The sequence below is a fragment of the Cibotium barometz genome, chromosome 21, assembly GCF_041138505.1.
Source record: "Cibotium barometz isolate CiBa-2024 chromosome 21, ASM4113850v1, whole genome shotgun sequence".
NCBI classification, from domain to species: Eukaryota; Viridiplantae; Streptophyta; class Polypodiopsida; order Cyatheales; family Cibotiaceae; genus Cibotium; species Cibotium barometz.
In genome coordinates, this window is record NC_141066.1 from 14,988,919 (window position 1) to 15,061,007 (window position 72,089).

General features: G+C 40.8%; 1 protein-coding gene and 1 pseudogene across 1 annotated transcript; both read right to left on the reverse strand.

Annotated features, from left to right (window-relative positions):
- Positions 1-26,997: 26,997 nt before the first annotated feature.
- LOC147626889 (caffeic acid 3-O-methyltransferase pseudogene) lies at positions 26,998-27,810 on the reverse strand (annotated as a pseudogene).
- A 554-nt stretch (positions 27,811-28,364) lies between these two features.
- Positions 28,365-30,246, reverse strand: LOC147626890 (caffeic acid 3-O-methyltransferase-like). The gene is made up of 3 exons (XM_086815434.1): positions 29,358-30,246; positions 29,052-29,116; positions 28,365-28,768 (listed from the first exon to the last, which is right to left on the reverse strand). Exons 1-3 carry the CDS (start codon positions 30,097-30,099, stop codon positions 28,469-28,471), a joined length of 1,107 nt encoding a protein of 368 aa, XP_086671560.1. The 5' UTR covers positions 30,100-30,246; the 3' UTR covers positions 28,365-28,468.
- Between the last annotated feature and the right edge of the window lie 41,843 nt (positions 30,247-72,089).

Consider the following 72,089-nt stretch of genomic DNA (forward strand, 5'->3'; position numbering starts at 1 on the left):
CACTCTTTTATAATGATAAAAATAATCAATATGCATCTTTTATGCATAGAATTTAATTCTATTAAAAATCACTCTTTTATAATAAAAAATGATAATCAATATGCATCTTTCTATACATAGAATTTAATTCTATTAAAAATCACAAAACATTTTTAGGGACCTTTTGGGCCAAAAATACGATTTTTGGAGTATTTTTTAGACTAACTTTTTATGCATAGAATTTAATTCTATTAAAAATCACTCTTTTATAATAATAAAAAATAATCAATATGCATCAAGATCATGCAGGATAGATTCTTTGGTCCTATTGCTATCTTACTTATGCAGAAAAGCAAATTTCCACAGGAGTTGAATCGAGTTTAAGGGTACAGCCTGGATGATGGAATTATGTATTATAATCGCAGGTTATGCATTCCCCCCAATGATGAGGGAACTAAGGGTCAAATTCTGAATGAAGCCCATGACAGTCTTATTGCAGGACATCCAGGTTTCATCAAAACCTACATGTCTGTGAAGAAAAGCTTCTTTTGGCGTGGTCTAAAAAAGGATGTGCTTAATCATGTACGTCAATGTCTGACCTATCAGAAAGTCAAGGCCGAGAGAGTAAAAATACTTGGGAAGTTACATCCATTAGCAGATGAAGTGGAAATGTATCAGTATGGATTTTATTACTGGATTACCTTCAGTGCAATCAGGTTACAACTCCATCTTTGTGGTAGTTGATAGACTAACCAAAGTTGCCCGTCTGATTCCAGTAAAAGAAACCTGCACTACTGCAGCAGATGTGGCCAGAGTGTTCCTCAAGGAAATCTTCAGATTGCATGGCCTACCCCTAGAAGAATAGTAAGTGATCGAGATCCCAAATTCACGTCAAGATTCTAGATTGCATTTTTTGAAGCACTAGGAACTTTCTTGGATCTTAGCATAGCTTACCACCCTGAGAGACCGATGGTCAAACGGAAAGGGTAAACCAAGTAATCGAAGATATACTCCGGTCATGTTGTGTGGCAGGGAACCCAAGAAGTGGCTAAGCTATCTGCACCTAGTCGAGTTCGCCTACAATGCTTCTTATCACAGAAGTATTGGGATGAGCCCTTTCAAAGCTTTGTATGGACAAGATTGCTTAACTCCAGTAACTTGGTCCGACCCATTGATTAGGGTCGAGATGTCCAGACAGATGCTTGATGACATGGAGCAGCAGATACAGTCAATTCGCAAAGATATAAAAGCTGCCCAAGATAGACAGAAGCAGTATGCAGATAAGAAGAGGACAGTCAGAGAATTCAAAGAAGCAGATATGGTCTTCATTTGAGTACGTTCTAAAAGAAGTTCTCTATCTCTTGGGAAAGTACAAGAAGTTATCCCCTAGATAATGTGGGCCATATGTGATTACAAAGAAAGTAGGTGACTTAGGCTACGAGCTTCTTCTGCCTCCTCATCTCAAAGTACATAATGTATTTCATGTCAGCCTTCTTAAAAAGTATGTACCAAGCCCGAATCATGTGCTTGATGAGATGAAATCTTAACTTCTTCAACCCAAGGGCAGATGGAACTCCAACTTGAAGAAATCCTTGATGTTCGAGAAAAGGTTCTCAGGAATAGAATTCTGAGAGAATTATTGGTCAAATGGAAGCTCTATCCTTTTGAAGATGCCACCTGGGAGAGAAAGAAGCCGAACTGTTGTGGGATTACCCCCAGTTTGCGAGATGAGGACATCTCACGTTTTTCAAGTGGGAGAGAATGTAAGATTCCTCCCCAGCCTCTCAAGATGTCTAGCATCTTCCCCTGTAATCAATCCCCTCTTCAGAAATATAAAAGATCTTGTTTCTGCCTGTTTTGGTCTAGAGAGAGAAAATATTCTAGAGAGAGGTTATTCAGATTTTGAATATTTTTGGATGGAAAATATCTCTTCTTATTAAAATAAGTTCCCTCGAAACAAAAGTTCAGAAGGTGCATTAGAAATCAAGTATAATCTGTTCAAGAGGCCTTATCCTAGGAGTCCAGATTTTCCAAAAATTTTAAATTAAGGTTTTGAGGGTCCAATCAGATTCATCCAAATGTGTGGAGAAGATAAATAGAAGAAATAAAGAAAATCCCCCGAAAAATGAGTAAATACTCACATAAGATGAAGAGTGGACTAAGGACCAAAGGAATTACTAAAAAAATAGATTTTTGACACCTCACAATGGGAATTCCCCCGTCATGAAGGAGGCGCCTACTTCACATGTGTGGTGGAGTTTAAAATGATAAAAAATTGAGATATTTCATCTCTCCTCTCTCCTAATTCAAGTCTAGTTCCAAAAAGTAAGCTAAACTGACCTAAAAATGGTCAAAAATTGACTAAACTGATCTAGAAAATTCTAGAATCAGTTTGCTTGGTTAGAAGCTCACTTTTTTCTTTAAATAGAAACCTCCCCCTTTGTTGAAGCTCAATAGTGTTTTATGCACTGTTACTCTACTCCTCCCAAGAGCCAAGAACTGTGTATTTCTTAATAATTCACTAGTTTTTGACCATTCCCTCTTCTAAAGAATTGGTGGCCACTCTTGTTGCAAACAAGAGTAGATCCCTCAAACCATCAAGCCAAAGGAAAGCTCCCAGAATTTCATGTAAGAAATCTTACTTTTTCTTATTCTTTTAATGGTTTTCTAAATTGTTTGTTATCTTAAAATGATAAACAGATGCTATGCCTTCTTGGAAAGGCTTTCCCCCTCTCTCATTCTTAAAATCAGCCCTTCTTTATCCTAGTTAAGTGATCTAATTGTTGGAATTAAACTTTTCATATTGTTTCTCTCTTCTTAAAAGGGAAAATTGATTAGTTTAGAAGGCTTTAAACCAATTGGGGATAATTCCTAAGTAGATTAAGGTTAGAAAAATAAAAAAAGGTAAGCCATACATAGGAGTTTATGGCAAAATTTTCTAAAAATTTGTGAAATAAATTTTATCTTTTATTAATAAAAAAGAGTAATCCCCATTGTTTGTGTATTCTAAAAGTGTCATTTTCATAGAAAGATGCATATTGATTATTATTTTTATTAAAAGAGTGATTTTTAATAGAATTAAATTCTATGAATAGAAAGATGCATATTGATTATTATTTTTATTATAAAAGAGTAATTTTGAATAGAATTAAATTCTATGCATAGAAAGATGAATATTTATTTATTTTTTTATTATAAAAGAGTGATTTTTAATAGAATTAAATTCTATGCATAGAAAGATGCATATTGATTATTATTATTTATTATAAAAGAGTGTTTCTTAATAGAATTAACTTCGATACATAGAAAGATGCATATTGATTATTATTATTTAATTATAAAAGAGCGATTTTTAATAGAATTGAATTCTATGCATAGAAAGATGCATATTGATTATTTTTTTATTATAAAAGAGTGATTTTTAATAGAATTAAATTCTATGCATAAAAAGATGCATATTGATTATTTTTATTATAAAATAGTGATTTTTAATAGAATTAAATTCTATGTATAGAAAGATGCATATTGATTATCATTTTTTTATTATAAAAGAGTGATTTTTAATAGAACTAAATTCTATGCATAAAAGATACATATTGATTATTTTTTTATTATAAAAGAGTGATTTTTAATAGAATTAAATTCTATGCATAAAAAGATGCATATTGATTATTTTTTTATTATAAAAGAGTGATTTTCAATAGAATTAAATTCTATGTATAGAAAGATGCATATTGATTATTATTATTTATTACAAAAGTGTTAATTTCATCAAAATGGATTTTTTGCATAAATAGATGCATAAAAGAATATTTTTTAATTATGAAAGTGTTACTTTCATCAAAATGGATTTTATGCATAAATAGATGCATAAAAGATTTTTTTATTATAAAAGTGTTACTTTCGTCAAAATGGATTTTTATGAATAAATCGATGCATACAGAAATTTTTATATCAAAATAAGAGTTCTCTTTAATCCTTGTTTAAATTCCATGAATATGGGTAAATGAATTAAGTAAATACTCTATGAAAGAAAATTTTACCGTTTCATATTCTCTAGGATGATAATGAGAAAATTCAGAAAAACTATCGAAGTCAAAATTTTGACCCTAAAATGACTAATTTATTTCTCATAGGAATTCGTATTTAGTTTTGAATTCAGTAAAGTAGTAATCGAATCATTATCTTCAAGAAAGATAGATTAGGGAGAACCTTTCCAGACTCAATCCCTGAATCAGACTATGACCAAGACATAACTCCTTCGTCAGTTTCAAGAATAGACGATGTGACTAGTTTAGTAATCTACACTCAAATCACCCACCAAATCTGAAACTAAGTTGAGACCATTGATTTTGATATGAGGATCAAGAATTCAGAATTCGAGGAATTTTGGGAATCCAGACCTGTGATCTAGAAGTCTTGGGATACGGAATTAAGAAATACCCATTGTATTTAAAAGAAAATCATTAAAAGAAAATCAAAACTGAAAACTTGCAGAGAAACCCTGTTTTCTTAAAAGACTGTCTTACGCCAGAATGCTGGAGGGAGCACTTGGTATATGTGTTTTTCTAAGGGAAGTTTGGTTGCAATAGCTGGTGGGGAGTGTCCAAAGGACAGCTCACGCGGCAAAGCCTGCCCAGGTCTTGACCAGCCTCGGTATGGTTGGTGCGCTTCCCGTACGATGGGCGAGGACCGACGAAGCAGTCCCTGAGTGAAGTGCCACGACACCTAAGGAGGATCCTAGAGGGTTCTCACCAGGAGATGCATGGGCTCGCGGTGCCGAGGACACCCATGCGTATGTCGTGGAAGATGTATATATGAATGATGAAGAGAAAATTATTGTAATCTATTACTGGATCTCGTTGTTGACCTGCTGGTCTCAACAGAGAGTCCAGAGTGATACTGTTTTGTGAGAAACAAGGATTGAATGGAAATTTTAAGTTGTGACATCTATACCCAGTAATTGTTTGTCAATGGATTGTTTTATAAATTAAAGTTTAAAGAGGAGTGTGTGAGTATCTGTATTCTAAAGCAAAAGTTAAGAAAGGCTTTCAATTATGGATGGGTGAGTACTTGTCTGTTTCTACTATTCCAGTGGTTGGGCGGTGGTTAACCCATGGGCCGGATGGGGTTAGGCTGGATTCAGTAGAGTTTTAATAATAAAATTGATTAATAAGATTTTGCTTAGAACTCAAATAGTTAAATAATAACCTGAAGACTTCTCAAATGAATAGATCAACGGCTGTGCCTAATTCAATTAGGAAAAAAGCATTGATTCTTTCAAGTTAAGTTTGTTATAGTGTCCCTTCTATCTAGTTTATTCAGATGAAGGTAAGTTCAGTCTTGACCTCGTTAGAAAAATTTCGTTAAGAAATTCAAAATGGTGGATACGTCCCCGCTTTCCGGGCATGGAAAATTTTCTCGGTTTCGGTTTTCGGAATGACCACTAGCTTAGTCTCATGCTCGGACATTTGAGGGTGAGGCCCTGAGTGAGAAACCCTGCCCTGCGCATGAGGAAGCTACTTCCGCTGCTACCATCCGAAAATCTGGTGTGCAGAGGGGGCAGTGGGATCTCACACTCCTAGCCTATCAGCCGTACCTCCCACCTGTGCCAATCCCACAAACATCCCAAGCCTATCAAAACCCCCGGCGGTGGTCTATACAGTCGCTCCTCTAGTACCGTGGGTTGTTGACCACGTATGGGGCCTGAAGGTTCCCCAATCTCCATCCTCCCAACAACCCCACCCGGCCTCTTATATGCTACCATTGTGGAGGAAGTGGCCACATCCAAGCTCAATACACTGTACCAGAGGGCTAGCCCCCATGCCACCATTGCCCAGAGAACCGAGACCACTACACCCAAGATTGTCCTAGAAACCCACTGGTTAACATGGTGGAAGTAGTGGTGCCATCTCCTAAGGCTGATACTCGAATAGTGGTGGCCATCACCCGGTCCCAAGAAGTCCCAAAGACACCAACTCCTCCCCTTGATGGTGCAGTCTACCCATCCATTGTGGAACAAGCTTATAAGGAGGCCGTGGGGATGAATTCACTCAAACACCACCCATGGAGAAGGAAGAGGCGCCTACCTTGGTCATTCCCCCAACCACCACAACTTCATAGGTAGGTGAGGAGTCTACCCAACCCAAGGTTAGTAATTTATGTTGGGAGATAGTGCCGGCAGGGGCAAAGGGGCAAATCACCCTTCCTCAATTATTTGGTTTGAGCTAGGAAATAGGAGAGCAACTGCTAGTCTTGGTCAAGCATTGGGTGGATTCGAAGGAAATTGGGGGTGAAGCCACATCTAGTAGTAGTGGGAGATGGCCCATGCAGCAAGCAAGGGTGTCCCTCACTACCCTAGGAGTGGCTGATCACCACCAAAGCCCAAGGGTGACAGTCTCCGGGAGGAACTCAAATTAAAAGGGCCATTGTGGATGGTGGCTCTAGTGTTAGCATCATGCTTGAAGCTACTAGAAAAGCCTTGGGTCTCCAAATTATCGAGCTAGATCCCTTCGCCCATCAGAGTGGCAGAGCATAGGGAAGTGATGCCCTTGGGACTAGTCATGCAAATTCTGATCACTTTTGAGGGATTAGTATTTGAAATGAATTTTGTGGTGTTAGATCTCCCGCTAGCTAGAGGGGTCTATAGCTTTCTCATTAGAAGGCCTTGGTTGAGGGCAGCTCGGGTGGGGCCTAGGAAACTTGCATATCCCTAACCGGGAGGGGATAGTGACCTTGCCCTTGGAGAAAGGCCCTGATGAGGGTGCAAAGGGCATTGCCCTAATTGACATGATTCCGATTTGGAAGGGAGGAACCAATGATGAGGAAGACAAGGAGGAATGGCAAGGATTACCAATGGATGAGGCTTGGGATCCATTCGGCTTAGAAGGAGAGGCTATAGAATAGTATGTGGAATTGGTTAAATTACTATGAGGGGTTCTAGTGCAATATGGTGGACATAGTGGAGTTGGACCTAGACCCCATTCAAGAGGTGCCCCAAGAAGAAGAGCTCTCAGAAGAAGAAGTAGCAGTATGGGATTAGACAAAATTCTTGCTCACTTTGGCCTTCTCCTCTGCACCAATATCTCACAGGAGGCGATAGAGGTCATAAGTCTAGGGGAACTAGAGTCTTCTAGACAACCTACAAAGAAGGTCTCTCAAGAGGAGTCATCAGAGGTGCCTATAACCCCTCCTAGATGCACTCGCAAGGAGCGACGAGCAGGGCACCTCAAGAATAGGGAGAAAGCCTTGCATAGAAGAGATCCTCGCTGGTTGGATGGAGGAACGTATTGGTGACTTTGCTCTGGACATCACCCCAACCCATGACCCCTTATCTCTCCATCAAGTAGCACTAGGCACCACTCTTCTTCCACGTAGTCATTTGCACTCATAGAATTCCACTAAAAGAATGCACTTGGCCAGTCAGGAAACGAATTTACGGCATGAATCCAAATATTCTCAAAAGTGGTGAAGAAAGAGCTAGACAAGATGGAAGAGTCCGGTATCATTGTTCCCATTGATGAGCACTCGAAGTGGTTGTCACCTACAATGGTGATTCCCAAAAAGAAAACCAACAAGATCAGGATATCTGTAGACTTTAGATCCCACAATCAATGCACAATGGTGATTCCCAAAAAGAAAACCAACAAGAATGCACTTGGCCAGTCAGGAAACGAATTTACGGGATGAATCCAAATATTCTCAAAAGTGGTGAAGAAAGAGCTAGACAAGATGGAAGAGGCCGGTATCATTGTTCCCATTGATGAGCACTTGAAGTGGTTGTCACCTACAATGGTGATTCCCAAAAAGAAAACCAACAAGATCAGGATATCTGTAGACTTTAGATCCCACAATCAATGCACAATGGTGATTCCCAAAAAGAAAACCAACAAGATCAGGATATCTGTAGACTTTAGATCCCTCAATCAATGCACAATCAAATATGGGTTTCCCTTGCCTTTCATAGAGCGGGTTTTGGAAGATGTTGCTGGCCATGTGCTCTATTCCTTTATGGATGGCTCTATTCCTTTATGGATGGGTTCAGTGGCTAAAACCAGGTAGTGATCCCTCAATCAATGCACAATCAAATATGGGTTTCCCTTGCCTTTCATAGAGCGGGTTTTGGAAGATGTTGCTGGCCATGTGGATGGGTTCAGTGGCTACAACCAGGTAGTGATCGATGAGAAGGATCAACTCAAGACAACATTTGTCACATAGTGTGGAACATATGCCTACATGATGACGTCCTTTGGTCTTTGCAATGCCCCAACCTCCTTCTAAAGGACTGCTACCAAGATCTTCCAGGAGTATTTGAATGATTTCTTACGCATCTTTTTGGATGACTTTTCCAACTCAGCAAACAAGCAAAAGGGCATGCCAAGGGTGGTGGCTTTCATGGCGTGCCAGGTATCGGGTCTCCATCTCTTTTATATAAAAAAAATAGAAACAAAAAAACATTTCTCTCTCACACCCCACTATCACCCCCCTCTCTCTCTCTCTCTCACCCTCCACGACATCCCCCCTCATCTCCCTCTCTCCCTCTCTCTCTCTCTCTCTCTCTCTCTCTCTCTCTCTCGCACAACTGACCCTCCCTTCTTGTTCTCACTGCCCACCCCCTCTCACCACCCCCTCTTCGCACCGATCTAGCAAAAGCCCCCCCCACCCCTTTTAGTATTTTTTCCAAAAATAAAAAAACCACAAAAAAATCCCTCTTTTAGTATTTTAAAAAATACAAATATTCCCCCCTTTTTGTCTTTTTTCCATTACAAAAAAGACACCCCCTTGTAATATTTTTTCACAAAAAACCCCCAAAAAAACCAAAAAACAACCCAAAAAAACAAGGGGAAAAAAAGAAAAAAAAAGCAATTCTCTCTCTTCTCTTCTCTCTCTCTCTCTCTCTCTCTCTCTCTCTCTCCTCTATCACCTCATCGACCACTCACCCCCCCTTATCTCTCTCCTCCACTTACCACCCCCTCTTCCTCACTCTCTCTCATTGACAGCAACTGTTATATGTACATTATGTGTGCTATGTTATATACACATTATGTGTGCATATACTAGGAGGCTAACCCACATTAGGCTTGTGAGCATGGGAGCATGGGAACAAGCTCTAGTGGAGCATGGGTTAGGACTAACCTTAAGGTTTAAGGTTAGGGTCAGGCATCCAAGGGTCACACATGTGGAATGGAAAGTCAAGAGTCACTTGAGGGCCCTCCTATATAATAGGGGCATGGGGCACACTCAAGGGGGCTTGGAGCTTGGAGGCTTGGAGGCTTATGCTATGGTCTCTTGTGTAGAGGTCCATATCTACTCACCTACCATTTCACACTATAGCTACATGCTATTGGATTGTGTTATACCTCTTGATGGTATGGGACATCAAGGTAGAGGTATGATGTATTTCATTCATTATTCATGTGTGCATCCCTTGGGCTCGGGGGTGGTTGGGTGGTTGAGTTTATGCCTGATTTATGCATGTTTATGCATAACAATTATCTAGAGAGATCTTAGGGTTTTAACAGTGGTATCAGAGCAATCTCTATTTAATTGTTGTTGATTTTTTTTAGTAAATTTTAATATTTACTAATAAAATGTTATTCTTTGTTGATTTGTGTTGATGGATTGCACGTGGATCATCGATATGGTGATTGGAACGTGTGTAACTACAATTCAATGGACGAATCGACGTTGCGGGGAAATTTCGTGAGTTAATGCTATTTTTTCCTATTTTTTATGGTTAAAATCAAGCATTAATGGAGTTTTTTACAAAAATACCATATGGTTTATGGTGGATATTTTTGTAGAATAAATTCCCTGAATTTCTAAAATTTTTAGAAATTTTTTCCTAATTTTTTAGGAATTTTTTGAGCATTTTTTTGATTTAAAATGTATTTTTATACATTTTTTGCGTGTTTTCCACCACGGGCATGTTTTCAATTTTCTGCCAATTTTTCTTGCTGAAAAGCAATGTGGGGCAGTCAATTGATCCGTGAGTTCTCTACCGTGTGCGTAAAGTTCTTCTCTTCCTCAAAATCTGAATTTTTTACCTCCATTTCTCTCTCATATGTGGGAATTTATTTTAAAGAAGATAATTAAATTAAATATTAATCATAATTAAACACTAATTATGATTAATAAGTAATTAATCATCTCTCTAATCTCCAACAGAGAAGAGTAGACAAGGGAAGGAGATATTGGAGTGGGTATGAGGATAGAAAGAAGAGAAGAGAGAGGAGAGGATTGAGCTCCCTCCTCCTCTCTGGTTTCTGCACGCGCAGGCGACGGCGGGGGGCTGCGCAGCCGGCGGGCAAAAGTCGCCCCCCCCCCTCTATAAATTTTTTTTTATAAGCTTTAAGTTAAAAGCTTATAAGCTTTTTTTGGAGAAATTTTTTTTAAAAAGAAAAAGGTATATTTTTTCAAGATGGAAAAGCTTGGAAAAAGAAAAAAATCCTGAAAAAAATACATTATTTCTCTGAAAATTGTATTCTTTATTCTGGAATTTTTTTTTCTCTTCATTGAACCTTTTGGCTTTCCGCATTCTCGGGAAACCTTTTGGCTTTCCGAATTCCGGAAAAACTTTTGACCTTCCGTATTCCGGAAACCTTTGACCTTTCACATTCCGATTTTTTTTTGTCTTTTCATTTTCCCAAAACTTTTGGCTTTCCGTATTCCGGGAAAACCGTTGGAATTCCGAAATTTTTTGACCATTCGTATTCTAAATGCGTTCGGGGTTGATTAAAAATTTCAAAAAATTCCTGAAAATTAGTGGAAAATTAGACAAAGGTTATTTTAAATTTCGAAAAAATGTGGGGTTGGTGTTTGGCATGTGGTGTGTCCATTCGGGCGCCCGTGACCATTCAAATTCCTTTAAAAATATATTTTTTGACCCAAAAAATTAGAAAAATCCATTAAAATTGAAAATTTTCATTGGATTTGAGAATTGTCGGGCGGAATTGGAAATTTCGTGAACGATGGGATTCTCAGGGAAAATTAGGAATATTCTAGATATTATATTTAGAAATCCTAAAAATTGGTATTTTTAAAATATCAATGGTATTTTGGTAAATTAAATTGCTAAAAATTTTCTGGAAAAATATAGGTTTGGAATGCCATGAGATAGGTTTGGTGGAATTCAAAATTATTATATTTTGAGACCCTATAAATTAGGAAAAATTAGAAAAAAATCATGATAACTCTTTTTCTCGAGAATTTAATCTTTTCGAGGGTTATTTAATATTGAAGTACGTTTTCTCGTACTGACATTAGATAGATGCGGGTTATTCTTCGCATATTATTAATACGATTATACCTCGTATTAATGGATATTTATGTTTGGATTAATTCTAAACAATGTATTCATGATTTTTTACCATTGTTTAGCCATTCTTTTTGGACATGTTCCTTAATTTCTTTTGATGGCTATAATTTACGTTCAAAGTGTGTTTCACCTTTGACATTTTTCCATGATAATTTATTTTTGGCACTTATTAAAGTGTGGATTGTGCTTAATTTCTTAAGCCTAAGACAAACTCTATCATGGGTTAGTTGATCGGTTTGTTTTGGTGGATTTCTATTGGATGTTTTCCAAGTTTTATATAGACTCATCAGGTTCTGCCTAGATCACTTATGTCTAGGGTTTTCTTATTGAGTGCTACACACGTGTTTCACTTTCTTACTTTGGAGTTTTATTTAAACAACACAATGTTCATATACTCCGGATTTGATGAGTTAGCCACCAATTTAAATGCTTCTTTTGGCATGATTTATGTCCATTAGATGGTATGCATTGATTTTTATGATCAACTATGGTTTTTATAGATTTAAGGAGCTTCAATGCTTTTATCCATGGTTTATAAGGATCTTTTGATCTTTTGAATAATTACATGTGCTTTGAAGATAGCGTTTGCCTTCGTTTTTTAGCACATAATTTTGGAGTATATTTTTTATACTCTTGTACATATTCCAACTCGGATACCTAGTTGCTTATATATCTAGGTGAGTTATTTTTCTACCCTAACTTTATTGTGTTTTGGGTAGTTATCATTAGAAAGGCGCCAATAATTCAATTTCTTTTCTAATGATGTACTCAGAAGGAGTTATTCCTTGATGTAGTCTCAAGTATATAGAGACAGGTTTAGTATGTAAAAGTCTGGATAAGGCCATCTTATTCATTTTATACAGGATTTTATTCATATTTTCCTAGACGGCATACTAGGGAGTTTCAAATTGTTAAGGTATGTATGGGTGGTATCATGGTGGTATGGGACGCTAGGGATCCCTCACATATATTATCTTATGAGATAATTTGGACTCAAGATTGTTGCTTTGCTTACATCACTTAGCATGTTGACCTCAACATTCATAGACAATCTTATTTTCTAAATTCACTAGAAGTTATAGTGTGGGCATTCTCTAGATAAACTTCTTTTATCTATAGCCTGCATGTTATGATGAGGGCAATCTCATCGGCATTTTCACTTGTTGAAATCTCTTTCTTTAGAGTTCAAACAAGTTTATCTTGTTGTGTTCGGATAAAGAAATTTGGATTCTTCCTTTGTTGGCATTTCTTTCTTTAGTTCCGTACTTTAGGTGATTTACACAAACAACCTGATAGGTTTACGGATGGATATATGTGACTCATCGAGACGTTGATGACTCTCTATGTTGATATGGGTAACTCGAGACGTCGATTATTCCATATGCAGATGTGGGTATGTCGGGGCGCCGATGAATCCCTGGTTTCTGCTATTATAATGCCATGTTTTCCTACTTTATTCCGAATGGTTTACAATGAGAAAGTTACTTTGAATGTGAATTACTCTGATCATCCGCAGTCTGATGGGCAAACAGAGTGTATGAATCAGATTATAGTGTATATGCTTTGTGCATATGTCTCTAGAAAATCATCATATTGGGAAATATCTTCCAATGATGGAATTTGCCTATAACAGTTCTAAATTTACGGCTATTATTTTTTAGTCCGTGCATACTTATGTATGGGTATTAACCCAGGGCACCTATTGATGTCAGTCTTAAGGACATCGAGCTTGATGCATCGAGGGATTTCTTGCGAGATATCGCAGGAAATCCTGACCGAAGCTCGGGATTCTATCAGGAGTGCTCATGATAGGGCACGGTTTTATGCTGATAGGGGACGCTCATCTCGGTCTTTTGAACCAGGAGCGTTGGCTTATTTTAATGTTCCTAAAGATTTTTAGACTTTGTCAATGGGAAAATGCTCGAATTTATCTCCTAGATATTGTGGTCCATTTCGAGTTATATATCGGATTGGCACGGTTGCGTATGAATTAAAACTACCTCCAATTGTTAGAGTTCATCCAGTCTTTCATATCGATAGATTGAAAGGGAAACTGGGAGGTGAGGATGACACATTTACTCCTCAAGAACTCGTTGAAGTCGATGAATTATCCTATGTTCCACATGAACCTGATAAGGTACTTGAATTCAGGGAAAGGAAACTTTGTAGTTGATTAATCCCTGAGGTTAAAATTAGGTGGAAAGATAGGGAAATTGAGAATTCGACTTGGGAGTCGGTTGAGATTGTTCAACGCAGTTCTTCTTCTTTTCATTGCAAGAGTGCAATGTTTTGAGAGAGGGAAAGTATGTTATATGTACATTATGTGTGCTATGTTATATACACATTATGTGTGCATATACTAGGAGGCTAACCCACATTAGGCTTGTGAGCATGGGAGCATGGGAACAAGCTCTAGTGGAGCATGGGTTAGGACTAACCTTAAGGTTTAAGGTTAGGGTCAGGCATCCAAGGGTCACACATGAGGAATGGAAAGTCAAGAGTCACTTGAGGGCCCTCCTATATAATAGGGGCATGGGGCACACTCAAGGGGGCTTGGAGCTTGGAGGCTTGGAGGCTTATGCTATGGTCTCTTGTGTAGAGGTCCATATCTACTCACCTACCATTTCACACTATAGCTACATGCTATTGGATTGTGTTATACCTCTTGATGGTATGGGACATCAAGGTAGAGGTATGATGTATTTCATTCATTATTCATGTGTGCATCCCTTGGGCTTGGGGGTGGTTGGGTGGTTGAGTTTATGCCTGATTTATGCATGTTTATGCATAACAATTATCTAGAGAGATCTTATGGTTTTAACAGCAACCCCCCTTGCGCACACCTCATTGACCACTCATCTTCCCCCTCACTCTCTCTTGCGACCCCCCACCTGTCACCCCCCCTCACCGCCCCCCACTCACTTCCATACCCAGGCAACCTCTCTCTCATTCACATGCCCCCCTCATCGAGGAAGCCTCCACTCCCCCACCCACCTACATCACCCTCACCGACCACCCCATCATCCCCCTCTCACCTGTGTGCCCCACCACCACCTCTCTCCCTCTCCTTTGCCACCCCACCCCTCTCTTCTCCCCACCAACCACACACTTGCCCCCCCTCTCTCTCACTTGCACACCCCCCCTCATCGCGTCACTCGACGCTTCCCCTCTCTCCCTCTCCCTCTCCTTCGCCACCCCACCCCTCTCTTCTCCCCAGGTGACCCCCACGCTTCCCCTCTCACCCCACCCCCTTGCGCACCCCCCACCGACCACTCCGTCACCCCCTCTCACCTACGTGCCCCACCGACCCCTACGTTTCCCCTCACCCAACCCCACGCTCTCTCCCTCTCACCTGGCCCCCCTGCATAACCTCCATCGACCACCCCCTCACCCCCCTCTCTCTCCCTCTCCCTCTCCTTCGCCACCCCACCCCTCTCTTCTCCCTCTCCCTCTCTCTATGGCGACCCCCCCCCATGAGCTCAAGTCCTAACCCTAATTTGGAGCTCCCGCTATGGTCAAACAACTCATAGGAGAGCAGATAGCCAATTTCAAGGGAGCCTTCAATCTCTTCAAGGAAGGATGGTGATAGTTGTATCGCCACAAAAGAACTAGAAACTATGATGTGCGCATTTGGCCAGAACTCCACAAAAGCTGAGTTGTAGTAGGAAATGATCAACGAGGTGGACACAGATGGAAATGGGACCATTGACTTTCTTGCGTTTCTCAATCTCATGGTCCGAAAGATGGACACTAATTTTGAAGAGGAACTTAAGGAGGCTTTTAAGGTTTTTGACAAGGATCAAGATGGCTTCATTTCTACATATAGCAGAGCTTTGTCATGGGATGATAGATCTTGGTGTGAGAAGCTGACTAATGAAGAGGTGGATGAGATGTGCTTTCGCTACTTTTGGAGAATGGGGCTATGGTGGATGTCTTGAATCATCACAACCAGACACCATTGATGTTTGCTTGCAAGCATGGAAGAGTAGCTTTCATTGAGTTGTGGTGGACGAGGGAACTAACGTCCTCATATTTGATGCATCCAATTGGAGGACTTACATGCACTACGCTAACAGTGGGCACCTCCCCTACCTTCAGATAATCTTGAAGCAGCCTCGGATCTAGGAAACGCCTTTGCATTTTGTGGCCAAGGCGGCTCAAGTGAATGTGTAATAGAGATTCTAGCATGGGGTGCAGATAGGTTGCAGAGAAACTCTCAAGGGCACACTCCTTTCTTAATCGCTATGAAGTACCATAACACAGCATGTACAACTCTTCTCAACCTTTTGATTGTAAAGCCCAATCTCTGTGGAAGTTTATGTGCAGTATTTGTATGCCTAGACTTTGTACCGGAAGTTTTTCTCGAACAAAGTAGCCAACTATGATTATGGTTTAGTTGGTTGTGCTTCTATTGGTGTAAGCGTAACCTTCATGTGGATGCTTTGCCCATGCGAAGTTGTAATATAGGTAGAGATAGCTTGCTGGATACAGACAATTGTAATGGTAATCTAGACAGGTAATATAGGCAAAGATAGCTTGTTGGATGAAGTTGCCCAGGAGCTCAGTTGCATCAATTTGCTTATTTACATATCTCTCCAGAAGGTTTGCCTAGAAAGATAATTGTATGAGGTAAGCCCACCTGCTGGATGTTTTGCCTGAGGTTTAGCTCGCTAGAGAACCACCTGTTCAGGGATTTCATTCACGTGATCACGTTAACCGCGAAGTGGTAATAACACTAGTTAATAACACTCTCACACACTTGTTAATATCATAGATATTCACACAACCGGGAGAAACTTGCTATCCCGGTTTTCCCGGCGGGCTACTAGCTTGGCCCGGCGGGCCGCTTATCTAGCCCGACGGGCCTTTTTTTGCGCCAAAAACTTGGCTGTTTTGGAGGGACCTATATAAAGGGTTTCCCCTCACTTCCAAATGTGCTTTACCAAAGCACTTGGGTGGCTCACCTCAGGCTAAAAGACACAAGAGGTGAGTATAAATATTCTGGATTTTTGTTTGAAGCTTGTTAATAATATTTTGTATTTTATAAGATTTTGATTGTAAATGGTTTATCGTATTTGTTACGTGGACTAGCAATGTCTCCTCTTGGGTGGTCTACTCGAGTGCCAATTGGTCTGGGTAGGAGCTTCCCTAGAGGAGGGTATAGGTGGTGAGATGTTCGGGACATCATCTCTATCTAGGGATGGATTGCCTCAAATGCATCTCACCAAACGTTTGGTTTCTTTAGGTCGACTAGCAATACCTCCTCTTGGGTGGTCTACTCGAGTGCCATTTGGTCTGGGTAGAAGCTTCTCTAGAGGAGGATATAGGTGGTGAGATGTTCGGGACATCATCTCTATTTAGGGATGGATTGTCTCAAATGCATCTCACCAAACGTTTGATTTCTTTAGGTCGACTAGCAATACCTCCTCTTGGGTGGTCTACTCGAGTGCCATTTGGTCTGGGTAGGAGCTTCTCTAGAGGAGGATATAGGTGGTGAGATGTTCGGGACATCATCTCTATTTAGGGATGGATTGCCTCAAATGCATCTCACCAAACGTTCGGTTGCATTGGCAAGAAGTGGGTTTTAGACTTTATAATTACATATTTTAGTTTTACTCAGGCTGTTTTGGATCTCAAATCTTGCATGATTGTTGTTTAGGTATTACAATGGTTGCTTCTAATTGCGGCACATCAACCCAACGAAGCAACAGACCATTAGAAACTAGTGGAGTTTCCTTGCAACGAGATATGACAGCACAAACTTTGAATGTTGCGTCTCAAAGTGGCAAGAGGAGGAGCGGAGGAAAATACTTTCGTGCCCATGTAGAGGTGGTTGCTCCAAACTATTCGGGTGTTCAAATGCCGTCATAGGAGAGTTTGCATGGCCTTGCTCCTCCATTTGCGTTATGCGTCTCTTCAAGAGCTTGTTCTCTCTTAGTATATCTCTAGCGCTTGAACTTTCAGGTGCTTGCCCGCGCTCTGGTGCTGCTTCCGTCTGTTGAGGGCCTTGGGTGCCTCTAATTTGGTTGATTTGAGTTTGAAGCTCATCAACCGTGTGATGAACTTCCATTGAGGCTCCAAGAATGGCCAGTTGCAACTCATCTCGAGGCATAGTGATTGACTCGCTCCGAATGTCTTCCACATGTAGATGAGGAGGTCGAGAGCTAAAGTCTACAACTGAATTCTGCACAAATTGTGCATATAGCATTTTAGCAAACCAGAGGGGACAGTCACCGTGATGCATGGGTTGGGCCATGACATCCACAAAAATGCGCTCCGCATGCTCGATAATTAAAGGAACACTACATTGTGTCAGCTTCAAGCGCCCTTTTTTTATGGCATCATTGGAGACGTCAGGCCAGATGCTCTTGACCATCTCTTTGGACACATTCTTGTTTACTTGGGCATACTGTAATCCATGGGCCGGTGCCCATTTGGAGGTGCGTCCGGCAATACGTGCCGCATCATTCACAGTGCCACTGCCCGAGATTTGCTTTAAGCGTTCAAATGCCTTCTTTGCGGCTTCATTATTATCAGCCATCTGAGAAAAAGTATGTATACACTTTAAGTTTATAGAATCAATGTTAATTTAGGAATAGCTTTAAAGTTATTTTCAGATGTTAGGTATAAGTTTATAAAATCAATGTTTATTTACTGCAAACTTGTTATTTTCAAATACTCAGAGAGAGAGAGAGAGAGAGAGAGAGAGAGAGAGAGAGAGAGAGAGAGAGAGAGAATTGGGATCAAAATAATATTTAACAATTGGGGCCAAAATAGTGTCAGTCGATTAAAGGCAGGTCATGGAATAGATAGCCAACCAAAACATATCATTTACAAGAGGCTTTATAATAAGTGTGGTGTCATCTCAGATAGTGGACGTAAGCATGCAGCAGGTGACACTTCCAAATTCTTCAATTGCTCCTCAAAATCTGCCATGGTCTTCCTATCTTCCTTTGATGGCGTCATATAGGCAGCCGTCCATTCCTTAATCAAATTTGTGTGGATGGCAGTTTTACCCACCCACGGCACTTTGGTCATTTCTGCAAACTCAGCACAAAATAATGTAAACTTTTCAATCACCCAAGCCAAGCAGAAGACATCTGATGCCTTGCTCCATGGACAAGGGGACCTTACATCTGCGAGCTCAGGGGCTCTCCAGGGGCGTTGATCGTGCTCTGCTTTGTTGGCGATATTTGTGGGTTTGAACTCAATCCCATCCCTCAATGCAAGACCCCAGTCAATGATGCCTACCCGTGGCACCCCTTCTTTGGTGAAATCTATCATTATATTCCAGGGGTGGCAATCATTGTGGATGATCCCTTCAGCATGTGCAAAGGCCATGGTATTCACAAGGGCACAGATAAGCTCGGGAGCATGAAAAATCAAAGACTTGTATCGCTCCATTTCATGAGGAGCCACTTGTTTTTTCTTGTATCTGTTGCCTTTGCCTGCAAGCAAGCATGGAACTGAGGGTCCCCTTAGGAGGCGGAACACACTCCATTATATCTCCAAGACTTCCCCCATTAAAGAGGGGGAAGAGCAGTATCCATGGCTCCTTCCTTGTGTGCCCAATGGCGCGCACTATCCCCCTGTGGGTTAGGTCGATTGAAGCCTCCTGAGCAAAAGACTTCAATTGAGCCCTTCGGCTACCAAGGAATTGCTTTGCACAATAAGAAATGCCTTCTGGAAACCAGGAGACACCTTGAATATGGCATTTATGTACAACGCCGTACGATCCAGAGCCCATCTTCTTTTCTGTGATGATGGCCTCTGCAGGCAACCCAATTGTCATGCTGCAGTTAGTATTATGCTTTGTGCGCTGCAAGTGGGTGCCTTTAGAGACCTCACGTGCACCAGATGATAAATCTTCTTGTTCATCAGCAGGCCGGTCCAGCTCTTTGCGAGCTCTCTTGCTCAGGATAGCTTGGGTGTCTATGGCCTTTGCACGCTTGGACCTCTCTTTCTCTACCTTCCATTTTGTGTGGAAGTGCTCCAGCTTGGATTCATTTGTTTCCGCTGGTCTGTCGTCACCTAGGTCAACAGCGCATCTAGGCATGTTGCCCACAATGCTAGTAACAAAATGCTTGATGGCTGCTCCATCAGCATCCACATGGATATTTTTCACTGCGCGGACAACCTCACCTAATATTTGCTCAAATCGATTCCTATCAGACACAATACCCTCGATGTGATTAGGTGACAAGCAACTAATGAGGGTAACGAGTTTGATACGAATTGATTTCTTGATTTCAGGAGTAAGTGCAAGCGTCGCCATCAATCTGCACAATATAATTGACAAATAGTTGCAACATTTATAACCACAAAAAATGCTATTTGTAAGCTAACTAAGAGATTTCTACATCCAACACACTTATGACTCATGTCATGCAAACTAAATAATCACATTCATCGTCAAAAACAAACACAAAACACAAGTTTACGACTTAACTTGACGTCAGCAGACCTAGTCAGTATACCGACCATCTGCAGATATCGCATTAAGATGAAAACTATGGCACAAGTTAAATGCTTTGACACATCGTCAGCAGACCTAGTCAGTATACCGACCATCTGCAGATGACTATCAAACCAAATAACAAAAACAAACTTCACCACATAGCTTGGTGTCAGCAGACCTAGTCAGTAAACCGACCATCTGCAGATACCGTACTAAGTAGCAAAGCATCACGCATGTCAAATGCTACGAGCGCACATCAGCAGACCTAGCCAGTAAACCGGCCATCTGCAGCGGGCTCTCAAAGCATTTAACAAAAACAAAGCCGCATTGTAACTTGGTAACTGCAAACCTAGTCAGTAAACCGACCATTTGCAGATACCGTGCCACAACGAAAACTTCTACATAAGTTAAATATTAAGAGTGCACATCAGCAGACCTAGCCAATCGCTCGGCCATCTGCAGCGGGCCTCTTAACATTTAACGACACATGCACATGCATCACAAACAACGTTAAACTTAAGCGTATGCAAAAAATTAAATGACACCAACACTTTCAACTTAAAAATTACCTCAAATTGATCACACTAGCACCACTGACACCAAGTACAAGGAAGATTCTGTGAACAGTGACCCCCTGGACAACCTTTTTATACCACAATATAGCCCGCCGGGCCGGGAGTCGGGCCCGGCGGACTTCTGCGCGCCCGGCGGGCCCGGCGGGCCAGACTTGTAGCCCGGCGGGCCAATTGTGGGTTACCAGGTCATTCCACCCTCTAGGATTTGAGAACAGTGAATTTTGTGAACATTGAGATTTGTGAACAATAGCTGTGATCACAAGAAAAAAGGCTGTGATCACGTGAATATGAAATCCTTGCACCTGTTTTTTCTATGGCATTCACCAGGATAGTGAATTGAGTAGTAGTGCGTGACTTGTGGACATGAAGCCAGGTCCTCCACACTCCACCAAGAGCAACTCCTCCCATTATCACCTCTGACCTCCCTCAACCATTTTCACTGCTGGTGTACTCTGACATCTTCGACTGCCGTCACCACCGGTGCCCTCCGCCCGCCTGCGTCTCAAACCACCTATTTTTTCTATGGCATTCACTAGGATGGTGAAATGAGTAGTAGTGGGTGACTTATGGATAGGAAGCCAGATCCTCCACACTCCACCAAGAGTAACTCCTCCCACTATCACCCCCGATCGCCCCCGACGACCGCTATCACCGCCGCCAGTGCCCTTTGACATCTTCAACGCTCGTCATCGCCGGTGCCCTCCGCTCGCCTCCAACCGCCGTCACCGTCGGCGCCCTCCAACATCTTCGACCTGTCGGGTCCTCTGACTACCAGTGGCACGTATGAAGTGCATGGCCAACTCCGAGGGTAATCATGGATGCAACACCCCTCTCCCTTTCCCAAGGCAAGGCAAGATCCTCTTTAAGCACCATCCCCCTTCTCCCGACGGAAGATCTTCCCTCTACACCATATGATGATGAGGGTTGGGACTTTGAGGAGGAGGACACCCAAGGAGGAGTTAAGGGGAGCACTCTCTCCGCAATATAGGACATTTTGGCTGGTAGCACATCCTCTCAGAGAGAACATTCTCTTGTAGCACATTCTCTGGTGTATGACATTCTCTCTGTTGGAGCACAATCTCTCTTGTCTCATTCTTTCCGTATTTTGGTATACAGTGAGCCACTCTTGTGGTGTTTTGTCTATCTCTTTGTGTGAGTGAGTGGTTAGTGGTGGGTGTTGTGTGAGTGAAAGGCTTGTATGGATACTGTGGTGCTAGGTGATGGTCGGAGAGTATGGTAGACAGTGCAGAGCATAGGTCTTGCATGTCTAGCCAGTGAGGTTGACTCATTCTTGGCGCGGGTATACTTCATTGAGAGGATCCACACTCCCTTTCCCCCAACCAGAGTGTTTGTGTGGGTAGTCCGTGAGTTCCCTGGCGAGGATTGGTGGAGCCATCCACACCAAGGTCCTTTGACTCCCCTACAAGTGTGATTCTACTAACTCTAGCTTATCCAAGTTTCGGATGCCATGTATGTAAAGTCCTCATTGCTTAACTTAAGCAACAGTGCATTGAACCTATTGGTGCTCTTGAAATATTGTGTCAGCTTTACATATCCTCTATCTTTTGAAAAGAGTTTACGACACTATTAGTAAAGTATCGAGCCTTGGTCTCTCTCTCTTTTCATGCGCCATGAAATATACAATAAAATTTCAAATAACAACATTGTCATTTATAAAGGTCAAACCAGAGGCTAAAAGCGCATACTAGGTCATAGGAAGCTAAAATGCATCATAAGATGATTCACAATAGATTAAGAAGTGATTAAATAGTATAGTATCTGATTTAATAGTATAGTATCTGTATTTGATTTTATTAGGTTGGTTTGCACATTAGCTCACAAGATCCTAGAACACAATTAAAGCACTTTAGGACACAAGATCCTATAATTATATTTGATTATTAGCACATTAGCTTACAACATCCTGGAATGCAAAAGCACACTAGGCCATAAGAAGCTAAAATGAATCACACCATGATCCACAAGAGAAATAAAATGTGGAATTTATTTCTTATGTTTTTAAAATTTTTTAAAATTTATGAATAATTTTAAAAATAACTTATTAATGTTATTAATCTAACATAAATATAAATAAAAATTATATAAATTTATCTAATGAAAATTATCTATCAAATTTATATGAATAAATTTATTTAAAAATCAAAATTAAAGCAATAAAAGCTTTTACCTTTCTAACCTAAGTAATTAAACATTACATAACAAAAACTAATTAAGAACCAAAACCTAATTACCTAAAGCTTTAATTATTTTTACTTAAAGTTGTATTGTATGATCGATGGGAGGCTCATGTTGTTTATATAGGTGGGGTAATCCTATCATACAATAAAATTATCGTACAAAATAATTTATCATTCAATATAATCTATCGTATGACATATTCTTTCATCTGATCTAGAATTGGGACAAAATTCCTATTCCATGTATTATTCTATAAAACCTCAAATTTTATAGAATAATTTAAATTTAAAAAAAATTACTTGAGTTATTGCAACCTTCTTCACTTGTGTAAAGATATAGCCACCGGTTGACAACACATTTATTGCTATGTATTATAGTGTAATAGCTTCAATGTTGAACTGTATCCACCACCACATTGATACACATGTTGAGGGTTGTTTGAGTGCCAAGGCCTCATGCTATGATAGTGCACACCTATCTAGTGCACACTTATCTCTCTCGAGCTCATTGGTGGTTCAGTGTAGCAAATCTACATCTATGGGAGGGTAGTGCTTACCTTGCAGGAATTGTACAGGTGTGTCGGTGAATGTTTGGATGCATAATTATTAGGGCCATAGTACAGGGATGTCACAAGTGCTACATGAGGCAGTGTAGAAGCACACAATCATGGATTAAGTCATGCGCTTAATTTACTGAATTAGAAGAGATAACGTGGAGATAAAGAGAGGAGAATGGGACCCAATATTGGGTCCCAATCACCCATGCAAGAACCTACCTTTGCTAATGTCGGGCTACTATAAGAGAATGGAGGTACAATAAAATGACAAGATAACCGCACTATCCTTGTCGTTCCATCCTCGCTTTTTTTACAACACAAATCTTTTTTTAAAAAAAGTAGATGGAGACATGGATAAGCACCTCACATACACGTGCGCCCTAGTAACACCACAAACCCAAGGAATTCACTTTTCATAGAAAGGAGATGTCACCTACGTGCATGCAACTCATGAAAACCCCCTATTTAAGTTTCTCTAAAAAAATAAACTATACCCCTTTCTAAGCATATGAGTCCCAATTATAAAATTCAAGTACCCCCTATTTAAGGTTTAAAAATCAAATAGCAGATATTGATATTATACATGTGACAAGTTGTAGCCCATGTAAGTAGCATGGATGTAAGTGCTAGAAGCACAAAGACCTACATGTACTCGTCGAAAATTATTCCATGTGTGGTTAAATTAAAAGATTAGTAAACTAATCAAGTTTTCATACTACACTTCTAGCTCACATAATGTAAACTACAAGAAGAAACGAAACCCCTACTTTCATTCTCCCTTGCTCCCTTGTCCCCCCTGCCACCATAAATCCCCCCCTCACCCCCTAACTTATAAGCTTAATCCTCCCTTCCAAAACCCCCCCTCCCTTACATTCACATGATACCATAAGATATGGCTTGTGACTCCCCTGGGACTGCAAAGGGGGTACCACCCTTCCAACTATTTTCCATTTTTATGCAATGGATAAGCTGTTAGAATGTGATCCAGGTGCACGAGTCACTCGGTTAGTTGGAAAGAGACACCCTTCAGCAACCATGCAGTTATGCTTCTTTTCTTCCTTTGGGTTGAAGACCCTCAGTAAATTTTAGGGCCTTTATATAGTCACCAGAGGGTTTGGTTGATTGTTCTCTTTACAACCAACAAGGAGGCCGACTTGCTACATGGGTTAGTTGTGACCCAATAATGCATGCCCAAAGCCATATTATGCCTGTGCATTGGTAATTTGGTCACCCTTTAGGAGTGCCCATGTGCTACCCAAACCAAGATCCATGCCCCGTGTGCCTTCCTAATTGGGTTAACACCATTGATCACCTTTGTATGTGAGGTTTTAATGTGTGTTAACAACTGATAATCTATTCTACTTTGTGTCCTGCTCAACCACCTCACCAAAGGCCTAGTAAGTGCCTGACATAATCTGACATCATTATAGCTTGCAAGGGTTACCAGTTATCTGACATCATTAGGCTTAGCAGTTATGTGATTTTGTGCTTTTTGTTTTGTTTTATGAGTTGGATTCACAAAGCACAAAATGTGTCATGTAAACTCCTAAAAAGAACGCTTTTGTCACTAGTTTCATCTCTCTGGTCACACCAAGGAGGCTTATCTACTCCGTGAAGGACCAATGATTGGCATGAACTGAGACAAGGCCGCGGCTTACTGCAAGCTCCGTCTCAACGGCCTTAGGGTTTTGGGGTATTGACACAAGCAAGTCTAACTCTGGGAAGAGAGGGTTAGTCTCAGAGAGCCGTTGGCCACAAATCTAGCCACGGAAGGGGTGAGCAGCTGAGAAGCGTCTACAGTGCAAGGAGATCAAGAAGTCACAAGAAATGTCGTGGGCTTCAAATTCTATGAAGAAGAAGAGGGTGATGTGCAGGGCTGCTGGCTGGGATGGCCTCATAGACGAAGGTGTATGTAGTGTTATGTGTGTACGAAAGGCCGCAATGCACATCCTCGCGAGCTGCTGGCCACGGCTTCATGGCTTTGCTCTGTCACGAGCCCGCACTTTTTGTGACAAGGGACACTATGACATGGTAGCATTCAACGAATCGCGCAGTGCCAACTCACTCGTACACTTTTATCGCCGTCCTGTTTGTACCGTGCCATGTGCAAATAAGTCCCCATGGATATGGAAGTTATTCCTTTTAAAACAATTTTCCATACACAGAAAGAAAATCCAAGATTTTTACATTATTTCAGTTAAAGCATTTGCTAGTTTTGTATGTATGTATTCTTATAATAAAAATTAATGAATATATTACTCTTTAAATTTATATTAATGTATTACTACTTGTTAATTACATGCCAATTCTTATATTGCTCTTTAAATTTATACTAATGTACTACTACTTGTTAAAAACATGGCAATGATGTCATGAATTCATCATCACATGAATTTACAACGTAGGATTTTGTGGATTTAATTTTTTTTTGTTTTTGTTTTTCGAGCCGGGGTCAGAGACGAGCATCGTCTCTGAGACTCGAGCATAGAAACGCTTTTGTCATTAGCTTCGTCATCTCGGTCGTGAGAACGGTTTCATTTTGAATGTGGCATGGAGCAGTAAACAACTACGTTTGAGAACACACAATTTGATGTTTTTACTTGAAAGTATTAGTTGAAGCTATTGATACATGTTTGAAGGTAGTTGACGGTTCATATTCATGAATCATTGTCACACACCCTGAATGCCCCCTTTCGAGGGGATATAGCTGAGCTAGAAGCTACACTACTCACACACACAACCCTACAGTGTCAGGGCTCGAACCTACAACCTCTTGGTTAGGGTGAGTCGTGATGAGCTGAGCCACTTTGACATGTACCAACAGCAGTTGACAAATCACACAACTTTTGAGGGTTGATAAATCATATTAAGTTAAGATGAAATAGAATCTAGTGTATTTTATGAAGTGATATAGTTATTAAGAAGGTATGAACAAAATGGCCATCATACAAGTTCAAAAGAAGGGTGGAAAGCAAGCATGAGGTAGTTTATATGTGGGGTGATAAGTTTCTCATTTGTGTAGTCTATGTTTTTTGTATGTAGGATATGGTTCGAAAAAATGTTTTTGCAACCCCTATTAGGTTTAATCGGCATTTTAGACTTGAAAATCACTACAAATTGTATAAATATAAATAAAACTTACAAATGTCAACCCTTAAAATTAAAGGTAATATACACTACAAACTGATACAAACTGGGTTATCATGTGAGCCCTATATAGGATGGGGAGAGACAAAGGTCGATTGTGGAGATGAGTGGCTATGCTTTGTAGATTTCCGCAACGCTACATTCATTTAGCTTGCATGTGACTTGGATGTGTGCAAAACCGGCAGGATCTGATCGGAGCTCCTCTTGGGTGCGCTCTCTGCCTCTTGGGATGTAGCTGGTGAACATGAGAAGGTCTCTCTGGGACCAAACGGGGGCCCTGAGCCCACTCTCCACTGCGACTGGTATCACAGCATCCAGCACTACAACTTTCACTTCGCATGCACTCTGTAGAAGTTCTCCAAAATTTTCACACACTCCAATTGTGCAAAACCCACTATTTCCCAATTAAAAAAGAGCGAAAATCATCAATACTTATAATTGGATTTAAAAATTCTCTTCACTAATAAATGCGGACATTACCTAATCCTGAGTTGATTTAGTATTTTAACGTAATCTCCATGAATATAGCGGACATATACCCTAAATTGATTAAGTGTTTAACTTGGACTATAATTATACGTCGTTAACGTGAATTAAAAAACCTTTATGAAAATAGGATCAGCTTGGGGGACGCTCGCCCTTTGAGAAGAGATTTAACTAATGGATTAGTGGATTGAATTTTATCGTTTGAATTACTGTAACGGCTATACTCCTCCAACCACCTGCTTGAAATATTAATGAATATTGAAATGAAGCACCAAAGGGACTAGACTTTAATTAGAGAGGCTTACCCAGGATACTCCGGTGCAGCTTCGATCACATGAGGCTGGTCGAAATTGATGCCTTTCATGTGAGGGTGCTTAGAGATAATCATATTTAAGCAAGACCCCAATCCTCCACCCACATCAACGAGGCTACTTACACCATCAAAGCCACTATAGGTTTGAAGCAATGAATGGATGAGAAGCTTTGTGTGCTGGCCATTGCAAGGTTGAAGAGGTTGCCGAATCTAACATCGTCTTGGCCGTAGAGGAAAGCATCTTTGCCATGCGCCTTTGTGAAAGGCTCTGCACCATCCAGAACTGCCTCATCCAAGTAATGCCATGTCTCGATGAACACCCTGTCTTGGTCCAGGAGCACCATTGGAACTAGGGATGCCCCATCTTCTTCCACTAAATACTTGCTTACTGAGTTGAGCCCATACTTCCTTACAGCAGCCAGCTTCCCATCAGTGCTTGCTTCCAGAGATGATGTGGGAACAAGCCAGCACCCTTAGGATCCGGTCTAGTGAAATTGAAGCCGTTGGAATGGAGGCCGGGAAGACATTCATGCGAGACAGCATTTGGGCTGCCTATAGTTCGTGTGATTCTCCAAAATGCTTGGCTAGTATCTCCATCACATTCAGATTGATTGCAGCTTTTATGGCCATGGGCAAGGAACACAATGAGCCCAGCGCAATGACTCGTAACCATGCTGGGTCTTCAACGCCCCCAAGAGGCTTTTGAGCCACATAATTCTGGCCCTCTGTGTGAGAGAGAGAGAGAGTGTGAAAGAGAGTTGTGTGTAGAAAGAAGCCACATAATTATCGCCCATTGTGTGTATGTGAGAGAGAGTGTGTAAGAGAGTTGTGTGTAGAGAGAGTGAGAGAGAGTTAAAGTGGCAGAGTGAGAGAGAGAGAGAGAGAGAGAGAGAGCAGTTGCCCAAAACTGAGAGAGAGTGCTTTGAGCTTTATTGTGACGTATTACACCATTTCTTATGAGGTCATGCTGAGTGCATGCAAAACGTTATACCTACTTCTTTGTGTTGTTGTTGATGTTGGTGGAGAGTCACTTCATAGCCCAACCATCACAAGAAGGTAACCATGTAGAATGCCTTTCTTTGACATGTTGTCGGTTAGATAGGTTGATGCACTCAATCATGCCTCAATGGTCAGAACAAAAGCTTTGTTGAGCGTTAGGTCTAGGTTGAGCTTTCATGATGGCATGTGTTTCCAAACGCCACTTTGCACAACTTTACAAGTCAAATTCCAATAAAACCTGTTCATTATTTTGACTTCTCATTTTCAAGCACAATTATAGAGTTGCTAAACTCATAATACTTAAAAAAACTTTTATTAATATTAATCGTGTTTTAAGAATCTTGGGTGTTTTAAGAATCTTGAGCACTATAAACTGTGTTGTGTTATGTGAGCACTATGTGGATGGGGAGAGACAAAGGTGGATTGTGGAGATGACTGGCTACGCTTTATAGATTTCCACAACGCTACATTCATTTAGCTTGCATATGACTTGGATGTGTGCAAAACCGGCAGCTTTTGAGAGATCTCGGAGCTCCTCTTGGGTGCGCTCTCTGCCTCCTGGGTTGTAGGCGAACATGAGGAGGTCTATCTGGTACCCAACGCGGGCCCTGAGCCCACTCTCCACAGCGGCTGGTATCACAGCATCCAGCACTATCACTTTCCCTTCGCGCGGAAGCGCTCTGTAGCAGTTCTCCAAAATTCTCACACACTGCTCATCACTCCAATCGTGCAAAATCCACTATTTCCCCTCATTTAAAAAAAAGAGAAACAAACATCAATACTTATATCTGGAATTAAAAATTCTCTTCACTAATAAATGCAAACATTACCGAATCCTGAGTTGACTTAGTATTAAGAATTAAAAATTCTCTTCACTAATAAATGCAAACATCACCTAGTCCTGAGTTGACTTAGTATTTAACGTAATTTCCATGAATATAGCGGACATGTACCCTAAATTGATGAAGTATTTAACTTGGACTATTAACGTAATTCTACGTTGTTAACGTGAATGAAAAAACCTTCATGAAAATAGCATCAGCTTGGGGAATGCTCACGAACATGTCTCCTCCTACGTGCTCCACGCCTGTTTAGAAGAGATTTAACTCATAGATTATTGGATTAAATTATCTTGTGATGAAGGATTAGCCAAAAAAAGAAGAAGAAGAAGAATGATATACCGCGTTAATGATACATTTATCGTTTGAATTACTGCAAGGGTTATCAGATTTGATACTCCTCCAACTACCAGCTTGAAGCGTAGCAGAATATTAATGAATATTGAAATGAAGCACCAAAGGGACTAGACTTTAATTAGAGAGGCTTACCAGGATACTCCGGTGCAGCTTCGATCACATGAGGCTGGTCGAAATTGATGCCTTTGATGTGAGGGTGCTTAGAGATAATCATGTTTAAGCAAGACCCAAATCCTCCACCCACATCAACGAGGCTACTTACACCATCAAAGCCAGTATAGGTTTGAAGCAATGAATGGGTGAGAAGCTTTGTGTGGTTGGCCATCGCGAGGTTGAAGAGCTTGTCGAATCTCACATCGTCTTGGCCGTAGAGGAAAGCATCTTTGCCATGCGCCTTTGTGAAAGGCTCTCCACCATCCACAACTGCCTCATCCAAGTAATGCCATGTCTCCATGAACACCTTGTCTTGGTTCATGAGCACCATTGGAGCTAGGGATGCCCCATCTTCCTCCACTAAATACCTGCTCACTGAGTTGAGCCCATACTTCCTTACAGCAGCCAGCTTCCCATCAGTGCTTGCTTCTAGAGATGAGGTGAGAACTCCGTGGCAAGCCAGCACCCTGAGGATGCGGTCGAGTGAAATTGAAGCCCTTGGATTGGAGGCCGGGAAGACATTCATGCGAGACAGTATTTGGGCTGCTGATAGTTCGTGTGATTCTCCAGAATGCTTGGCTAGTATCTCCATCACATTTAGATTTATTGCAGCTTTTATGGCCATGGGCAAGGAACACAATGAGCCAAGCTCAATGACTCGTAGCCATGCTGGGTCTTCGACGCCCCCAAGAGGCTTTTGAGCCACATAATTCTCGCCCATTGTGTGTGCGTGTGTGTGTGTGTGAGAGAGAGAGAGTGAGACTGTGAGTAGAGAGTTTGAGAGAGAGAGAGAGGAGAGAGCACACTTGCCCAAAAGTGAGAGAATGCTTCTTGTCCCTAACTTTTCACAGAGTGCTCGTTTTGTATGACGCTACCTACTGCTTTGTGGTGTTGTTAGTGGAGAGTCACTCCTCCATAGCCCACCAACCATCACAAGAAGTGAGATGTTGTCGGTTAGATAGGTTGATGCCATGCCCACCAACTTCAATGGTGAGAACAAAAGCTTCGTTGAGCATTAGGTCCAATTTGAACTTTCATGATGGCATGTGTTTCCAAACGCCACTTTGCACAACTTTTTTTTTTTCTCGGACTCCATTTTGAAGCGCACTTATATAATGGAGTTGTTAAACTCATACACTTAAAAAGCATTTATTAGTATTAATCGTGTTTTAAGAATCTTAGATGACAACAAATTATAATCACGACTTTTCTGTTCCACCACCTTTTTTACGTCTGTATTCTCTAAAGTTCTAGGCCTTCTAAGAAAACACACTACCTTGAACCTTTTTCTAATCAACATCTTTTACCTTGGCCATGACGTTCCCATTGCCCAACCATCCATCCATCAACACCCGCTTGCTTCAATGACTCCATTATTCATTACTTTCTGAAAATTACCATTAGTACGATGATGGTACCATCAAGATACCATGGAAATATTATCTTTTTTAACACATAATTAACTTTGATTATGTTGAGTTTTTTAAATTCCTTTTTTGCAAGGAGGTCCTTTTCTTCTTGGCATTATAGACCACGCACAATGTGTGTGTGTGGTTGCTCCACCCCCCCCACACACACACATATTGTACAAGGTAACCTTGTGGTTGTTCCACCCCCCCCCCACACACACACATATTGTACAAGGTAACCTTCTCCTCCCAAAGTGGCCAGCTAGGGGAGAAGAGTGTCCTTCCCCCTTTTTTCATGTTTCTTGATTCTCGCTCCCCTCTATGGAGCTCAATTTGTACATAGCCATTATGGTTGTTTTGTTCGATAACTAATATAAGGATCTCCTTCTCGAAAAAAGGAGGAGATTCTTTTCTTTAATCTCAACCTTTATGGGGTGAGAGGAGGGGGGTCGAATCTCAAATTTCATTTAATATCACTAACTATGTAGCCTACATATCTCATAGAAGTACCACCTTCATCCTTTAAGCTTCAAAAATAGAATGATATAAACCATGCCTTGTGGATCACTCATACTTTTTAAGAAATGTTTATCTGCAAATACAAACCTTCTATTATGAAAATATAAAATAATTTATGGTTTTCTTCATAGTGGTTTCAAGATTTACAATTGGATTTTTTGAATGTTTCCCCACGTTCAAGACATCTAGTACTCAAATTTAAAGATGTTTTTCAAGTTTTAAAGATCAAGATAAACAATATTTAGGTTTTATTCCATACATCTTTGCACTTTGCAAGGTGAACAAGACAAAGTTAATTTTCTTTTAAGTAGTAAATTTGAAATAAAGAATATCTATCTAAAGGCTACTACTTTTGAATGATATGAATCACATCATATCATTGTGTACATGATCACTTACTAGATTATATATCTAAAGGCTACTCCTATAGAATGATATGAATCACATTGAATGTGTACAACACTTACTAGATTATATATCTAAAGGCTACTACTATATCGAATGATATGAATCATATTGATTGTGTAGCACTTACTAGATTATATGTCCTTTAAAGTTCTTTAGATGAAAAATATTGTATGAGTGAGCATCATCTCGTGAACCTTGGTGGTGTTCATAAACACCGTAACTTTCACATTCTCCAAACTTGTTTTTTTGTGAGCATATTCATTTCAAAATCTCCAAAGCTACACACAGACTCCCATACTTATTTAAGTGAGCTGCCATTATCTCATGAACCTTAGTGGTATTCATAAACACCATTTAAAAACCTCCAAAGCACAATTGATAACCATGACTTTGAAGCACATTGTACCGAATCCTAAACTTCATTGAGTAAGGAAAAATGTGAGAAATCTATAGAAGGATTTAAACAATTTATTATTACAAAATAGCCATATGTAAGTGCAAGAGATATACCCACAAATACAAGGTTTGTAGTTGATGCAAAGTCATGTGGTATTTACAAACATTTAATATGCATCTCCAAAGCTTAATACTAAGAGAGGATTCATTATAAAAAGATACCTTTACATGCTACATGGATTACACATTGCAAAGACACAAAAGAAGATTTATATTAAAAATGCAACATTGCATTGATACATAATTACCAACTTCACATGTTTAGGGTACAAAATAACTCGAGGGTGTCACTCATAAATATGTAAGTGTAGCACGTGGGTTTAACAGAAGGGGTTTTTAAAATCCATTTTTAATACATTTTTTTTAACATACAGAAGGGTACCATTTAAAGGGGATATGTTGCATGACGAGTGAAGATCAATGCAAGGATGCAACAAAAAGATACTTAGGGCTCTTGTAAAGAGTTCCAAGTTGTAGATGAGTGTGGGAGTGGGCTTGACAATAATCCCACATAGGAACTTTTGGGAGTTTTAGAGTTTTTGTATAAAAAGTGGCTCATTTGAGAGCTTATGAACACATTGGGCAAACTCATGTTTGAGCTCTCTTGAGACTAGCTCTCCCTCTTTTCCCATAGAGGTGCAAGCTCTCCTCTCTCCCCATCTACATTGTTGTAAGTTCTATTCTTTTGTTAATTCAACGCAATGAGTTGATATTTGTCTCTCTTCTCATGTCAATTCTCTAGTGTGCATGTTTCTTATTGATAGCTTCAAGATTTGTGTGCATGCTAGGGAAATGAGTATTTGAGAATGAAGAATGCTTTGATCTTGTGTATGCAATAGCTAAGCTTTCTTCTTGTTTGGATGCATGGATGAGTGGAATGTGGAGATGAGTGAGCAATAGCAAGATTGAGCTTGTGTGTGTGTTAAGTCTATGTCAATAGTAGTAGTATTCCTAGCATTCTCTCCATCAAATGGATAAGCTTTTGTGCATCGGTACGGGTTGAATCCCTAGCTCCGAAAGGGATGCAAATCCCATTGGATTGAGCTAAGTGTGGATCATACTACTCTTGCTACAAGTGAGAGAGTTTTCCATCTCTCCATTGGCGCCGCTGCCGGGGAGAAGACTCAAATCCGGTTGAGAGTGTGTGGAAACCACCACTATTTCCTCTTTTGGTTGCAAAACCATTGAGTGATTAGGTTAAGTTCGGGTGTGCGATTTCGGTGTGAGTGGATAAGGTTAGGATAAGAAAAAAACCATTGAGCGGTTGAGGTTTCTCCCGCATTGTTTTTTATGTTTTATTGCTTTTATTTCTTTTCAAGTACCGTTCATTATGCTTACATTCATTGTTTTTTTTTTGCCATTTCATGCTTTCATGCTTTTCGCTAACATGTGATTAGTAAAAAAATTAAAAAAAAAGAAAAGAGGTGCGTTGCTAAGCTCTTCCATAGCTTATGCAAACTCCATAGGCTCCCAAGTGAGAAGGGAGAAAGGATGAGAGGAGAGAGAGAAACAGAAGGGAGAAAGGAAGAGAGGAGAGTTTGAAATTTTGTTATATATATATATATATATATATATATAAACACACAAAACTGTTGGCGGCCTGGTTCAAAGACGGCGTAGTAGACGGCGTTGTAGATGGCGTTGTAGATGGCGTTGAAGATGGCAGTGTGAAGGCGGCCAAGCACCAGCAGTTGAAGGCAAAGGTGGCATGGCTGGTTTGAGAAGCAAAGGCGTGGAAGGACCTACGTGGAGTGAGTGGCTGTTGCTTGCAGCAGTGGAGGGTTAGCCGCAAGCACCTGCAGTTGAAGGCGTGTGGGAGGCGGCCGGCAGAAGCCGACCGAGTGGAAAAAGCAGAGCAAGACAAGAAGAGGCGGAGGCTGTAGCGTCGAAGAGGTGGGGGCAGGCGTTGCAGGGCTCGGCTGGCTGTAGGTGCAAGTAAGCGACGGCTGGCAGAAGCAAGACGAGAGGAAGGCGTAGCAGTCGAAGCAGTTGACGTGGCCGTGGAAGGAGGCCGCGTGCGGTGACGTCGGCTGCAGGGGTGGTGGCCGTGTGGAGTGGAGGTGGCGGTCGCGAGGCCGTTGGCTGTAAGCACCAGCAGTTGAAGGCGAAGGTGGCCAAAGAGGTGGTTGCGCAGCAGCATAGGTGGGCCACAAGTAGGCAACCTGCGTGGAGAAGCAAACGAAGGCGCCTGCTGAGAGAGCGAAAAAAAGGCAGCTGCGAAGTGGGCGCATTGAAGAAGGCAAGCAAAACAGGCTGTAGCAAACGTGGGTGCGCCCGCGAGGAATCCGGAACGGCGCGAGGTGATAAGGTTAGTGATATTTTTATTTTTTATATTTTTTATATTTTTTTTTGTTAATTTCTTTGTTAATTGAAAAAAATAAAAATAAAAATAAAAATAAACCATAAAATAATAATTTTTTTTAAAAAAAAGAAAAAAAAGAGAAAAATAAAAATTAAAAAAAAAGAGAGAGAAGAAAAGAAAATAACAGAAATAGAAATAGAAAAAAACTCTGTAAATTATGTATTTTTTAGGAATCCAAATTCTTTGCGTATTCAGTAATTTTTCATTTTTTAAATTTCTGTAAAATTTTGCATAATTAGAGTAATTTGCATTGTTTTAAATTTTTGTAATTTTGTGCATAATTAGTATTTTTTGAGCGTAATTCATATTTTTATGTAATTAGGAAAAAAAGAAAAAAAAAGAAGAGTAAAAAAAAATCATTAAAAAAAATAAAAAAAAGGATAGATAGTTACACACATACTCATTTTAGTTGCATTTAGTGGTTAGGTAGGGTAAAAAAATATATATATATATATACATATATATATATATATATATATATATATATATATATATAACAAAAACAAAAACAAAAACAAAACAAAACAAAAAAAGAAAAACATTAAAAAAACACATAAAAAACCAAAAAAATTTGACCTTATGCACTTGCGATCGGGACGTCTTATAGACTCTGCCATAGGGCCTAGGGCACCTTCTAGAGTACCTACGCAGGAAAGCGAGACCCAATTGGTAGGAAATTTGGCAGATATTGCTAAAACCCTTTCTGAATCCCAATCCGATACCCTTTCCTCCAGAACAACTAGCTCATTATCCATGGACAATCTAGGGCCGTCAAATAGTCATCCCTTAGCCCCAAATAGAACACCCACAAGATCTTTTAATCCATTTGAAGCCGACACTATGGGGTTAACACTCAATGTGAGACTCCAATATGTCTACACGAATGCTCAAGGAGCTGCGATCTTTAGGGATCCACAACAATGGTATCTTGTTAAGATCGCAGACATTTTCTCAGAACTTGATAGAGCACCTCTAGTCAATGACCAGGGTAACATGTACATGGGTGGAGATGGTGTTCGCTACGAAGTCACCTACCATCCAGAGAATGTAGACAAATTAGGGGAGCTCTCTAAAAACGAGTTCTTAGACTTATCAAAGCTTTCCAGAGCAAGGGAGTCTAGAGATGACTAGCTCATTGAGCCGGACATGCCTGGACCCTCCAATGCCCAGTCCTCAAAGCCATCCATAGATGATTTACTTCTTGTAGATCTAAATTTGGAAAGGGATAGGAAAGGCAAGAGCAAAATGGATCAGGGGGCTGAGAACCAATGGGAGTTTGTACGACAAATTCCAGTGACAAAGGTCTTACAGGATGACCCACTTCAAGAGGTCTATAAGGACTCTTTAGAGGGATATTATGCCACAACTAGATTGCCTGAGCTAGATCTTCCTCTAGCATTTGTAGTGGTAGTTGAGGAGCTTGCAGGACACATGAACGGAATCGTTGATAAATGGGCCAATGAATACCGAACCTTAGATTGGAAGGAGATTCGGGAGCTCACGTGGAAAGGACAACCATTATTCATGGAAGTGTTCTCAACAAATACAGCTAAACCAGGAGAGACAGCCTTTCTTGGAGAAACTGTGGCTCCTCCCCTACGAGAGTTCACTAGAGAGGCACCCTCAACATCAAAGTGGACCACTGCTAGTAGCCCAACTCTAGCACCAAGATATTGTCCTACACCAAAAGTGCGACCACAGGTCACACCACAACAACATTTCTCTTACTATGACAATCGGAGGGTAGGGGAGCCAACTCGGCCTCCCATAAATGCACCTCCTGAAATGCGGGTGACAAGATCTTTGGAGGGGTTTGGTGAGGTTGGTAATAGGGGGCCCACACCAATTTGGGATGCATGTGGACCATCTTACCAAAGAGAGGAACAATTCCCACTGAGAGTGAGAGGCCGTAGGCCCTATGATGAGTATTCAAGACAAGTAAGGCCATCAACTCTTCAGAAACTGGTAAAGAAGTATGAAGGGTCGGGAGATCCATATGACCATGTAGCAGCATTTAGGCAAGCAGTTCGAGCTGACAAGCATACTCAAATTGAAGGATTTGGGCTCACTCTTGAGGGAAAGGCCCTTGCTTGGTTTCAGGCACTAGAGGCTTCAGACAAATCTTCTTTATACGAGTTTTGGAAGAGAGATTCATTGCTGCTTTTTCTTTGATGGGGATTCAACATGACACAGTAGCAAACATCTACTCTTTCAAGCAAGGCGAGATTGAGAGTGTTAGAGACTGTGTAAATAGAATGAAGCAGTACATTAATCGTTGCCCAGAAGATGAGAAGCCCGCCCAAAGTCGATTAATTTCTCTCTTCTTAAAAAAGGACTCAAAAATTCAACACTGCATACACATCTCTATGCAAAGAAGCATACAAATTTCAATGAATGTTGCCATGATGCTATGGATTTCACCGATAACTTCAAATTCCAAGATGGTACTGGCCCTGAGGTGAAACCTAGAGATCAGTGGGGTGATGACCAAAGTTCAGGGTTTAGCGCACTAGTAAATCCAGACCAGATAGCTAACCTAGTACTAAGGAGATTGGGACAAACCTATCGCCCACCCATGCAGCCACAACAACAGCAGCAGCGAATGAGGAGTGTACTACCTACAGGTCCTCATCTTTGTAGAGCATGTGGCGGTAACCATAAAACTGAAGAATGTAATACCTTTTCTCCTCTAGTCACAAACCAACCCACAAAGAAGTGGTGCCAGGCCTGTGCTTGGAACTTTACCCATACCACACAGGAATGTACTCGCATTGCAAGAATGAGACAGGAGCGTGAGCATCAAAGGGGTGGAGTGGCTCCACAAATGCAACAACAATATACTAATTTTGAATGTAAGCCACCGATGGCACAAGAGCAAGCATGACCTGTTCTTGGTGCTCAACCTCCTACTCCTGGGACTGCTCCTGTGAGGGTTGACTACGACAATTCAAATATGTGTAGAGAATTGGTAAACCCAGGCTATGTGGAGGAGGAATATGCATCATATTCATCCAAGGAAAATCCCTTTGAAAGTCCCGCATATCAAAGCCAGGCACTAGAGACTCAACCAGGGGAACACAACTCTTTGATGTTGCTAGGCGGCTACCAACCTAGGACTCCAGGCCCCTTAGGTCAATGGCAGCAAAGGAAAGTAGAAGCCAAACTAATGGGCCCCTGTTATGAGTGTGGAGAACCCCATTGGTCTCGTGATTGTCCACATCGCTCAAGGCAAACAGCTCGATCCAATACATCAGTACCATAGTTTCCACCAATTGAAAGATATTGTCTAGGGTGTTGTGTAGAACACTTCCCAAAGGATTGTCTGCTGAAACCACATGAGGAAGGCACCTCTCAACCAAAGGTCTCACTCAACCTTGTAGGGGAAGTTCCATCACCACCTTCATCTGAGAATGAGGATGTCGTGCCACTTAGAGTCATGACTAGATCACAGACACGAAATGTCGAAATATAGACTGATGAGACACCTCGAACTAGGGATGCAAAGGCAAATCTAGTGGACAAGACCCTACAGTCCAATAGAAAAAAAACCACTAGGAGGAAAAAGAACCGTAACAAGCGAACTAAAAGTACATCCACTAGTTCTCAAGAAGCCTCTAAACAAAACATGAGGGATCAAACTTTTACATCCCAAGAAGTGTATGAGGAGCATCAACCTCAACCTGGGCCTAGTGCTAAACAAGATGAGACTAGTACGACTGAGGATAGTTCTGGGGGTTTTGTTTTTGTGGATAAGGTGAATGAGACTCTAGATGCCATCATTGATGCTCATAGAAGTCGCATTGCAGCTTTATCTGAGCTACCCAAGAAGCTTCAAGAATACCCAAACCCTCGTGAGGAGAAGATCAATCTAGCTGTACATCAGCAACTCATTAGGGAAGCTCAGTCAATACTTGAGGGACCACCACCACCTATTCCTCGGGGCCCAACCTCTCTTGAGCCAACATTAGAAACCATACCAGAAGTGTCATCAAGTCGGGAAATGAGAAGTGAGCTCATCTCACAAGCTCATAGCGAGAGGTCTGCACCAATTGACACCCCATTGAAAGAAGGTATTCTGCCACCATCTAGCCTTGTCTTCCCATGCAATGATGAAGTTATTGATGCTAATGAGGACATGGCAAATGAGATGTGGGCAGCAGTTCACGAGAAAGTTAATGAGAACATGTCCTCTATTAGTTCACCTCCATTCTCTGAGGTGGATTTTACCAGGGGCACAGAAAACAATTCTAGACGCCTAAGCATCCAGGAGGAAGTTCAAACAATTGTTTCTCCTAGAAGTAAGCATACAATGAAAACCTTACCATCATATTTGGGAGAATATGAGAACTGTTCTCAAACCTTGAGGATACCCTCCATGCATAAAAGGTTGACAAAGGAGATGGATATGGGTATTGTGCAAGCTATTTTGTCAGCACCAGTGGCCTGTACCTTACCTTTGATTGATTTGATGAAGCTTCGACATGAGTTGTGGAATGATATTGCCACATCTTTGTCAGAGCAGGTATTGCTACAAAAGAGTCACCATGAGTGTACTATACACCCTGAGACAAAGCATGTTTTGCCAGTTCCTATCAACAAAGTAGGAAAATTTTGTGAGAACGATCAAGGAATTGCTACCCTCCCATTAGAAGTGCGAAAAGTAGCTTCAACTGCAATACTTGATAGTGGTGCAGGGGTGGGCATTGTGACAAGGTCCATTTGGGAAAAGTGGGGCAAACCAGCTATTAGGAGTACTAGGATGCGCTTGCAGCTAGCAAATGGAATCTTAGAACATCCCCTCGGGCTGCTTGAGAACATATTGGTCACCACATGTGGGATTGAATATGAGCACACCTTTGCAGTAGTGGATTTTGGAAAACATCCAAACTATGAAGTGATATTGGGTAGACCATTCATGCGACAATTTCAAATGATTCAAGATTGGGGATACAATTATTTATACCTCCGACATGATTCTGTCATCACAAGAGTCAACCTAAGGAATCACTCATATCGTGATGTAACAAGGTCTCCAATAGATGAGTTTGATTCTGCTTCATTTGAGGGCTCAAGAGTTACATTGTCAGACGGGCGAGAAGATCTGTGGATGTGTGGAGCCTCATGTAGGGATTTTAACACTGAGAGACTTAAGGGTAATCGAAGTGTATCAGATGAGGCATACATTCCACAACCCTTCCTTGAGCATTTAATTGATCCACTAGAATGGAGTCATGTCCTTGCAACATTATCGACATGTGCTTTACCTAAGCCAATTCGATTTTGTGACTCAGATGGATATGACATTATTCCTATACGAATGGTACAACCACGTGACCTTCTAGATGATTTGTACTATAGGGATGCATCCACAGCAGCTCTGCAGGTAGAGGAAGTCTCAGTGGAGGATTTAACACTCGAATCTGCTAATGATGCTGATAAGGAAGATGAATGGGACTCTGATTTTGATAATAATGTGATAATCCCTGAGGAAGAGTTAGGAAAAGCACGCCTACTCTTGAGAGGAAGGGAGGTTCAAGTAGAGATCCCTCGAAGCCGACCTAAACGTAAATACTATAAGAGCCATAAGAGAATCCGTAAACAAGATGAGAGGGAACGACGTGAGAGACTACAAAAAGAAAAGGAGGAGTCTAAGAGTGAACACTCTCAACCACCACCTCACTTCTCAAGAAAGAACGGATATCTATACTATGTCCAAGCACAAGATAGTATCAAAGACCAAGTAAAACGATCAGATGGATTCCAAGCAGGAGAAAAGCTAAAAACTGTTAGCAAAAATCGTAAAAAAACAAAGAAACAAAAACCAAAACTCAAGTCTAAAACCGATTCAAAAGAGAGTGTCAGAAGTGCAAAGATAACGGTTGAACAAAAAAATCCGATGCAAGATGGCAAAGGAGAGCTCAAAACTGCATGGTCTTCAATGAGTGAAGACTCAAGTGGACAAGAACAAGGTCTCAATGTTCCCCCCAACTTCACACAGTACACTCTTCAAGATCGGAAGATTGTTCTTCAACAACCCATGCGACAAAAGCCAAGCATGCCAGGGGTTTCATATGATGGTCCAGAAGATGCAAAAAAGATTGATATTGCTAAGCCAGGCAAAGAGCCTCGCTATGTGTGGATTGCCACAGACTTGTCCTTAGATGAGGAGAAGTTATTAATTCAAACAATAAAGGAGTATCGCGATGTTTTTGCTTGGAGTTATAAAGACCTCAAAGGAGTTGATCCAAGCATATGTCAGCATACAATTCCATTACGAGAGGATGCAAAGCCCTCCAAGCAACGTCCTTATACTTACAATGAGAATTTTGCACGGAAGATAAAGGAAGAAATAGACAAGCTCTTAGAGGTGGAATTTATCTATGAGATTGAACACACTGAATGGGTCTCCCCTATTGTAGGGGTGCCCAAGAAAAATGGAAAACTTCGAGTATGTGTAAACCTCAAAAAGGTAAATGCAGCTATTGTGCGTGATCATTACCCACTTCCAATCACGGATCATGTTTTGGAACGAGTTGCAGGGAAAAAGGCATATAGTTTCTTGGATGGATTCTCCGGTTACAATCAAGTGTCAATTGATCCAAAGGATCAACATAAGACAGCCTTTGCTACTGAAGATGGCATCTTTGCCTATCGTGTTATGCCATTTGGTCTAACAACCAGCAACCTTTCAGCGGGTTAATGAGTCATGTATTCAAGGAGTACCTTAGGCAATTTCTTGAGATCTTCATGGATGATTTATGTGTTCACTCACAAGAGTGTGATGATCATATAGAACACCTCAGACTTGTGTTTTAAAAGTGTCAACTTTATCGTATATGCTTGAATCCTGACAAGTGCAAATTCATGGTAAGACAAGGGAAAATCTTGGGCCATATTGTTTCTCGCAATGGGATTTCAACAGATATGGATAAAATTGATGTCATTGTCTCATTACCTCGGCCTATCAACCCTAAAGGGGTACAAACATTCATGGGACATTGTGGCTATTATCGTCGATTCATCTACATGTACGCTGTCCTAGCCAGACCATTATATGCCCTTCTTGTAAAGTTTAATTGGACTGATGAGTGTGAGGAATCCTTTGAAAAGTTGAAGCAAGCATTAGTGACTGCACCCATCTTACGGGCACCAAATTGGAACCAAATCTTTCATGTCCATATTGATGCTTCAAACTTTGCAATTGGATGTATTTTGGCTCAATCGGGAGAACATAATAAGGATTTCCCAATCTCATATGCTAGTGTACAGTTGAACAATGCTGAGAAGAATTATACCACAACAGAAAGAGAAGGTCTGTCCATGATAAATGGAGTGAAAAAGTTTCACAATTACCTTTTGGCAAACAAATTCATATTTTTTGTGGACCATCAAGCATTGCTATATTTGGTGAATAAGCCTTGTGCAACTAGAAGGATTGTGAGGTGGTTTATCATCCTTCTTGAGTTTGATTTTGAAGTGGCAGTTCGAAAAGGAACAACTCATCTTAGGGCAGATCATTTGTCTCGAATCACCTCTAGCGAAGCTCCTGTGGGTGTGGATGATGATATGTTAGATTCAACACTTTTCCTTGTAGAGACAGCTCCTAAATGGTCTGAACCCATCTTAGAAATTTTGACAAGTGGGCAGATACAACTAGTGGGTCCTAATGTGGACCTATGGCGACCATTCAAGTTAATCTCAGGGAGATTATATCGTCAGGGTAATGATGGAGTGTTGCGACTTATACCTAACCCTGATCAATATGAGGAGATCTTGGAATGGACACATGCGGGTATCGGTGGAATCCATGCATCAGCTACTACTTGTGTGCGACGTATATCTCAGGATGGGCAATGGTGGCCTACCATGCATGCGGATGCTGAAAAATTTGTTCGTAACTGTGCTTCATGTCAAATTCAACAGCCAATTCATAATGTCACATTATTCCAAATTTCAACTACACCAAGTTGGAGTAAGTATATTGTGGACTATCTTCAGCATGGTCAGACTGATCAAAAAATTCCTAAACATCGAAAGCGTGCTATTAAAGTTGAAGCGGCAAACTATATGCTGATAGAGAGCCAACTCTATAAGAGGGGGAAGGATGGCAACTTACGCATGTGTGTATGTGAAGCTGACTACTTGAAAATCTTGACTCATGCACATGCAGGTGTTGAGGGTGGACACTTTTCGGGCAATACCACAGCTAAGTTGATTAGGTGGTCTGGGCTTTGGTGGCCAACCTTACAAATGGATGCCGAAGAATATGTGAAACATTGTGAAGATTGTCAAAGGACCAAACCTCCCATCACAAAGGACAACATGCCATTGCGGGGCCTATGTTAAGCACACGTGCTTTTGCAAAATGGGGTATTGATTTTGTCGGTCCCATTAAACCTCCAGCTCGTCACACGCATGCATAATATATTATAGTCGCAACTGACTATTTGACCAAATGGGTAGAGGCAAAGGCTACAGTCAAAAATGATGCCAGAACCACAGCCAAGTTCTTGTATGAGTACATGTTTACACGCTATGGCTTACCTATTGAAATCGTTAGTGATCAAGGTGTGCACTTTGTGAATGAGGTCATAGAGTTTTTGCTTCAAGAATTTATGGTAATTCACAAGCGTTTGGCACCCTATCATCCCCAGACCAATGGACAAGCTGAGAGTACTAACAAGATTCTCTGCACAGCACTCACAAAGATTGTTGAGGGACATAGGATTGATTGGGAGCAAAAGTTGCACTCAGTTCTTTGGGCATATAGGACAGCCTATAAAACATCTGTGGGCACAACCCCATTTGAGCTTGCGTTTGGGCTAGATGCAATTCTTCCCATTGAATTTCTTGTACCTACTCTACGAGTTGCTAAACAATTGGATTGGACTGGTCATGAGATTTCACAACGCATTGATGAATTGGAAAAGCTTGATGAGACCCGCTTATTGGCGGTAATGGGGATGTATGCCGAGAAGAGGAGACAGAAGCAATGGTATGATAGAAATGTAACAACTGGCCGATTCAAAAAAGGAGACCTTGTGCTCTTGTACACACTTAAGAAGCATAAGTGAAAGCTCAAGAAACGTAGTCTAGGACCGTTTGTGATTAATGAGCTTACTGTAAGTGGTGCAGTGCGTTTAGAGACACTAGAAGGTGAGCAAATGCCTAACTTCATTAATGGAAGTCGTCTCAAGAAATACAATGAACCATTAACTGAAGCCATGCTTCAACAGATGCATGCTGCACAAACACGGAAAGAAGCACTTGACCTACTTAAACGTCAGGCTCAAGAAGAGGCTAAAGCTAGAGTTGCAAAAGCTAAGGAGTGTCGCAAAGCTTCTATGTTGGCCTTACAGTTGGCTACTGATGAACCATACGTCGATCCTTTCAATATTCAAGTGTGCCTTCATCTTCATGAGACTACCTACTTTGTCTCTGCCTTAATTGACTCTGGTGCAGATTATAATGTTCTCTCGTTTGACACATGGATAGCCTTGGGACAACCAACACTTGTGCACATTCCTATTGACTTACGAAGCTTCTCAGGTGAAGATAACTCTAAGAGGGAAAATGTGTCATTATGATGTCCATTCAGGATCACCAGATGTCAGTGCCCTTTTATGTGGCAAGTAAGTCCAAGGCAGTGGTAGAGGTTGTTCTCGGTTGATCATGGTTAAGTGCTACCAATTGTTCATTAGATTGGAAGAATAGACAATACAAGTTGCAAATTGATTCTGATTGCATCTTGGGATCTGCTACTCCACGAGCTTTATCATGTCAAAAGGGTGGTGTTTCTACCCTACACAACCCACTTTCAAAATCTGCTCTTGAAGCTCCAACACAAATGATGTGGATAATTGATGAGTACTCAAGTGAGGGCCATGGCTGGCATGTTCCAACTACTTTAGTCACTGCTCAAAGAAGGCCAGGCAAGAAGGAATTATCAATTTGGCTACCCAAAGATGCGTACAAACTGGTACCATCTAGCCTAGTTGCTAAGCCTCCTAAAAAGCACATCTTTTCCAAGCCTAGTTGCTAAGCCTCCTAAAAAGCACATCTTTTCCAAGCCTAAACCTCAGATTGTTACTCGTTGGGTCCCCAAGCATGTTCTTAAAGCACAAGGCTATTATGAGGGTGCAACAGCACTTTGGCTTCCCAAATGCCATGGTTTGCTAGGGGTAAAAGAGTGTATCAGAAAGATTCCAAAAGCCACCCTTGGTTTTCCATATCAGTGGGTGCAAAAGAAATCAACACAACCTCTTCAAGATAGGATAGGTGGCTGCGATAACACCTACAAATCTACTTGTGTTGATCTTCCTAAAACATGTATTGAAACACCAGTTGTCCCAATTACTCCTTGTTACACAATTCCACCATCAACTTGTGTACCTAAGACAAGTCCAACTTCAAATGAGTCTCCTTTGAGCATAGATTCTAGCACTTCAATGCCTAAATCCTCTTATCTTGCTCAAATTCCTCGACAATTGCTAAAATTCCCACCTCTTAAGAAGGACATACCCAAAACCAAAGATAAGGCATTAACACTACAATTGAAGCTCTTTGGTAGATCAGTGTTTGCATAATATGGTTCCTTATGCCTTTAGAGGATTGCGTTCTTTTTGAGATAATCTTGTCTACAATGTTTTTGATTGGGATTTTAATGATGGATATGAGTGTTTCTAAATTAAATTGTTCTATGTCCAGATAACTCCTAATGGATATTTGGCGAGATACATGTCCACCATGCATTGACCCTAATAGTACTCGACCTGATCATCGCGGGGGTTATAGTGCTCCTCCTTTTCAAACTCATTCTAGGTACTTCTATGCTCCCTTAGGTGAAAATTGCTGTGGGCATCACTTTGTCACATTATTCTATCAATAGCATCACCCATTTCCACATTGTCAAGAGTGTGCACGACTTGTATTAGGAGAAGCTTCACACATTTGTTAGATATGCCGCTCTTACTTTAGACGATATGGCACGGGCTTAATGAAACAAATTGTGGGAATTACACCCCAACGCCATAATCTTCTTAATGTGAGAATACCAGAGAGAGGACCAAATCAACGTAGATTACCTGAGGAGGTTCAAGCACAACAATGGAGGGATACAAGCTTAAATGACTTGCAACCACCGCTCTTGCAAGCCCTCCTTCCCCAAGCCTCAACATGTCAATATTGGATCAATATGAGTAGCAGTTCCAAAATCGAAATTGTCTGCTGAACCTTCCCATAGAACCAATGCCATATTTTAGCGAGGAAGCACTCCTTCCTCTACCACCTTCTCCAGAGGCCGGTTTTTGTGAAGGGTTATCCCTGCATCCTGAAGAAATTGATACCATCTTTCTAGCAGATGTGGACACGGATCCACCACCAGCGCAAGGGTAAGCTCAGTAACTCCATAATAAGATCAACAAGCCAGGGCACTTTTCTCCCACTGGGTTTTTTCCCTCGGCTATATTCGGTGATTGGCACCAATAACAAATTTTATTCCTTTCTTTTCTTTTCTTGTTTATTAATAAACATTTTGCAGAGATCTCAGCTAAACAAGAGCATCAAACACGCCCCAATAGTCCACCTACCGTGCACACAAATTAGGAAGGGGGAAGACATGCAATGCCTACAAGAAGCAAAAAGAAGCAATCAGCATCAGCAATGAATCAATGCAAACACACAACATCAACGAGCCCTACAACAGGTGTATTCAAATCATAATCTTTTGTTCTTTATGTGCTTTTATCTTTTGGATATATGATTTGCATGTTCACACACAGTTGGTTGGTTTAAGTTTTAGATTAGTTGTTAAAATGTGGTGAGTGATTTCTAGATTCTTAGAGGACTTAGTAGAAGATATTTCTATTTAAAGACAGTGTAGGATATATACCAATGGAGTATACCAAGTTCTTATGCTCTCAAGGTACATTAGTTATCCCTAGTGGTAGCTACCTCTTAGGTATGAGCTAGGTGTTAGGATTAATAAAAAAATTTACGAAAATATACCATAAATAAATATATAAAGTGAATCGAGACATGACATGTCTACAGCCATGTGGAATGCTTGGTAGGACCTGGGGTTGTCTTAGCACCTTGGGGCCGATGCCTTGGTTTCCATGGGGTGAACACTGACATCTAAAAACTTCAAAAAAAAACCTTCAAGGAATCTATCGCCTTGATAGATGTTGGTAGGACTCTGGGGTACATTATGGGCCCTCGAGACCGATGCCCTCATCTTCATGGGGTACTCCTTATGTCATAAAAGAAAGAAAAGGGTCTGTCGCCCTTGAGATACTTAGCGGCCTTTATATTCTCTTGGCGGGGGTCTCTTGGCCATTGCTTGGGTCTCATTGGGATGGAACCTTAATCTTTATCATCCTCTACACACACATCAAAAAGTTTAAAAAAAAAACAAAAAAAAAACAAAAAGAGGTCCAATCACCTTTGCTCATAATTAGGAGAAGGTTTGCCACTTAGGAATAACTTAAATACTTGTAGGACATTGAGACTGTGGTCATAACCGGCGGTGTACAAGCACACTTACCTTTGCATAGCACTATCTACCACTTAGTCTCACTTTGACTATCTACCACGTAGTCTCACTTTGACTAGTCTCACTTTGACTAGTATTTACTCACCTATTTTAGTACTCTTTAAAACTCTAATCAGCCTTTCACTTGTATGCTCATGTGTGAAATTGTCATTGCTGTTTTTTTTTCTTTTCTTTTTTTTTCTTTTTTTCAATAAAAGGCTTTACTTGTATCCATTGTTTTTTGCAGCTCTTGCTTCTACCGCCCTCGAGGACGTGTGCAAAATAGGAAGGGGGGAGTGTTGCATGACGAGTGAAGAGATCAATGCAAGGATGCAACAAAAAGATACTTAGAGCTCTTGTAAAGAGTTCCAAGTTGTAGATGAGTGTGGGAGTGGGCTTGACAATAATCCCACATGGGAACTTTTGGGAGTTTTAGAGTTTTTGTATAAAAAGTGGCTCATTTGAGAGCTTATGAACACATTGGGCAAACTCATGTTTGAGCTCTCTTGAGACTAGCTCTCCCTCTTTTCCCATAGAGGTGCAAGCTCTTCTCTCTCCCCATCTACATTGTTGTAAGTTCTATTCTTTTGTTAATTCAACGCAATGAGTTGATATTTGTCTCTCTTCTCATGTCAATTCTCTAGTGTGCATGTTTCTTATTGATAGCTTCAAGATTTGTGTGCATGCTAGGGAAATGAGTATTTGAGAATGAAGAATGCTTTGATCTTGTGTATGCAATAGCTAAGCTTTCTTCTTGTTTGGATGCATGGATGAGTGGAATGTGGAGATGAGTGAGCAATAGCAAGATTGAGCTTGTGTGTGTGTTAAGTCCATGTCAATAGTAGTAGTATTCCTAGCATTCTCTCCATCAAATGGATAAGCTTTTGTGCACCAGTACGGGTTGAATCCCTAGCTCCGAAAGGGATGCAAATCCCATTGGATTGAGCTAAGTGTGGATCATACTACTCTTGCTACTACAAGTGAGAGTTTTCCGTCTCTCCAGGATATTTACAGATTGAATAGAAAAAGGGTGTGTTTTATTTACAAAAAATTTACAAATAAGGAGTTTTTAAATTAGGCCTTGAACGCACGTGATATAGAAGCTTACATATGGTGAACCCCCTGAGCAAAATAAGAGCATATCCTATGAACAAAGCAGAGATGGGTTGGCAAATCTTTCTTTGATAGAAGGTAGAGTCTATAGGAAACTTTGGCGAATGTTTAAAAAATTTCAGGATATATGCTCACTTTTAGTGTAAATTTGGCATTTTTCCTCTAAGATTTACCCAAAAATGCTAACTTGGGCTAGCATATAAAAAAAGTCACCATGGTTTTGGGTTCAAAGTAGCCTAGGACTTTTGGAAGACCCTTGAAAATTAGCCTTTGGGCTAAATTTTGCCCCTAATTTTTTCCTTGCACATATTTCACTAAAAAATCATTCTAGAGGAATTCTCATTTAGTCCCCTTGGGAGAATAGCACGAGTGCCATTCTCCATAACCCCACGGGGAGAATGGTGCCATCAAAGCTCTAGTCCCTTTGAGGAGCCATTCTTCTCATGGGGTTATGTGATAACTATACAATTGGTAAGAAAGTAGTGATTTCAATTAGTAATGAATGTATAATGAAGTAGAATGTCTTTAATCAAACTCATAGTCTGCAAATAGCTCCTCTCCTACACATATATCATCTATGGTTTCAACACATATGTGCCCATATTCTACAATGTCTACATTCTTTATAGAGATAGACCAAGGTGGTAACTAAGGGGAAAATATAAAACAAACATTTGGCTTTGCATTTGTATTTCTACTACTATTCATAAACCCTACCACATTGCAATATCAAACTTCACCCCAATAATGTACACCATATCCTTCACGAGACCTTAGGGTCCTCTTGGATGGGATACTTCTTTATCCTGGGGTGGGCTCTAAACAATTCTTTCCAATATTTGTGTGAGAGGCTTATCACCTCCATAATGCAAAATAGTTTTGATATAATAAGCCTAGGCTAGCATCTATAATGGTTGACTCTTGCACCTCAAAAATTGCACTTTCGATCTAAAAAACTTGCTTGGTTGGGATTGGACGATTTGATGTTCCAAGTGAATCACATTTTGATACATATCTACTCAAGCATGATTTGAAAGTAGATCTGCACCCATCCTTTTAAAGAAATATTTTGCATACCTCAATGTTGCTATAAACCACCAAATGTTGTCCTTTAATTACACATAAAAATAATGTGTGTCACAAAAAACCCTTCAAAAAATGGCTTAAAAGATTTGAATGTATGGCGCCACTCTTAGATCACTTCATAGAGCTTGAAAACAAACAAGTCTGCAAGCTCGGCAAAAGGGGATATTGGCCAACCCTTCCTCTCATGGTTGGCATGTTTTGTCTTTCACATTTCTGAAAGAACCGAGGAAGGTGAGGTTAAGCTCCCCCAATTACACCTTGGGGGGATTGCCAAAGAGAAGGGTGATCAAGACAGCGTAGCTACTCTACCGATCCTAGTGAATAAGTTCTCGTCCAAAAGGACTTCCCGGACTCGGGTGCACTGGGGTTGGCCGAGAACCCACGCCGCTTTAAGGTCAGTGCTAGGCTGGTAGGGCAATTGGAGAGGAAGATGACTCTACCCCCATTCCAGAAATAGAAATCGAAAGTTTATGTCCTCTTTCTCTTTTTGCATGACATCAAAAAATTGTGTGGGATTCACATGGATGAGTGCCTTAGCATGCGCAAAGTGAAATGTGAATTCTCTAGAGATTATTCAGGTACATGCTACCTTGAGGATATCCTCCTACCATTGACAAATTCCATGGATGACACAATGGCGATCATGCTAGAGGCAAAAAAGAGTGCAAAATAAGCTCATATAATTGAGGAGGAGTTTTAGACTGCCCAAAAAAATCTCCAGCTTATGGATGTGCTATGCCGAAAGATGGGTGGCAAAAGTCTGAGGAGGGTAGATTTGGATGAGATGAAGTCCAAGATTGATTTGGAACGTAGAGGCGATGAAGATGAAAATGAAAAGCAAGAAGCTGTGGTGGAGGTCGACAGTTGGGCCATGCGAGATGGGGGGTCGCGTAGTTTCACTGGCCCATGCCCAGTCCTAAACCATTATATTCCCCATCTCCCTATGGATGATTTTTATATAATCCATAAGGACTTTACCACGTCCTACCACTTTCCCACTTTTTGCATTGAAAGCATTGTAAAAGCAGCTGTGCGTGGCCACTTTAGGCCAGTCAGTTAGCTATGTCATATTAGTTAAGAAGTCTTGTAATGACTACATTTGGTACAAACTATAGAGGCAAGGTGTTTGCCCAAATAGGAATTGCACAATCCACAGGCCAAAACTCGCCCAAGGACATAGCAGAAGCAATCTTAATAGGGGAGCTACCCATTACTAAAAAGCGCCAGACAACCCTTGGATCCCAAATCCCATGCAAATCAAGAGGGTGCAACAAGTATTGAAAAGCTAAGGCAGACCATCAACCACATGAAGAGCACCCTTGTTGGAGCAAGGGAGCGTAAGAGGCCACTCAACCGTATTGAAACACTTGCTATGAGAGGGGATGCTCATAAATCGAAGAGTTCAAGCAACATGGTATGGCTCTTAACCATTCCACTCGTCATGTCTATGCACTATCAGCGCACTTCCAAGTTCGAAATGTCAATGCTTTCTTTTTGCTTTGTAGGGTATTCCTCGAAGATGTTATAGGTGTTGATAAGTATGGGGACTATAAGGAGCTCTTGCACTCAATCACAATGAGGAAGCATGTGCTTAAAATGATCAAGGATCCCCATGGCAAGACGATATGTTTGGCAGTGGCGCAATGATATCATGTCCGAGAGGTAGCCTAAACTATTAGCACTGCTGAAGTTGTTAATGCGTGCGCTAAGGTAGGCATTAGCACCAAATGCACTTCATCACTTGTTAGGAGACATCCTTCACAATAAACAAATCATGCACAACCTTTTCTTGTTGCTTAAGAGGGTATCGTTAGCTAAGGGAGTGATCAATGAAGATGTCAAATGTAGGATTGAGGAGTACTATCACATCCACGACATCCTCTCCATTGCAGCATGGGGGAAAAAGAAGACCGATGTGATGACACGGAAGCGGTATAGCTATATATGCCTTTATAGAGTGTCACACTTCCACACACTGATACAAACACACCTAGAACACCAGACCCAAGAATATGTACAAAACTTTATTTCAATACAAGTCTTTGTCTTTATAGAGTTGGACATCCATTACATCCTCTGAACCATCTTCATCTAACACCCATTCATATAATCAGCCCACTCCCCCTCTGCGATATGAACTATGACTGACCAGTACTATGCATCACTCTCATAATAAACAACCTCAAACATAGAACCATCTTCAAAGTACAGTTCTTCGATATCCGGACCAAACTCCAGGACAAGATACATATCTGAGGTGGGCTATCCTCAAAGCTTTTCTTCAAGTTTACAAAACTGTATTTTCAGGACAACAACTATTACAAGCATGTATACAAGAGCTCAGTTCCAGCTTTGACTTTTTACACAAAACTTCACAGAAAACCCGTCCAGTATGCTCTCACACAGGGGATTATATTTAGTATACAATTCAGCTCCAAAACAATCCACAAAACTTGCATATATCTGACTCTAGACTTCACAAAACTCCTCCTGTTTTACCCCTTCTACTGTTTCACTGCAGCTAACTTGAAATTTTGAAAACACCTCTTTTTCTCTTTCTCTTGGCCTGCAGCACCTTGGGAACACCTCCACAAAAATACAGCAATACAAAACGCCCAAAACAGATCTGAAATTCTCAAAATTCAACAACTTTCGTGACCAAAATCCTCCTCATGTAGTTTCTCCTCTATGTTTCTGGACATCCCATTGGATGCTACAAGAAGAACTCTCTGTATCTAACACCTCATGAGAGCATATCTCTATCTACAGCCACCACACAACATATAACATGGCAAGCCTTGATGATGTGAAAGAAGTGCTTCGACCAGCTCGCAGCAAAACGCGGCAACAGACCTCCAAGGCTCCTTGTTTCCAACTATCCCACAGCCACAGCACTTGCACTTGGCAGAAGGTGCACCATCCACTCTGCAAACCCTTGCCTCGCCCGTACAGGCCAAAGTCCACTTGCCAACCCTGTATGCCCAGCTTTTGAACGCAGGGCTGTGCAAAAACGTGGTGACTTGTTCAGTTACTGGCCCAATGTGCTTATCTGCATTTCTGAAAGATATGCTGTGCAAGGAACCATCCTGGAGCCGAAAAATGGCAGCAACACTTCTGTCCACACCCTAGCTCCTTGAACATCAACAACAACCAAGCAAGCAGCCACGCATGCAATCTTCTGGCCCTGGAAGTAGCTCGTTTTTGCTCAGGGCAGACTTCAGTAGCCTCCTATAGGCTTTTTCTATAGGCCGCCCTCTTTTCCTGGCTCCTGCCTCTGGAAAATTTCAAAACAAAGAAGTCGACTTACCTCTTCTGCCCCTGAAAACCTCCAACGTGGCCCCCAAGCTGGTCACCCTTCTTCTTCTAGCTCTTGCCTCTAAAATCTTCAAAGGTCACCTTTTCCTTGCGATGGAAATGCAGTACCCGGCTCTCTCTTGCTTCCCGCAGCCTCCTATAGCAAATTCAGCAACCTTTGCTCGCCATCAGCTCTTCGGGCGTCCGTAGCAACTCCACAGTCAATCTCCTCTACATCAACAGCTTCACAACTCTTCCAAACTCAAAAAAAGGCGCCCTACTCTAGCTCCATGCAAAAAAATCCAAAAAAATGAGCTCTCCCAAGTTCTCGAAGTGGGCGAGTTCTCCAGGAGGCTTCGTGAGCCTTCCTGTGCTGACACTTGGCATTGGCCTGCATGTCTGCCACCTATTCCAAATCAAATTCCTACTGACACATAGGTGTCCAATCATAGCCCACCATCCATGTCACAGGGTACCTTAATTTCTCTTCAAAAACCTTGGAAATTGTGCCAAAACCTTTTTATTTTTCTCTCTTTACTTTCTCTTCAAAAACCTTGGAAATTGTGCCAAAAAACTTTTTATTTTTCTCTCTTTACTTTCTCTTCAAAAACCTTGGAAATTACAGGGTATGTTGTAGTCAGTGGAAAAAGAATGAAGAGATCCAAGGATTCAAATGTGAACCAATGCCTATAGTATTGAAAGAGGGTGTGAAGCCAGTATTTCAAAAGCTGAGAAGAATAAATAGAGAGCTATTGCCCGTGTTGAGAGAAGAGTTGAGTAAATTATTGAGGCAGGATTAATTTATCCAATAGATCACTCAGATTGGGCAAATCCAGTGGTCATTACTCCAAAGCATACAGGTGGGTGGAGAGTCTGTATTGATTACAAACCTCTAAATGCTGCAACAAAAAGCAATCACTATCCTCTACCATTCATTGATGACATTTTAGACAGGGTGGCTGGATATGAGAGGTATAGTGTATGCGATGGCTTCTCTGGGTATTTTTAGATTTCAATTGCTGAGAAAGACCAAGCTAAAACCACTATCATTACACCGTGGGGTTGCTATTGTTATCGAGTAGTACCATTTGGTTTGAAAAATGCGCCCTCATGGTATCAAAGGAATACTGATAGAGTACTTGCACCTCTTATAGATGATTTTGTGAGAGCTTTTTTGGATGATATATGTGTATATAGTTCTCAAAAGGAGCATGGCGCTAAATTGGAGCAAGTATTTTCTAAAATGGATGATGCAAGTGGACAGTTGGATCCTAAAAAATGTCATTTAGGATGTTCAAAAGTGAAGTTGTTGGGTCATATGATATCTCAAAATGGAATTGGACCTGATCCAGAGAAAATAAAAGCTCTTATCTTATTATCTGCACCATCAACATCCAGGCAGCTGCCTGCAGACTTTTGTCTAGAAGGTAAAGTATATGGCGAGATTTATTCATTTAGTATCTCAATTGCTTTATCCTCTTCAACAGGCCATGAAGAAAGAACCGTTGCAATGGAATGAAGAATGCGAGGAAGTGTTTGAGAAAGTGAAGGAGGTATTGGGAGGTATTTCCAGTGTAAAAGCCCCAGATTTCTCCCAAGTCTTTTATGTGAATCCATCTTTTGGTCCGGATGTGGTTGGAGCAATTTTAATGCAGAGAGGAGATGAGTCCAGATACATGAAACCTGTATATTATGCAAGTAGAGTGAAGACGGAAGCAGAAAGGAAATATACAGAGGCTGAATTGGTTTTGTCAAGTCTGATATATGCAGAGTAGTAGGAAGTTCAGGTCATATCTCCTGATGAGACCATTTGTGGTTCTGACAAACTATACTCTTCTCCCTCAGCTGGTGAATGGTACTTCGCTCTCAAAAGTTATGATGCGATGGTTACTGGAGCTTCAAGAATATGATTTCTCATTTTTAATTGAAGATACTTGCAAGGCAACTCTGGCAGATCTTCTGACATATAAGGAAGGCCCGATCCTGGTGAAGGAAGTAGATTCAAAAATAGAAAAAGAGGAACAAATTATCATTCTTGGAGCTCATGTCTTATTCTTTGATGGTTCCTATAAGAGGAGTATACATTAGGCCATCGGGGGTTATATAATCCAGGATTTAGAAGGTACGCTAATTCTAGAAGATGGAATACGTCTGAAAGCCGAAAGTAATAATGAGGTTGAATATGCAGCGTTGTTTAAGGGGCTACAAGTTACTCTAAAACAAAAAATTCAGAAGCTAATTATAAAAGGAGATTCCCTATTAGTAGTAAGGTAGTTGGAGGGCAAAGAATCCGAGATTAAAAGGATGTCTGGCCGATGTTAGAAGGCTGCTACATCAATTTACAGCATGGAGTATTCAACATGTGCGGCGGGAGGACAATCATATTGCACATGATTTAGCCTAGGAGGTAATTGATCAGGACCCAGTAATTGCAAAAATTGAAGAGCCATTATACATTTGATCACTATGCCACTATGCAATTGAAAAGACAAGAAAAAGAGAATAAGGAGGTGAAGCAAAAAGAAATCGAAGAAGGTGATCTAGTTCTCAGGTATAATAGCAAGCTGGATAGTACATTTCATACTGCATTCTAGACAAAGTGGGAAGGTCCATACAAAGTTGGGAAAAAGTTTGATAATGGAAGCTATCAGCTTACTGATTTAAATGGAAAGAAGCATAAAAGAAGAGTGAATGGTCTGCGATTAAAGAAATATTTTGCTTAGTTAATGTTAGCCTTGAAAGAAAAAGATCGGGAAGCTTATCATACATGTCAGGAGGTTGTGAAGAGTACAGAGGAAGATCTGAATATTACATCTCTGTTTGTACAGCTACTGGACATGAATGTCTCTCAGTAGAAATAGGGGGTTGCTAAATATGTGTGGACAAAAACAGAGATCAATGATGTGTATATACTGTGCAGAATACTAAGAGCTTCAGGAATATGTAATCAGTTTGAGTCAGTTTTGAGTTTTGGTTGAGATAAAATTCAATGCACTGGGTGATGGAGGCTACATCAAACTGTCCATATCTTCGAGTCTACTCTCTTCTTCCTCCTTTGACATCTCTTCAGCTTGCATTATATACTCATCTTCTTCTTTCACTAAAAATGATACCTGACCTTCATCATCAGAAGTAGAACTTTCTTTCTCAGTTTCACTATCTGTATATTCATCAACACTTGTTTCTTCAGGCTCACTCTCCATTTCCAGCTTGCTACTCATATTGAACTTCCTGGCTCTTCCTCTCTTATTATGTACAGTTATAGTACCCTTCCTCCAATTTTGGATGGCACCCACCTATCTGAGCAGCCCAGGCCTACCTAAAATCAGTGGCCGGATAAGCTCCCAAACCAGCCCGCATAATATGGCAATTTATGATGCAAATCACACCAAAAGCAATCACTGGTACTCCTGTACATATACCGAGACACTTCACTTTTGCATGATTCGCCAATCGAAGTCTAAAATCTGAATTAGCATTCAGCTTTAACCCCAATCTCTCCATGCAGGACTGAGTCATTACGCTGATTTGTGCACCGCCATCTACATATGCCTCTCCAACACTCACACCTCCCACACCAAGCATCAACCGACGGACAGATATCAGGAAGGTCTTCCACAGACATCAACTCCATTTCACTTTGCGTGGGCTCCTGCTCATTTGCTTTCCTCAGATTTGCCAACCTCTTCCACTCTCTCTTGAGCTTCGAACACAATCCAAGCGATTGGGTGAAAGTTATATTGGCTGCCCTTCCTTTTAAATCACCCATCAGGGTGTATTCTTCCTGACCTTGACCGATCATACGCAAATCTAAAGTTTTATAGCGTCTTCTTGGCTTTCTTTTCTTCTTCTTTGGTTGAGGGCTGATGTCAAATTGGACATGTTTTCCTTTCTTAGATGACGGTTCAGCTTCCGCCATTGTACTTCTTGTCCTCTTGGCCACATGCATGATCTCGGGAATAGTCTCCACTCCTATCAGGCTAAGAGCTGGTCCCTTTCCTTTATCTTCTCGTTTAACTCCACTGGTAGAGGGCTGACTTGGATCTTTTACCTCAATACTGTGATCTCCTGATCTATCATTAATTCTTTGCATCACGGGATACATTTCACCACCCACCCTAGGTGGTTTATCACATTGAGGGGGCTGATATGTCCCCGCTCCCCGCATTTCCAGCATTTGACATTGCTTAAATAATAGCCTTGTTCTCTCCCTGATCCTCCCATATTTCCTTCACCTGTTGGCAAAATATCTCTTCTATTATTTGGAGCACCTTGGCTTCTTCCCTTTCCACCTGCCTCCATCCAATTCAAACTTAAAGATTTCATGAGTTCCACTGCATCATGAATGTCTCTCTTCAAAGTATCCTCCTGTTCAGGAACAACAGCAGCTTCTCTTTCAAGATGCATACTCTCAGTCTCTGGCATCTTCACAAACTTCTTTGGCTCTTCCTGTATTCCCAACTGTCAGACGTTTCACCTTCCACTCCTTCTCTCGAGCAACTCTGACAGCTTCCTCAAAGCTATCCAGATTCTTTAGCTCCACCTTCAGATGGAGGGTTGGCTCCAGACCAGCCACAAACCGGTCTCTCTTTATCATCTGCGGGGGTACTTTAGGAATCAAAGCCTCACACCATAGACTCCACAATCTACCAAACTCAATCAAATACTGATCCACATCCTGATCATCCTTCTGCTGAATTTTACACAACTCTTTCCACACATCATTCGGACTTCTTACACGGGCAAACTGTGTAAAAAATACAGCTCTAGCTCCTGGCTCCTGGCTCTGGAAAATTTCAAAACAAAGAAGTCGACTTACCTCTTCTGCCCCCTAAAAACCTCCAGCGTGGCCCCCAATCTGGTCGCCCTTCTTCTTCTGGCTCTTGCCTCTAAAATCTTCGAGGGTCACCTTTTCCTTGTTTTGATGGAAATGCAGTACACGGCTCTCTCTTGCTTCCTGCAGCCTCCTACAGTAAATTCAGCAACCTTTGCTTGCCATTAGCTCTTCGGGCATCCGTATAGCAACCCCACAGTCAATCTCCTCTACATCCACCACAGCTTCACAGCTCTTCCAAACTCCAAAAAAAGGTGCCCTACTCCAGCTCCATGCAAAAAACTCCAAAAAAACAAGCTCTCCCAGGTTCTCGAAGTGGGCGAGTTCTCTAGGAGGCTTCCGGAGCCTTCCTATGCTAACACTTGGCATTGGCCTACATGCCTGCCACTTATTCCAAATCGAATTCCTACTGACACACAGGTGTCTAGTCACACAGCCCACCATCCATGTCACAGGGTACCTTAATTTCTCTTCAGAAACCTTGGAAATTTTGCCAAAACCTTTTTATTTTTCTCTCTTTACTTTCTCTCTCCTATACATTGAAGTTTATCTCAACCAAAATTCAAAACTGACTCAAAGATTACATATTCCTGAAGCTCTTAGTATTCTGCACAATATATACACATCATCGGTCTCTGTTTTTGTCCACACACCGCACAAGATATGGCTTTGTTCCCTTACAAAGAATTCAACAACATATTTGTGGAGCTATACATGCTACAAAAGGCTATGATATTATTCTATGGATTTCTTGGATGTGAGTGGGGTTTGTAACATTATAATGTTTTTATTCGTGTGTACATTTTTGCAAAAAGCACAACATTATGTTTGTTTTACGGATTTCATAGGTCAAATAATCTCATTCATTTTAAAGTTGGATGAATGTAATGAAGGGAAGGAGTCTAGATGAGAGAGTGAGTATTACACTCATAATTGCACTATGTCAGAAGTCTTTAAAGTTGGTGACAGTCGTGAGGATCTAGAGAATCATGGAGCTGGTGATGAAGGGAGAATCATGGAGCTAGTGATGAAGCTACTGATGAAGTTGGTGATGAGAGCAGAACAAACACTAACTTTTCATTCAGTGTTTAATCAAAGAAATAAATATGGTGGTTGGGAGCCTTTGAGGGTTCCCAAGGAGACGAATGAGGTGCTAGCCCATATGGGTCTTTGAGAGATTGCCTTGGCTTAGTAATGTGATCAAGGCACAAATAGAGGGAGAGAACTTGGATGTTGAGGGTCTAGGAAGTTTTGCCATTGATTGGCATATATGAGTGGGGACCTGAAGACAATCAAGTGTATGCTTGGTTGCACTCAAGGTGCAAATACTACTCATCCATACCCTTGGTGCATGCATGGAGTGAAACAAAAATGCAAAAAGAAATGCTTAACGATTTTCTGCACGTTCACAATTCTTAATTTTGTTAGACCGTGTGGTGTCAGGATAAGGCTACCTATTTTTGGCAAGGTAATCTCGTGAATTGTGGCGTTAATTGTTCGCGGCGTTGATGCCGAGAGCATTACACAGCGTGAAGTTGCAGAAAATGATTCACGTGTGATGAACGACTTTCCTCTAGTTTCACGTGGGAACTTCCCGTGTCGACTAAGGTGATTGGGTGCAAAATCCTTATCCAATTGCTTCTAAGATGATTGTGCCATGCTAAGGAATGTAATACAAGCTCAAGGCACAATCAATGGCTCCTTATTTTTTCACCTTTTGTAAATTTTTGAAAGGAAAGAAAAACATAACACCAACCTGCTCATTCACATTGATGATTCTGGTGATGCAAACATCAAAATTAGCTAGAAAAAACAGTGAAGCTCTCTTCCAAGACCACTCCACCGCACAAATACACAACAAACATAGCCAATTTCTCACAATTTTTCACTTCCACTCAATCCTCCATTCATTTTCTACATAATACACTACCAGAATGCAAAGGCAATCATGAATCTTATGTAATGGGAGCTGAAACTCTAAGAGCATGGAAGAAACAAAGGTTTCTCCCCGACAGAGCAGGTGCCAAACATGTTATGGACTACCACACCTCTAAGAGGAAACTCAATGCATTCACCTAAGGGAAGAGCAATAGAACACAACTGTCATAGGGCACTTACCAATGCTTCAAACTTGAGTCCCTTGAGGCCTCCAAGCTCACTTGAAAAGCTCCAATCCTCCAAGCTATCACCGTAGAGTCGCTCACACTATCACATAAGGCAATCACTCTCTCTCACTCTCCAACACAAGCATGCAACATACAAGCATAGATAAGGCACAAGTTCTAGAATGCTCTCAAGACACAAACAAGAGCTCTCAATAGCACAAAGGGGGATTGTGTCCATTTATAAGAAAGTGCCTTATATACAATTGGCCCTTATTCACACTTGGACGCCCAAAACTTACTTAACTAAGGCCTTGGGTGGCCAATATCTCATAATGTACAACTTTTATAGTGCCTTTGCATGACACTTATTAATGTCCTCAAATGGAGGAGCATACTTGTGAATCCAAAATGGGATTAACACCATATGAGAATCTCCTGAGGTCTTCTCGTTCACTCGAATCTCCATGTTATCACCATGACAACCGATCTCATTGAGAAAGTTATCTACTTTTATAATTGCCTCACCTTGTTAAGCTTTACCAAGCATAGTGAAAGCATAGTTTATGTGACACTTTAAGAGGCGGTCAAAGATACACATGAAAGCATGCAAAGTACAAAAGTGAACATTCTTGAGAGGAAAAGGAAGAATGGGGTTCCAACTATTATCTCGCAAATCCCTCATTGGAAGCGCCAGCATAGGTGATGAATGTACACCGCCATCCCATTCACCCTTGCAACTGCTCACCTCATCACATTCCTCTTCACCAATGTCCCTCCCCTTATTCCTCGGCCCATTTTCACAGCCATATTCAACATATCTGTCCTTGTGGTTGCATTAATATTGATGGTTGGATCCACCCTTGGTCTTTGAGGAATTGCTCCACCCCTACCGAGACCTCACCCTCTTCCTATGTTGGCTCTTCTAGGCATCCCATGTCTATGGGATGGTCCGGCCACCTCATTTTGGAATGGCTCATCATTAGCCGCCTCTGTATGCATTTGCAAAATTAAGAGTTCCATGTCCTGTAGGAACATGGGATGATTGATCATCTACTTGATGTCCTTTTTGGTGTACACGCAGTCTTCCACTTCGCTCACTACTCTTGGTAGATTATCCTCTTCATCTAGGGTTACAAACACTTCCTCCGCTCTGGGCTCTTCATTCATGGGGGTTCTAAATTTGGAATTTCTCCCTCACTTCTGCCCTTAACTATTTATGTCTCTTTACCTCGTGAGTGACTGGAGTAAGTTTACACTTCCCATCTCCTTGTGTTCATCTCTAGCCCTTCGAGTATCGAGCTCTTGTTTCCTTAAACTCAATTCTCATAGGTGTCGTTCTACCTCGATCCTTTTCAGATCTAATTCTACTTCCTTTGAGGTCGAGAAGAATACTTGACCAGTCCTGGCTGCACTTTCCATGTCCCTTGTCATTCAGGGGGTGCAGTGTTGTTTGATAGTCTTGATTTGAAGTTTGGATAGGTACTTCTTGCCTTGGACCAAGTCTAGCACTGCTTGACGGACCCATGGCCGTAGATTATGCTTCTTCATCATTATTGGTTTGGAGACCAAAAATTCCATAGGTTATATCAATGATACTGCTGGATCTCTGGTAGGGGAGGGTGGTTTCTCCTCTTCCCCAAATCCAGAGTATCGCAACCCTTCTTCCATGGACTCTTCACTACTAGTTTCGCTGGTGGTCAGATTCCTTAAGACACTTAATTGAGTGCTTACTGAGTGGCCTAAACCCACACTTTTTTGATAGGAAGATCTTGGGTGATTTGATGCACTATCGTTAGGAGTGAGGTTGTCTCCAATGAGCTTTTTGGACCTCGAGTGTATGTGAATATGATTTGATAAGCTATTTTGCTGCCCTAATATCTTGGTCAGATTTTGTCGACTTGTTTCTGAGGCCATGAGATTGTAGAGAATAGTTCACGGCATGAAGTGTCAGAAAACAATTCACGTCTCACGAACGATTTTTTGCACTTTCATGTGTTTAAAATTTTTTCTTTGGACTCAGAATACCACGTTACTTTGTTATGATTTTCAATATCTTAAGACTTCCTTGGCCTTAATCTAACAACACCAGGTTTGTGAGTTGGATTTGATTAAGGCGTGAAATTGTAAAAAAAGTTCACACCGTGAAGAGAAAATGTTTCACGTCGTGAACAGCAATTGGTTCACATCGTGAACTGAAAATGGTTCACATTGTGAAGTGCTCTGAAATAGTTCACGTTGGGTCAAGGAACTAGGCACTGCTCTAGAATCCCGACCCTCCCAAATGAAGCCGCACATCATTTCAAAGCTCGTTCAAAAATTCTCTAGGGATGGGGATCCTATTCAACATGTAAAGATTTTTGAGTCCACATGCAAAACCTGCGGGCCTATCAGTGATGATGATGTAACTATGCTTCATGTTTTCTCATTGACCCTAGAAGGGAAAGCGCATCAATGGTTCCGAACTCTCAAACTTAAAGATAAGGTTAACTTCACACGACTCAAGAATGTGTTTGTGCCTAGCTTTGCCAGAAGTGGTGATGGAGTCCTATGGCACAGCTGCACGAGATCAAACAAAAGGAAATGGAGTCGATGAGAGACTATGTGTCTCAACTAAAGCACTTAAATTCAAGGTGCAAACTATGGGAAAGGCTAACGGATGATCAGTTATTGCCTTGCTTCAGGAGAGGATTTAGATACCACAAGATGCATGATTATCTGGTATTAGCCCGACCAGCTACTCTTGATGCATGTTGTAAACTGGGAATTGAGTGTGAAGATGATATGCTAGAATTTTCACAACCGAAAGATGTCAAAATATCTTCGGCAGTGCAACAACAATGACTTTGCATGTTTTAAATCACTAAGAGATTGGAACTCAGAGCAAGCAAGTTGGAAACATGATGGTGGACAAACTCAGTAATGCAATACTAGAAAAATTGAAGGTAAGGAAGGAAGAGAAACATCTAGGCATGGGTATGAGGCATGGGCATACCCATCTTTACTCCTTAGGGAATTGGTGTGGTGCTCTATGTGTAGATTGAATCACACTACCACCGAATTTCCACAGTTAAGAGCAAGGTCACTACTCTATTGTACACACTGTGTAAAATTAGGGAATCATGACACCTCCATGTGAAGATATCCAAGGTTCCAAAAATAGTTGCACAGATGTCAACACCTAGAGCTCCATTGGCCTTACTAGCACCACTCCTGCAAATCACTACAGTTGTAGGACAGTCCAACTCTTCCTATTTACCTAGGGAGATGTTTCGGATACAGAACACTTTACCTCTACCACCACATGTTCTACCACCACCACAACCACCACCCACAGGCTAAAGTCAACCAAGTATTGATTGAAGAGCCATCAGAAGATATGGATATGGTGCATGAAGTAGAACTTAGTGGAGAGTACTATGAGGAAGCTGCGGAGATTGCACCAGAATTCTATGTCCTATAGAATAACACGCTAGTACCTATGTCTCAAACCATGGTACAGTGGAAGGGTAAGGACATAAACTCAAGCATGAGGAGAGGACCACTACAATTTTTTGGCTATGGGTGGGCTGCATCGAATCACTAAGTGTCGAAATAAGAATGTGGTTTATATGCACCAATCCCAGCAATTGACCACTCCACCTAATGTCATGCCAATACTTACTTGTACTAAATACGGCATTGATCATTTGATCAAGGATTGTAAATATCGCGCAAGTGGTTCGACTTCCACTTCTAACTAGGCCATCGTCCAGACCATTAGTGTGTAGCTTGGAAATAACATGCCACTCAATGTCTTGACAGAGCCCAGGCCCAATTAGGGGACAAGGGGAAGAACTGAGTAGACGAGACCACTTCCAGAACTAGTCGGAGAAGGACAGTGTGAAAAAAGTAGGTAACGGTGACACAAGGGCCACAATCCAAGATGGATCCGAACCAGATCCACCTAGTCAAGAGAAGAAGAGGATCAAGCGGTCAACCAAAAAGAGCTTGACCTAGAGATGCAAGGGGAAAGACCATCAACCCCCAAGGGAGTCAGGGAATACCCAAATTCCAAAGAGGAGATAAGGAAGCTCAAAGACGCCAGGGCCCTAGTAGAATAATGTCAATGACTTCATGAAGACAAGTTAAGGGCTAACCGAGTGAGGGATACAATGTATCCAAGAAATGAACCAACAAGGGAGAGAGAATTGGACGTGCCCACTCCAATTCTAGAAGAGACAGAAGAGGGATCTCAAGGAACACAATGTGAAGAATGTTTGAGAAAGATGCATAGGATGAGTCCATCCATTCATTCCCTAGGTATGGATACGAGACACACATGGAAGGAACCCTCAATTGCCAGAGAACCCACAAACATAGGCAGCCTCGTGGCTAAACTGTCCACTTCTATGCAAATTCCATTGGGACAATCGCTATATGCAGTTCACCAGCACTATGGGCAGACATCACTAACTGCAAATGCTATTGGGAAATTGCTACATTGGGAATGGGTAGAAGGTGGCCCGCCAACACTACAGAGGGTGTTCTGTCACCTTTGGCAAAAAGAACCTTAAAACACACAAGGGAAAGAATAACCAGAGTCGTCAAGATACCAGTTAATCAATTGGGGAATTATTATGAAAGTGATGACACTAATGTTACAATCACAATTCATCATAACGGGTACCAGCACTGGCTATCCCTAGATAGTTGGATGGGGGTTAACATCATCAAAAAATGGTGTTGAGAAAACTAGAAAAAATCCAATCTAAAAAGAGTAGATCTTATTGTTAAAATGGCAGACGGAACATCTTCAAGGCCCATTGGGCTTTTAGAGAATGTGAGACTCAAACTCTTTACGTTTTGCTACCATCATACATTTGTAGTAATGGACTTTATGCACCAACCAAACTCATGTGACATAATATTGGGGAGACCCTTCATGAGGGAATCCAAATTGGTGCACGATTGGGCATTAGATTATGTGTATGTGCATAGGGATTTGTAAATTTTAAAGATAGATCTGAGAACGTAGAGAGCACACCCCATGGAAGGGAAACTATTTGGTAATGATTCGGTCACAACTAAGCGGGCCACATCCGTACAAATATGCCAGCTCACGGTGGAAACTGTTTGGTAATGATTCGGTCACAACTAAGTGGGTCAACCAAATATCAAATAATTGAGAAAAAACAAGAAGGCCAGAAGCGTGCAATAAAGGCTTGTGCGAGAAGCCCCCACATAGGGCATTTTCGCACACCTATGGTCCCTTTGGATTTTAACCTAAGACATAGACTGTTAATGTTAAGAAATATTTCAACCTAAGACACAAACTATTAATTTATAAGTTAAACTAAAGATAACAATTTAAACCAATTAAATCAATCTGTATGGTGTTTTGATCAACCAACAATCAAATAAATGAAAAAAAAGTGGTCCAGAAGGGTGTGAAAAAGGCATGTGCGGGAGGCCTGCACAAGGCATTTTTGCACCCCTCTGGTCCCTTCGAATTTTAACCTAAGACACACAGTTAATTTTTAAAATATTTAAACCTAAGACACAAAATGTTAATTTTTATAGTATGACTAATTTAATTGATTCACCCAAAAATGTATGAATTAAACTAAAGTTAACAAATTAAACCAATTAAATCAATTTGTAGGTTGTTTTTGAGTAAACAAATATCAAGTAAATGAAAAAGCAAGTGGTCCAGAAGGGTGTGAAAAAGGCCTGTGCGGGAGGTCCACACAGTTCATTTTCGCACCCCTTTGGCCCCTTTCGATTTTGATGTTTTGTGCAATTCAAACGCACAGAGAAGAGAACATAAAAAGATGAATCATATACAAACTCCACATAAGACCATTTATAGAGATTGCAATACAGTTGGACAATGATTCATAGAGATTGCAACATAACATTATAAAAGAGATCATTTACATATGAGATGGTTTATCTCCTTAACATTGGCGTGAGAGTGAAGTAGGGCTTAGTGTGCAAAAACACCTAACGTACCTTCAAGAGTATGCAATTGTGAGGACAAGTAGAATAATTTTCCAACATCACTTGTTGATAATCTCTTGCAATACCCGAGCATCCCATTGTTACCATCTCCCATATACTGAATAAATGAGGGCAAGAGTCTGAAAGTTGGTGGGTATCGCGCGCAGAAGGGTCCGTTTGGGTATAGATTTCCATCAACCTAGAGATCCACATTTCTGTGACCACCTTGTCTTTGGGCAATCTTCTCTTGTTGTGTGAGATGACCCTTGCCCAAAGATGCATACTCTTCCAACACCTAAACATGCAAATCCACCTTGCATCGTTGCAATGGCACATGCACATTGGTGATTTCGCACAAGGCCATGATTCTACTTAGGTGACAAGTTGCACAACTTGATGATCTCCAAGTGGAGAAAAGAATTAATAGGTTAAGTAATGTTGGATTAATAGCTCTATGTTGATGTTAAGTCATGAAAGCACTGTAGAGAGAGAGTGACAATGGCATGAAAGCATAGTAGATAGAGAGAGGGAGAGAGGGAAAGTGAGTATGAATGCCAGAAGCTCACAATAGAGAGAGAGAGAGAGAGAGAGAGAGAGAGAGAGAGAGAGAGAGAGAGAGAGAGAGGGAGGGAGGGAGGGAGGGAGGGAGTTGATAGTAGAGAGAGGGATTATGTGTATGTAGGCCATAAGAGAGAGAGAGAGAGAGAGTGAGTGAGAGAGAGAGGCGACCGATTTAGAGGGAAAAAGGTAGGTTAGAGATGGTTTTGGGTGAAAATTGAGTTTAAAAAATGAATTTTATATATGTATATGGGTTTGGGTTAAGTTTGAAAGCATGAGAATTCAAAAAAGATGAAAAAAAATCACAGTTTTGGGCCCCCTCCTAGTTGCAAGAATGATGATGTGGAAAGTGATAGGATAATTTGGATGCATTTAATGAGAGTGATTTGGTGGGAAAGTGGAGGCAATAAACGAGGGAGAAAAAGATGTCACATTTAAGGGGATAGAGGAGGTTTTGGGGAGAAATGGAGGTTGAAAATTGAATTTTTGATATATGTAAGGGTATGGGATAAGTTTCAAAACCAAAAACCTTACAAAATGAAAAGCAAATCACTATTTGGGCCCCCCCTTAGTTACAAACTTGGTGATGTGGAAAGTGCTTGCTAGGCTAGAGAGAGAAAATGACTACTTTAGATCCTAAAATTATAGGCTAGAAAGAGCAAGCTATAGGTTCCAAGTAGGCCTCTTCATTGCCCTTGTCTCCTTAAGAATGCTCAAAATTAGCATTAATCCCTAAAAATTAGGAATTCTTACAAGGACCAAAATATTTCCAAAGGCTATCTAATGTATTCAAGAAGAATAACAAGATAAATTATACATGGGATAGTGTAGTCTCCATTACACCCTTAAGAAACTTGCCAAACGTATCCATATTCATTTGTGCCTCTTTGGCAAAACCCTTTGTTGTGTTGCATGTACAACCCCATTGGAAGTGGATCTTTGAAGTGACAAGTTAAGAATCGATGACCCTCCATCTCCATATTATCAATCCATGGAAAACAAGACTTGGAGTGGAAGGTGCCTTCTTTTTCACTTATGATCCATTCGACATATTTGATTGCAACTTGCAGTGGGGCGGGAAGTCTAGTTTTGCCTTACCAACTTGAAGCTTAGCTTTTAGCCATGTCTCACACATCTGCACAAGCACTCATATACTTCTGTGCCAATGTTGTAATGGTTTACAAGGTCATTCCATTGTTGGAATGTTCTTGATGGGCATTGTGTGTTGAATTCTTGGAGGTGTTCTTCTTTCAATGCTTTGTCTTGGTTTATACCCATAACCTGTTTTAACAAGTCAATGATATCCTTGTTCTGCTTAGACTTGAATATGACAAGCATACCACACTCAAGATAATCCTGGATCAATCTTACACTTATGTCATTTAACCCCAAAAGGCACCTTAAATATGTTATGATTGGTTGATTCCCTCCAAGTTTCTCTTGTTTTATTTCTTGTAAAATCCTTATGCACTTTGTGTATATATCATCCTTAAAAGTGACCATGTGGGTGTCCTTGGATGGCAAAGTTGGCACCCATAGAGACACTTGTGATCAATATAAAATTCCGGGGAAAAAATAAAAAACATGCACTATTTATGTACATGGAAAAGCATACTCTAATTAGAAGTACTCTAATTGGGTGGAAGAATATTAATGTGCTATGCTTTTTTAGGTTTTTAGCATAAAAATGGGCATGTGGTTAAATTTTTGCAAATAAAATTAGATTTTTTTTTGGAGATTATACATAAATATTTTCTTCTTCAAGAGATTTCCAATGATTTATAGCATGATAGGAAATTTTTCATTCTGGGTCATCTTTGGATCCAAAAATTATTACAAAAGTCATGCTAACTAGCACCTGTCTCTCCCAGACACAAACAGGTGTAGCACTTTAACATGCTTCTAGCCAATTAGAAGTATAGAAGTGCTGAAGTTAAGACATATTATAATGAAGACATGGTAGAGGTACATGCAATAGCATAGTGTGATTCTATTTTTCCCCATACTATGGAGAATGGCACTAGTGCCATTCTCTCCCATGGAGAGTATAGAGTGAGAATGACATTAGTGCCCATTCTCCATCATGGGGCTATGGTGAATAACACTAGAGCCATTATTCGGTATAAGTATAGAGTGAGAATGGCACTAGTGCCATTCTCCCCCAAGATGGTTGGGAATGACACATGTTCTATACACATATTGACTTAGTGCCTTAAAACAATTCACAATAAGAATGAACACTTCATATTCAATCCTAAATGGGAAATACTATGAATACTCCATTAGCCCTATCATGTACTTAGTGCCTTAAAACAATTCACAATAAGAATGAACACTTCATATTCAATCCTAAATGGGAAATACTATGAATACTCCATTAGCCCTATCATGTACTTGTGTCCTTTTTCTCCAATTTTTTTGTTTTACTTTAAAGTCAATATTGTGCGGTGATGGTTGTTGGTAAACAACCATCAAACCTGTTGTGTCATCTGCCCTAGTCTCCACTGGTAGTCTACCTTGAACTTATCTCTATTTGAAAACATGTGTCTATCTCCCCACCTTTCCTTTTCTCCCCACTTGTCTGTCTCTCGAGATCCATGTAAGCTCGTTTCAGCTTGATCTGCCTTGGATTTCTTATGGGCGGTCCCACTCCTAAATTTTTGTTTTTTGTTATGGACTACTGTATGGAAAGCGTCTAAAATTTGTGAATTGCTATAGTTATGGACATTGTTATGCTCAACCTTCGAGCCCCTGGTTATCATAGTATTATCTCGTTTGGATCTCATTCTTGCATGTTTATAACATGTGGGATCCAATTGGTAAACTACACCACCGGCGGGTGCATGAACATTTAGGCAAGATATATTTTCCTTGCCCACCACGACATCGGCTTGCTCTAGTACTGAAACTTGTCCCACATAATCAAACTCCGATTCATGTAGATTCATGAACAAGTGTATACGATACAACTTCTAGAGATCATTATTATAAAAATCCAGGTACCATTCCTTTACATCTATAGCCCCATCCACATATGACACTTTTCTATGACCTTTCTCTTTTCCTTTGTCAAATCTACAAATCATATTCACATATCATACATCTGTGACCTTTTCCTTTTCCTTCATCATATCTAAAAATCATATTCACATATGATATGTCTGTGACCTTTTCCTTTCCCTTCATCATATCTACAAATCATATTCACAAAAAAATATAACTTCACAAAATGAACATTCACAAGGTCCCAATTATAAGATAAAATATTCAATTAACAAATGATTCTTTAAAAAATATGATTCTCACTATAACCCCATATGCTACATAACCCCATGGGGGATAATGGCACCAATGTTGTTCTCCATAACCTCACGGTGGCGAGAATAATACTGCTACCATTTAGAAAGGCAGTATTGTCATTATCCCTAACCCAAAGCTCAGAATTGCACTAGTTTCATTGTCCATAGCCCCATGTTTGAGAATGGTGCTAATGCCTTTCTCCATAACCAAAGTGGAGGCCATTCTCCTGATTAGAGTTTTGGAGAGTGGTAGTAGTGCCATTCTCCCCTATCCAAAGGAGAGCATGATACTGGTGTCATTATTCATAACCCATTATAGAGAATGGCACCACTACCATTTCTCTCATGGAGTTATGGAGAATGACTCTACTGTTATTATTCACACAATGACCCCTTGTTTCATTCTTAAGATGCTTGAAGCCTTTCTTCATGGTCTCCATTTGGTTATGGAGAATGTCAGTAGTGTCATTCCACCTAAACCAATTGAGATAATGTCACTAGTTCCATTCTCCATAACCAAACGGGAATAATGTCATTAATGCCATTCTCCACATAACCAAATGGGGAGAATTATGGAGAATGACAGTAGTGCCATTATCCCTCACGAGGTTATTGAGAAATGGAGTAGTACCATTGTCCATAACCTCATGGAAAACAATGGTACTACTACCATTTTTCCTATGGAGTTATAGAGAATTACTATAGTGCCATTCTTCACAGCAACAATGACCCCTTGTTTCATCCCTTATGATGACCTAAGCCTTTCTTCATGGGACTATGGGGTTATGGAGAATGGGAGTAGTACCATTCTACCTAACCCAATTGGGATGATTTTTTATTAGTGTCATCCTCCCCCAGAGGGTTATTGAGAAAGGGTTATTGAGAAAGACAATAGTGTTATTTTCCATAACCCTATGGAAAAGAACGGTACTACTACAATTCTCCATAACGCATTATAGAGAATGGTATTAGTGCCATTCTCCACCTACCTAAATCAATGTCACTAGTTCCATTCTCTATGTAACCCTCTAGCAGAGAATGTCACTGGTGCTATTCTCTAAATAGAGAATAGAACTAGTGCCATCATTCTCTATATAACCCTTTAGTGAAGAATGCTACTAATGGCATTCTCCATATAACCCATAGTTGAGAATGGCATTAGTGCCATTCTCCATATCCCATGGTGGATAATGGCACCATTTTCATTCTCCACTTTGGGTTATGGAGAATGGCATTATCTATAACCTAATGGGGTAGCCTAATGATTTTATGGAGAATGGCCCTAGTGCCATTTTTTCTAGTGACCCCATATCCTATTCCCAATTACCCCCTATGCTTTTCTTGGAGTTAGGGAGAATGGCACTCCTCCCACTATGCCTTTTTTGGAGTTATGGACAATGGCACTAATGCCATTCTTTTTGGAGTTATGGATAATGGCACTAATGCCATTCTTTCCCTACTTTTTTGGAGTCATAGAGAATGACACTTTCCCACTATGCCTTTTTTGGAGTTATGGTGGAGAATGGCACCATTGCCATTCTCCCCCTACTATGCATTTTTTGGAGCTATGGAGAATGGAACTACTACCATTGTCTCTTTTTCTATTCCCAGTTACCATATATGCCTTTCTTGGAGTTATGGATGATGGGACTAGTGCATTTCTTATAGTAATGGAGAATAGTAATACTACCATTCTCCATAGCCCCATGGGGAGAATGGCATTAGTGCCAATATCCATAACCCTATGGGAAAGAATGCTACTACTACTATTCTCTATAACCCCATAGGGAAGAATGGTACTACTATTATTCTCCATAACTCCATGGGAAAGAATGGCACTAGTACCATTCTTCCTAATGACCCCCTGTCCTATTTCCAATGACCCTCTATGCCTTTCTTGGAGGCATGGATAATGACAATAGTATAATTCTTCAGGCCCAGTATACCTTTCTATGAGGTATGGAGAATGGCACTAGTGCCATTCTCTATTGTACTATTCTAAATTATCCCATATGCTTTTCTTGGACTCATAGAGAATGGGACTATTGTCTTTCTTAGAGTAATGGTAGAGAATGACACTATTGCCATTCTCTATAACCCCATGGAGATAATGGAACTATTGTCAATAATACCATTAATTTCAATCTCCATAATCACATGCTGGAGTATTAATAGCATTAGTGTCAATATCTATAACCCTATGGGAAAGAATGGCACTACTATCATTCTCTATAACCCTACAGGGGATAATGGTACTACTACCATTCTCCATAACCCCATGGGGAAGCATGACACTAGTGCCATTCTTCACAATGACACTCTGTCCTATTCCTTATGCCTTTCTTGGAGTCACGAAGAGATGGCACTAGTGTCATTCATCCTAAAATGACCCCTTATTCTATTCCCAATGACCTCCTGCACCTTTCTTGGATTCATGAATAATGGCACTGGTGCCATTCTTCCCCCACTATGCCTTTCTTGGATTTATGGAGAATGGAACTAGTACCATTCTCTCTTGCTCTATTCCAAATTATCCCATATGCCTTTCTTGGAGTCATGGAGAATGGGACTATTGCCTTTCTTGGAGTAATGGAGAATGGCACTATTGCCATTCTCCATAACTCCATTGGAAGAATGGCACTATTGTCATTGTCCATAACCCCATGGTAGAGAATGGCATTAGTGTCAATCTCCATAACCTTATGGGAGATAATGGCACTGCTATCATTCTCCATAACCCCATGGTAGAGACTGGCA

Coding starts and splice junctions, on each gene's coding strand:
- LOC147626890 (XM_086815434.1), bottom strand. CDS start 30,099: ATGGGCGAGAATTATGTGGCTCAAAAGCCTCTTGGGGGCGTCGAAGAC. Junction 29,117..29,357: donor AGCTGCACCGGAGTATCCTG/GTAAGCCTCTCT, acceptor TCTTCTAAACAG/GCGTGGAGCACGTAGGAGGA. Junction 28,769..29,051: donor CTGATGCTATTTTCATGAAG/GTTTTTTCATTC, acceptor GAGGGGAAATAG/TGGATTTTGCACGATTGGAG.